General features: G+C 46.5%; 1 long non-coding RNA gene across 1 annotated transcript; it reads left to right on the top strand.

Annotated features, from left to right (window-relative positions):
• The first annotated feature begins 201 nt into the window (after positions 1-201).
• On the top strand, positions 202-39,671 carry LOC146027128 (uncharacterized). Its single transcript, XR_014454690.1, has 3 exons — positions 202-310; positions 3,248-3,348; positions 39,582-39,671. It is a non-coding gene; the product is annotated as an uncharacterized LOC146027128 (long non-coding RNA).
• The last annotated feature ends 21,277 nt before the right edge of the window (positions 39,672-60,948 follow it).

Below are 60,948 nucleotides of genomic sequence, written 5' to 3'. Positions count from 1 at the left end.
ATCCCAACTCTGAGCCTGGCGGGTAACCTGGGGGCACCTGATGTACTGTACATGTTACTGTTGTGATTACGTTACCTTTTTCTATAGTAGACTATACAACTAGTGAGAGTCCAATTCACTCCTGCACTTTATGTTTTTATTCTTCTGCACTTTATTAAATACTGTTTAAACTAGATTTCTCCATTTGTTTCATAGGAGTTGCTGCTGAATGGTGACGGTGTGATTCCCAATATTGGCCTCATCCGAATAGGGTGTAATCCTCTCTGTGGATGCGCAATTGTCAGCCATAAAACATAGCCCATGTCCTCTGGTAGGAGACTCCACCTGACCTGCTTGGGGTTGTACTTAGAATGATGCTGTTATACACTAGGGCAGTGGCTCCCGAACATCATGGTGCCCTAGATAATCACATTATTTTTGTGTCACCCCTAGACCTAAGGTTTCCTATTGAGATATTTCTCAAATAATATTAAGTAATTTGTGTTTATATGTCATTCTTAGGTTCACTTATGTGATGAGGGACAGGATTCTCTTCTGTCTGTCCACACATCTGGATTTTCCTATCACACTGACCATACATAATTGAAGTTTTTCCTGGACCCCCAACCCAAGTCACCCCTGAAAGTGTCCTGAGGCCCCCCAGGGTGCCACGGCACACAGTTTGGGAACCACTGCACTAGGGAGTTTTGCTTCTCCTCTCTGGGAGCGTCTAAGATCGGGGGAATGATATCACTGAAGATTACATTTTGCAGAATTAAATTGCAGGACATTTTATCAAGCTAGTGCTGACAGATGCAGTGGTGTAATTGTTCCCATAGTGTGCCCAGGGCTGTGTACGCAGCTTTACCAAATGTTGGTCAGTAATGGGATACAGTCAAAATCCTGATGGTCAAAATCCTGACAGGGTCAAAATCCCGAATGGGTCAAAGTACCGACAAGGACAAAATCACGACATTAATATCCCGACAAGGTCAAAATATCAACATATTTAATGTACAGGTGAAACCTCACGACCTGTCGACCCAAAGTCATGTTGACTTTTTCACCTGTACATTCTATATGTCGGTATTTTAAATGTCGGGATTTTGACCATCGGGATTTCATAGCGAATCCTCAGTAATGTGAGCATTGTATAGCGGGGCGGGGACAGGATAATCTTCCGACACAGATTTTCAGGACCATTTTACAGAGCCGCGGTGGCCAATTTGTGTATTCTGAAGGTTATCCAGATAAGGAACGGTCACTAGGTCGACGACATATATTGGGTCGGCCATTGAAGGTCAACAACCTCAAAAGGTTGACATGGGTCTAGGTCAACAGGGTCATTAGGTCGACAGGGTCATTAGGTCGACACAAGAATTAGGTCAACATGGAGAAGGTCGACAGCTAAAAGGCCAACATGTTTTTTTTTTTGCTGACATGTGCCGACATGCAGATTTTCATGCCCTACCATCCACTAGGGCGTGCAGGGAGAATAAAATAGTGTGCCAAGCGTAAGGAGGCACCGTGCCCGAAGTATGGTGAGCACAGCCAGCCATGCGAGGGGACGCGATGCACCGATACGGTGTCCATGTCCACTGTGTCAACCTTTTGAAAACCCCATATCGACCTTTTGAGTTTTGTTGTAGATCTAGACCAAGAATAGTAATAGAATATTAGGACAGAACAAGGGTGACATGTACATTAAGGGCAGTATTCAATGAACAAGTTCTCCGTGCATGGAGAGCGTTTTATTTCGCTCTCCATGCACTCTCCGTGTTCCGGAGGGCTCGCTGCCACTCCTGCTCCCTCTATTCAATGTGGTTAAGACTCGCCGCCACTCGCGGCGAGTCTTAACCCCTGCAGGGAGCAGGGAGCTTTCAGGGAGCCGGAAGCAGCCAGAGAGATTAAAGTCTCCCTGGCTGCTCCAGAGGACTGTGGAGGGGAGGGGGGCTCTCCAGGACCCAGGCTGCACCCCCCTATAGCCAGCGGGGGACCCAGTATTCACTGCACCGTTCGTGCATAGTTACGTTCGGGTGCAGTGAATATATGAATATCTAATGAGCGGCTCGAGCGCTCGGGCCCCCTGCTGGCTGCACTGTGTAAAAAAAAAAAAAAAAAAAATGTAAAAAAATATTTTTTTTAAAATTAAATATATATTCATGTGCTATAAGCACATGAATAAAAATAACATGCCCCTTCACAGGAAAAAAAACCTGATTTTTTTACACCAAAATTTAAAAAAAAAACCTTTACGTTCAAAAGTTCACATTCCAGCTCTCCATCAAAAGATGGAGAATTGCTACACGGAGAGAGACGGAGAAAATCACTTAAAAAGACGGAGAATATTTCACATTGAATAGGGTTGCTCGCTTTTGGAGAGCAAAATGCTCCGTCCAAGGCGAACAAAGCACAAATTCTCCACAAAACACGGAGAACTTTTCTCATTGAATACTGCCCTCAATACGGGGTTTATAGGCAACTTGTAATCCCTGTGGACAGATTGCCAGACTCCAATGTCCAGAAAGCCGATCTGCTTCATTGTGCGGACACTGAGGTCTGTATGAACCTGATACTAATCCTGACCACCCGACTAATTCATTCAGAGTATTGGTTCAAGTTTGGGTCACATCAAGAATCACACTGCTGTAATAGTACGTCTGCAAGTATCCCAACACCCCATATTCCATTTGTTATGGCATTGTGTATTCCTGGAATTAGAAATGTATTCACATCACAGGATGAGAGATCACGCTCTTAAGGCTGCATAATATATGTAATACAGGAGCAATAAATAAACCAGAGAAATAAGGGTGATGGGTACAATAGATAGAATTTATTATTAAAAAAAAGTTGTACAAATATTGAGAGAGAATGTAAACTTCCAGCAGATGTTATTTCAATAATAAAAGATCTGTGAGTAGCGATGTCTTCTACCATCCTGGACAGGGGGCGTTCCATGCTGCAGTATGCAGGGGACAGAGGACCTTGGCTCCAGCACATTGGATCTGGTAGTACCGTCAGCTGCCCACAAACATCTATGGGACCAGGGCATGCGCAAATATACTGGTTTCTAGGGTCTGCATAACTCATTATTTTTTATACACTGAAGCCTATTTAGCAAGATGTCAAATTATTAATTGCTGCAGGAGATAATAAACTAGAGATCCCAGGGTAAACTGGCACTTGTGGTTCTCTAGTTGTATTGATATAAATACACATGCAAAAGTGTTTTTTATTTTTCTAATAAAATGTTTATTTACTCAAGGCATACAGAAGTATACAGACACTGCCCGCTTGCCTCTGTGACATCACAAGTTGGAGAGCGACAGAAGTTGGCTGGTGTACACTAATGATAAAGTTGGTTAGGTATGTGGAGCAGCGGGATGCAGTTATAATCCCGGCGGTCGGGATCCCGGCGTTCAGAATCCCGACGCCGGAATCCCAAACCGCCGAAATGCCGACACATTCTCCCTTCTGGGGTGTCCACGACACCCCTGGAGGGAGAATAAATTAGTGTGCCGAGCGTAGCGAGGCACCGGGCCCGCTGCACGGCGAGCGCAGCGAGCCCGCAAGGGGGGGCGATCCACGTCCCCCCCTTGTCGGCATTTCGGCTGTCGGGATTCCGGCGTCGGGATTCTGAACGCCGGGATCCCGACCGCCGGGATTCAATACTGAATCCGGAGCAGGACAGAACATAAAAGTTGGATGGTTGGAGGAAAGTTAAGGCCCATACACACTAGGCGCTTTTGAGCTCAAAGTTGCCACTTTTTCCGTTTTGAGCTACTTTTAACTCAAAATCTCCTAGTGTGTATGGGCAGGCAACAAGCGGTGAGCACTGATGTACCACAATCCTTCACCCTGTATAACAGGATGAGTGGGAGACTATGGAAAGTCATGTCAACTCCTCTTTCGGCCAGCACTGCTTGCTTGTTGCGTCCCATTTCCCATAACCTCCTTTTCTCTATCTGCCACCCCGCCTGCTTTCTGAGTCCCATTCCCCATTACCTCCTCTGCTCTCTCTGCCACCCCCGCCTGCTTTTTGTGTCCCATTCCCCATTACCTCCTCTGCTCTCTCTGCCACCCCCGCCTGCTTTCTGTGTCCCATTCCCCATTACCTCCTCTGCTCTCTCTGCCACCCCCGCCTGCTTTCTGTGTCCCATTACCCATAACCTCCTTTTCTCTATCTGCCACCCCCGCCTGCTTTTTGTGTCCCATTCCCCATTACCTCCTCTGTTCTCTCTGCCACCACCGCCTGCTTTCTTCATCCCATTTTGTCACCTTCTCTCCTCTCTCTACTGCCACCACCTGCTTCCTACATCCTATTCCCCTATCACTTCCTCTCCTCTCTCTCTGCTGACACCACCTGCTTTCTGCATTCAATTCCCCATAGCCTCCTCTTCTCCCTCTGCTGCAAACCACCTGCTTTCTGCATCCTATTGCCCAACACATCCTCTCCCCTCTATAATAACTACCGCCTGCATTCTTTGTCCTATTTCCTGTCACCTCCTCTCTCTGCTGCCACCACCTGCTTTCTGCATCCCATTACCAGTCAGCTCCTCTCCTCTCTCTGCTACTTCCACCTGCTTTCTGCATTCCATTCCCCTCCTCTCCTCTATGCCACCACTGCCTGCTCTCTGCATCCCATTCCCCAACACTTCCTCTCCTCTCTCTGCTGCCACCACCTGCTTTCTGCATTCCATTCCTCTCCTCTCTCTGCTGCCACCACTGCCTGCTCTCTGCATCCCATCCCCCAACACTTCCTCTCCTCTCTCTCTGCTGCCACCACTGCCTGCTCTCTGCATCCCATTCCCCAACACTTCCTCTCTCTGCTGCCACCACCTGCTTTCTGCCTTCCGTTACCAGTCAGCACCTCTCCTCTCTCTGCTACTGCCTGCTTTCTGCATCCCATTCCCCTCTTCTCCTCTATGCCACCACTGCCTTCTTTATGCATACTATTCCTTGTCACCTATCCTCTCTCTGCTAACACACCTGCTTTCTGCATTCATTTCTCAGTCGCCACCCCTTCTTCCTCTGCTGCCACTGCCTGCTTTCTGCATCTCATTGCCTGACACCTCCTCTCCACTCTATACTGTTTTTGTCTGCTTTTTTTATCCTATTTCCTGTCACCTGCTCTCTCTGCTGCCACCACCTGCTTTCTGCATCCCATTACCAGTCAGCTCCTCTCCTCTCTCTGCTACTGCCGCCTACTTTCATAATCCCATTCCCCTCCTATCCTCTATGCCACCACTGCCTGCTTTCTGCATTCCATTCCCTAACACTTCCTCTCCTCTGTTAGTTTATTGTTACATAATACATCACAAAAATATTAAAATGTAAAAAAAAAAAAAAACTGGCCTCCAACCGTCCCCTCTAGCCAGACCATCACACGCCTTTATTGTGTTGTATCATGAAAAAATAAACTGACACAAAAATATAAGACCTCCTGTCTTTGCTGCCACCCTCTGCTTCATCCCTTTCCCCATCACCTCCTCTCTTCTCTCTGCTGCCACTGCCTGCTCTCTACATCCCATTCAGTCACCTATTCTCCTCTCTCTGCTACTACCGCCTGCTTCCTGCATCCCACTCCCCTCCTTTCCTCTATGCCGCCACTGCCTGCTTTCTGCATCCCACTCCCCTTCACCTACTGTCTGCTGCCACTGCCTGCTCTCTACATCCCATTCAGTCACCTATTCTCCTCGATCTGCTACTACCGCCTGCTTCCTGCATCTCACTCCCCTCCTTTCCTCTATACTGCTACCACCTGCTCTCTGTGTCCCATTCCCTGTCAGTTTCTTTCCTCTCTCTGCTACTACTGCCTGTTTTCTGCATCCCTTTTTCCTCCTCTATGCCACCACTGCCTGCTTTCTGCATCACATTCCCTGTCACCCATCCTCTCTCTGCCGCCAGCACCTGCTTTCTGCATCCTATTCCCTATCTCTTCCTCTACGCTTTCTGCTGCCACCGCCTACTTTCTGCATCCAGTTTCCCATCACTTTTCTCTGCACTAATGCCCTTTCTAGCCATGATTTGGGTTGGTTTATTTTTTCATAAAAATATTAAAATGTTAAGAAAATAAAAACTTGGCCTCCAACCGTCCCCTCTAGCCAAACCATCACTTGCCTTTATTGTGTTGTTATTTCATGAAAAAATAAACTGACGCAAAAATATGTCTGTCTTTGCTATCACCGACTGCTTCATCACTTTCCCCAGCACTTCCTTTCTTCTCTCTGCTGCCACTTCCTGCTCTCTACATCCCATTGAGTCACCTACTCTCCTCTATCTACTGCAACCACCTGCTTCCTTCATCCCACTCCCCTTCACCTACTGTCTGTAGCCACTGCCTGCTTTCTTCATCCCGTTGCTTGTCACAGCCTCTCCACTCTATACTTCCACCACCTGCTTCCTATTCCTATTCCCCTTTACCTACTGTCTCTGTTGCCACTGCCTGTATTCTGTGTCCCATTCACGTCAGCTCCTCTCCTTGCTGCCACCACCTCCTTTCTGTGTCCCATTCCGCGTCACTTACTGTCTCTGCTGCCACCGCCTGCTTTCTTCATCCCATTCTGTCACTTCTCTCTGTATTGCCACCTCCTGCTTCCTACATCCTATTCCCCTTCACCTACTGTCTCTGCTGCCACTGCCTGTTGTCTGTGTCCCATTCACTGCCACCTCCTCTCTTTGCTGCCACCACCTGGTCCCTGTGTTCTATTCACCATCACCTACTGTCTATGCTGCCACCGCCTGTGTTCTTCATCCCATTCCGTCACCTCCTCTCCTCCCTCTGCTGTCACTGCCTGCTTCCTGCGTTCCATTCCCTGTCACCTACTGTCTCTGCTGCCAAAGCTTGGTTTCTTCATCCCATTCAGTCACCTCCTCTCCTCTCTCTGCTGCCACTGCCTGCTTCCTGCGTTCCATTCCCAGGCACCTACTGTCTCTGCTGCCACCGCCTGCTTTTTTCATCCCTTACCCCTCACCTCCTCTCTTCTCTCAACCTCCACCTCCTGCTATCTTTATCCCTTACTCCATCACCTATCCTATAAAAAAAGTAAACTAACACAAAATAATTAAAATTTATCTTGATTTCTTGACTTGTGTATTTGATTTTGTATATCTTTAATATAATTTCAATACACTTTTATGATTAAAACAAATATTCAATGTTAAATTCTCTGTCACCTCCTGTCTCTGCTGCCACCGCCGGCTTTCTTCATCCCATTTCTCTCCTCTTCTTTCTTTGCTACCTCCACCTGTAGTCTGCATCCCAATCCTCACCACCTCCTGTCTTTGCTACCTCCGCCTGCTTCATCTCCCCGTCACTGCCTCTCTTCTCTCTACTGCCACCACCTGCATTTTTCATCCCATTCTGTCACCTCCTCTATTTACTGCCACCGCCTGCTTCCTGCCTCCAATTCACAATCACCTCCTGTCTCTGATGCCACCACCTGCTTTCTTCAATCCATTCCTCACCCTCTCCCTTCTATGCTGCCACCGGCTGTAGTCTGCATCACATTTCCCTTCACCTCCTCTCTCTGCCCATACAGACTGTTTTCTGCATTGCATTCTCCTTCTCTCCTGCCACTGCTTACTTTTGGCATCCCATTCCCTGTCACCTCCTCTCTTCTCCCTGCCACTACTGCCTGTTTTCTGCATTCCATTCCCTAACACTATCTCTCCTCTCTCTGCTGACACCACCTGCTTTCTGCACTTCATTCCCTAACTCTTTCTCTCCTCCTTCTTTGCTGACACCACCTGCTTTCTGAGCTCCATTCCCCATTGTCACCTCTTCTCCTTCTGCTGCAACCACCTGCTTCCTGCATCCCATTGCTTGCCACATTATCTCCACTCTATACTGCTACCACCTGCTTCCTTTTTCCTATCTCTTCCTCAACGCTTTCTGCTGCCACAGCCTACTTTCTGCATCCAGTTTCCCATCACTTTTCTCTGCACCAATGCCAATTTCTAGCCATGTTTTGGGTTACTTTATTTTTTCATAATACAACATCATAAACATATTAAAATGTAAAGAAAAAACCTGGCCTCCAACCGTCCCCACTAGCCAGACCATCACTCGCCTTTATTGTGTTGTTGTATCATGAAAAAATAAACTGACACAAAAATATTAGACCTCTTGTCTTTGCTGCCACAGCCTGCTTCATCCCTTTCCCCATCACCTCCTCTCTTCTCTCTGCTGCCACTTCCTGCTCTCTACATCCCAGTCAGTCACCTACTCTCCTCTCTCTGCCTGCTTTCTTCATACCATTGCTCGTCACATCCACTCCACTCTTTACTTCAAACCACCTGCTTCCTACTTCCTATTCCCCTTCACCTACTGTCTCTGCTGCCACTGCCTGTATTCTGTGTCTCATTCACATCACCTCCTCTCCTCTCTCTATTGCCACCGCCTGCTTCCTACATCCTATTCCCCTTCACCTACAGTCTCTGCTGCCAATGCCTGTATTCTGTGTCCCATTCACTGTTGCCTCCTCTTTGCTGCCACCACCTGGTCCCTGTATCCCATTCAGTCACATACTGTCTTTGCTGCCACCGCCTGTGTTCTTCATCCCATTCCATCACCTCCTCTTCCCTCTCTGCTGCCACTGCCTGCTTCCTGCATTCCATTCCCCATCACCTACTGTCTCTGCTGCCACCGCCTGCTTTCTTCCTCCCATTCAGTCACCTCCTCTCCTCTCTCTACTGCCACTGCCTGCTTCCTGCATCTAATTCCCCAACACCTACTGTCTCTGTTGCCACCGCCTGCTTTCTTCATCCCTTTCCCCTCACCTCCTCTATCCTCTCACCCTCCACCGCCTGCTTTCTTTATGCCTTTCCACATCACCTATAAAAAAGTATACTAAAATAAAAGTAGTAAAATGTATGTTGATTTCTAGACTTGTATATTTAATTTTGTATATCTTCACTATAATTTCAATAAACTTTTATGATTAAAACAAATATTACATTGTAAATTCTCCATCACCTCCTGTCTCTGCTGCCACCTTTCTTCATCCCATTCCTATCCTCTTCTTTCTATGCTGCCACCGCCTGTAATTCTGCATCCCATTCCTCACCACCTTTTCTGCCACCGCCTGCTTTATTTCTTTCCCCATCACCACCTCTCTTCACTCTACTGCCACCGCCTGCATTTTTCATCCCATTCTGTCACCTCCTCTCCTCTATTTACTGCCACCGCCTGCTTCCTGCATCCCATTCCCCATCACCTCATGTCTCTAATGCCACCTCCTGCTTTCTTCATCCCTTTCCTTTTCTCTTTTTTCTATCCTGCCACCGCCTGTATTCTGCGTCTTATTCCCCATCCCCTCGTCTCTTTTGCTGCCACCACCTGCTTTTATCATCCCTTTCCATCACCTCCTCTCCTTTATTTTCCGCCACTGCCTGCATTCTGCCTCCTTCTGCATCCTTTTCCCATAATGCTCTTACCAGCGTCACCATCAAATACAAAGGTCTTATACTACTTGACCTGTGTGTAGCCTTTGCCACTGTAGATGACATTCAAATGCTGCCACTGCCTGTAGTCTGCGTGCCATTCCCCGTCACCTAGTGTCTCTGCTGCCACCGCCTGCTTTCTTCATTCCATTCCATCACCTCCTCTCCTCTCTCTGCTGCCACCACCTGCTTTCTGCATCCTATTCCATATGTCTTCCTCTGTGCTTTCTGCTGCTGCCCCCTACTTTCTGCATCCAGTTTCCCATTACCTTCTCTCTCTGCCACCACTGCCCCTTTCTAGCCATGTTTTGTGTTTTTTTTTTTTCATAATACAACATCACAAAAATATTGAAATTAATAAAAAAAAAAAACCTGGCCTCCATCCGTTCCCCCTCTAGCCAGACCATCACACGCCTTTATTGTGTTGTTGTATCATGAAAAAATAAACTGACACAAAAATATTAAACCTGCTGCCACCGCCTGCTTCTTCCCTGTCCCCATCACCTCCTCTCTTCTCTCTGCTGCCACGGCCAGTTCTCTATCATCTACCTGTCTATCTATCTACCTACTATCTGTCTATCTATCTATCTACCCACTATCTATCTATCTATCTATCTATCTGCCCTAGTGAAAGTCACCAATGTCCTGCTGTCAGCCAAATCCAAGGGTCACTTCTCCCTGCTTATCCTTTTGGACCTATCTGCTGCCTTTGACACTGTGGATCACCTTCTCCTCCTCCACACACTCCAAAACATTGGCCTCTCTGGCACAGTCTTCAACTGGTTTTCCTCTTACCTCTTCAACCGTTCCTTCTCAGTCTCTGCCTCTGGCTCCACCTCACCACCTTCCATCCTTCCTGTCGGGGTCCCTCAGGGTTCCGTCCTTGGCCCCCTTCTGTTCTCTCTGTACACCTCCTCTCTGGGTGCACTCATTAACTCCTTTGGCTTCCAATATCACCTCTATGCGGATGACACCCAAATCTACCTCTCCTCTCCTGATCTGTCCCCCACTGTTTATATCTCTATCACTGTTAACAACACCATCATCTCCCCCGTTCCCCAACTCCGCTGCCTGGGTGTCACTCTTGACTCCTCCCTCTCCTTTGCACCCCACATCCAAGCCCTGGACCATTCTTGCCGGTTCCAGCAGTTACGCAACATTGCTCGCATCAGGACCTTCCTCTCACAGAGTGCAACTAAGCTGATCATCCACTCATTGGTCATCTCACGGCTTGACTACTGTAATGCTCTCCTCACCGGCCTCGCTCAATCCCAACTGGCTCCTCTCCAATCTGTCCTCAATGCTGCAGCCAGGCTTATCTACCTCTCCCGCCGCTCTAATTCTGCCACTCCCCTTCAACAAAATCTGCACTGGCTTCCATTCCCCTACAGAATCCTCTTCAAACACCTCACACTCACATACAGGGCCATCTCTAATTCCATTGCTCCATATATCTCTAAACTCATCTCCATTCATACACCCTCCCGCCCTCTATGGTCGGCTGACGACTGTCGTCTCTCCTCCACCCTGATCACTGCTTCCCATGCTAGAGTACAGGACTTTGTCCGTGCTGCACCCCTTCAGTGGAACGCACTCCCTCTCTCCATTAGACTCTCCCCGACCTTGCAAAGCTTCAAACGGGCACTGAAAACTCACCTATTCATCAAAGCGTACCCTTCCACTGCATAAACTAGCTGGTTCTCCGACCCCTTGCCTGTTTACATCCTGCTATCTAACCACCACCCACTCGCTTGCACCTGTAATCTGTCTGTCTCCCCTTCCTACTAGACTGTAAGCTCCTCCGAGTAGGGCCCTCTTCCCTCCTGTTGTCAAAGCCCACTTCTCTTCACATCTCACTCACAGCTCTCCTATACTCCAACACTCAGTGACCATCTTCGTCTGCATACTCATCTCCATCATTGGCCTCTAGTTGTATGTTGATTGAGTCCTCACTACTTACTTTTAAGCTGTAATGTGTATTGATCTGTGGCGCTCTTTATTTGTACTGTATTTTTGTTATTTATTCAATGTTATGCCAAGCTTTGTCTCCCTGTATTGTTCCTTTGTACGGCGCTGCGAAACACTTGTGGTGCCTTATAAATAAAATTATAATAATAATAATATCTATCTATCTAGTTATCTATTCATCCACTATCTATCTATTTTCCCACTATCTATCTATCTATCTATCTATCTATCTAATCATCCACTATCTATTTATTTATCCGCTATCTATTTATTTATTCATCATCTATCTATTCATCCACTATCTATTTCTCCACTTTCTACCTCACTATATATCTCACTCTAATATATATATATGTCTTCACTATAATATCTTATAACTTATATGCTTAATTTTTTTTTTGCTGCCACCGCCTGCTTCATCTCTTCCGTCACCTCCTCTCTTCTCTCAACCTCCACCGCCTGCTTTCTTTATCGCATTCCTTTATCTCTATCTATCTATCTATCTATCTATTCATCCACTCTCTATCTCACTATATATCTCACTCTACTATATCTTTTCACTATAATTTCTTATAACATACAGCAGGGCTGGCCAAACCGGTCCTCGAGATCTACCAACGGTCCACATTTTCCAGGTTACCTAGCTGGTGCACAGCTGTAGCCATTACTAACTGTCACATTTTCAAACCTGCTGCATTCATTCCTACTATAGATCCACAGGTTGCCTGGAAAACATGCACCGTTGGTAGATCTTGAGGACAGGTTTGGCCACCCCTGACAGTATATGCTTAAAAATGTTTCAAATGTAAATTTAAAAAAAAATCTGCCACCGCCTGCTTCATCTCTTCCGTCACCTCCTCTCTTCACACTACTGCCACCGCCTGCATTTTTCATCCCATTCTGTCACCTCCTCTCCTCTATTTACTGCCACCGCCTATATGCTGCGTCTCATTCCCCATCGCCTTCTCTCTTTTGCTGCAACCGCCTGCTTTCTTCATCCCATTCCTCTCCTTTCTTTGCCACCACCACCTGCTTTCTGCATCCTATTCCCAAATTGCTCTTACCAGCGTCACCATCAAATACTTGTAGTCTTATACTACTTGACCTGTGTGTAGCCTTTGCCAGAGTAGATTACACTCATTCAAATGCTGCCACTGCCTATAGTCTGCTTACCATTCCCCGTCACCTAGTGTATCTGCTGCCACCGCCTGCTTTCTTCATTCCATTCCATCACCTCCTCTCCTCTCTCTGCTGTCACTGCCTGCTTCCTGTGTCCCATTCCCTGTCACCTACTGTCTCTGCTGCCACCACCTGCTTTCTGCATCCTATTCCCTATGTCTTCCTCTGTGCTTTCTGCTGCTGCGCCCTACTTTCTGCATCCAGTTTCCCATCACCTTCTCTCTCTGCCACCACTACCCCTTTCTAGCCATGTTTTGTGTTGAGTTTTTTTTTTCATAATACAACATCACAAAAATATTGAAATTAAGAAAAAAAAACCTGGCCTCCATCCGTTCCCCCTCTAGCCAGACCATCACACGCCTTTATTGTGTTGTTGTATCATGAAAAAAATAAACTGACACAAAAATATTAAACCTGCTGCCACCGACTGCTTCATCCCTGTCCCCATCACCTCCTCTCTTCTCTCTGCTGCTACGGCCTGCTCTCTACATCCCATTTAGTCACCTACTCTCCTCTTTACTGCCACTGCCTGCTTCCTGCGTCCCACTCCCCTTCACCTACTGTCTGTTGCCACCGCCTGCTTTCTTCATCCCATTCTGTCAGCTCCTCTCTCTACTGCCACCACCTGTTTCCTACATCCTATTCCCCTTCACCTACTGTCTCTGCTGCCACCGTTTGTTTTCTGTGTCCCATTCACCGTCACCTCCACTCTTTGCTGCCACCATCTGCTTCCTGTGTCCCATCGTCTGCCACCTACTGTCTCTGCTGCCACCGCCTGCTTTCTTTGTCCCATTTATTCACCTCCTCTCCTCTCTCTACTGCTGTCACCTGCTTCCTGCATCCCATTTCCCGTAACCTACTGTCTCTGCTACCACCGCCTGCTTTCTTCATCCCTTTCCACATCACGTCCTCTCTTCTCTCAACCTCCACCGCCTGCTTTCTTTATTGCATTTCCCTATCTATCTACCCACTATCTATCTATCTATCTATCTATCTAACTAACTAACTATCTATCTATCATCTACCTGTCTATCTATCTACTCACTATCTGTCTATCTACCCACTGTCTATCTATTCATCCACTATCTATCTATTTACCCACTAGATGTCTATCTATCTATCTACCTACCCACTATCTATCTATCTATCATCTACCTGTCTATCTACTCACTATCTGTCTATTCATCCACTATCTATTTACCCACTAGATATCTATCTATCTATTAATCCACTATCTATTTATTTATCCACTCTCTATCTCACTATATATCTCACTCTAATATATATATGTCTTCACTATAATTTCTTTTAACTTTTATGCTTAAATTTTCTTTTGCTGCCACCGCCTGCTTCATCTCTTCCGTCACCTCCTCTCTTCTTTCAACCTCCACCGACTGCTTTCTTTATCACATTCCCCTATCTATCTATCTATCTATCTATCTATCTATCTATCTATCTATCTATTCATCCACTATCTATTTATTTATCCACTCTCTATGTCACTATATATCTCACTCTACTATATATTTTCACTATAATTTCTTATAACTTATATGCTTAAAATTTTTTCAAATAAATTTACATTTTTTTCTGCCACCGCCTGCTTCATCTCTTCCATCACCTCCTCTTCTCTCTACTGCCACGCCTGCATTTTTCATCCCATTCTGTCACCTCCTCTATTTACTGCCACCGCCTGCTTCCTGCGTCTAATTCCCCATCCTCGCCTCTCCTTTCTATGCTGCCACCGCCTATATTCTGCGTCTCATTCCGTCGCCTCCTCTCTTTTGCTGGAACGTCATGCTTTCTTTATCCCATTCCTCTCCTTTCTTTGCCACCACCACCTGCTTTCTGCCTCCTTCTGCATCCTATTCCCAAACTGCTCTTACCAGCGTCACCATCAAATACAAAGGTCTTATACTACTTGACCTGTGTGTAGCCTTTGCCACTGTAGATGACACTCATTCAAATGCTGCCACTGCCTGTAGTCTGCGTACCATTCCCCATCACCTAGTCTCTCTGCTGCCACCGGCTGCTTTCTTCATTCCATTCCATCACCTCCTCTCCTCTGTCTACTGCCACTGCCTGCTTCCTGTGTCCCATTCCCTGTCACCTGCGGTCTCTGCTGCCACCACCTGCTTTCTGTATCCTATTCCATATGTCTTCCTCTATGCTTCCTGCTGCTGCCCCCTACTTTCTGCATCCAGTTTCCCATCATCTTCTCTCTCTGCCACTTCTGCCTCTTTCTAGCCATATTTTGTGTTGTTGTTTTTTTTCATAATACAACATCACAAAAATATTGAAATGAAGAAAAAAAAAACCTGGCCTCCATCCGTTCCCCCTCTAGCCAGACCATCACACGCCTTTATTGTGTTGTTGTATCATGAAAAAATAAACTGACACAAAAATATGAAACCTGCTGCCACCGCCTGCTTCATCCCTGTCCCCATCACCTCCTCTCTTCTCTCTGCTGCTACGGCCTGCTCTCTACATCCCATTTAGTCACCAACTCTCCTCTTTACTGCCACTGCCTGCTTCCTGCATCCCACTCCCCTTCACCTACTATCTGTTGCCACCGCCTGCTTTCTTCATCCCATTCTGTCAGCTCCTCTCTCTACTGCCACCACCTGTTTCCTACTTCCTATTCCCCTTCACCTACTGTCTCTGCTGCCACCGTTTGTTTCCTGTGTCCCATTCACCATCACCTCCACTCTTTGCTGCCACCATCTACTTCCTGTGTCCCATCCCCTGCCACCTACTGTCCCTGCTGCCACCGCCTGCTTTCTTTGTCCCATTCAGTCACCTCCTCTCTCTACTTCTGTCACCTGCTTCCTGCATCCCATTTCCCGTAACCTACTGTCTCTGCTGCCACCGCCTGCTTTCTTCATCCCTTTCCACATCACGTCCTCTCTTCTGTCAACCTCCACCTCCTGCTTTCTTTATCACATTCCCCTATCTATCTACCTACCCACTATCTATCTATCTATATATCTATCTACTCACTATCTATCTATCTATTTATCCATCCACTATCTATTTATCAACTCTCTATCTCACTATATATCTTAAGCCCCCCATACACGGTCCGTTAATCGGATCCGTTGTGTGCTTAAACAGCACACATCGTGTCGGATCGCATCCCTTGTGCATGCATTGCGATCCGATACGATGTGTACCTAGTACAAAAAGTATGTGCAGCACATACTTTTTGTACCGTACTATGGCCCTTATTCTGATCTGTGCGGAAATTCCCGCATTCTTACGGAGCGGTCCGCACGCCACGGCGTTTTGCCGCATGCGGCCATCGTCCGTCGAAACGCCCACGTGTCCTCCGCATTCGGACGGACTCACTCTTTAAGAACAGGGCGTGTTTACGGACGACATACAAAGCATGCGTGTGCGGGAGAAACACTCCGATTCGGCACGGTATTACAGAGTATTACAGAGTATGCTCGGGAATACCGCATCCGAACGGGAGCCAAGCGGTGCTACCGCACGTAAGCGGAGTATTTACGCCAAACAACCCACTATGAAGTATCTTCTGCAATACATCACATGACCCACTTATTCAATTACCTATCCTCATAAAAAACTGCTTATTTGGAATTGGAATCAATTAGATTCCAATATATCCTTACAAGCATGCCTAACACATGCATTGCACACATTAACCCTTACAGCAATGTAAGTGCATGAATATAAATAAATGTGTTTACTTTTCCCAAAATGTGTGGTTTCAGGAGTACATGTCAAATACACATGTGTATTGCTAGTATTAATATTCTGTCATGTCCATTGTTAGCAGTTTGAAAGTGTCTGACAAGTACAGCATATGTGGGTGTTTAGTACGGGTTCCTTGAAGCAGCAATGGTTTCAATTAAAGCACTGACAAGCGTCCTATTAGTGAGTAATGAGTAAAGGAGTAGATTCTATTGGGTTCAGGTGTTAATGGTTGTAGTCATTAGGCGTACGTTCGCCTACCGCATGAACGAGTGGTGTCCGCAAAGCAATAGTACACTTGTGGACACCGCACATTTCTGGCCTTTTTGATCGCGTGCATTCGGAGTGGTTTCCGAATGTACGCCCCCCAACATAAGTGTACTCCCCCGTGTCCGCCCATGTTTCCGCCCCGTTTTGCCCACTTTGAAACTACGCCCATGTGTCATTCCGCATGACGCCCATAATACGCCCCTATTTCCCGACTGATAGCGGTGAACAGTTTTGGACGGGATTTGCCCGAACTGGTACCGAGTCAAGGCGTGGCACATGCGCGTAGCGTTCTCCACGCATGCGCAGACGCCATAAAGACGCGATCCGTAAGTACGCGGTAAAGTCCGCGTCAATCAGAATAAGGGCCTATGTGATGCGCGGGAGCGCGCATCGCATAGTGCAGAATGGAGCCGGCGAAAACGGAGCGTGTATGGGCTCCTTTACACTTACATGTCTTCACTATAATTTCTTATAATTTATATGCTTAAATTTTTTTTGCTGCCACCGCCTACTTCATCTCTTCCGTCACCTCCTCTCTTGTCTTAACCTCCACCGCATGCTTTCTTTATCGCATTCCCCTATCTATCTATTCATCCACTATCTATTTATTTATTCACTCTATATCTCACTATATATCTCACACTACTATTTCTTTTCACTATCATTTCTTATAATTTATATGCTTAAAAATGTTTTGCTGATATATAGCCTCCAATTATGACCTGTTTGAGGGTCCCCTCCGCTCCTGATACCTCCACCCGACCTCCTAAGAACCTCTGGAGAGGGGAGACGGCGACTGCAGACCCGTAGTCCCCTCTGGCGGTGATTCGCTGTTTGCGGCCTAGTCCGCGGCAGAAGCGGGGGCCTAAATTTGTTGCCGCGGCCGCCACGCGAGCTCCAGTACCGCTCGGCGGCTCCAGAGAAGCGGGGAAGTGGACCAAAAGACTCCTCATAGCCTCCCCGGGTGAGCGGACACCTGCCCAGACCCGAGGAGACCCCTTGGAGAGACCCCTGGATTATATCTTTTACTGCCAGGTTGGTGCCCGCAGCTAGCTCACCTTGCCTTTCTGCCCTTGGCACTGGGGGAGGTGTAAGTGCTTCGTGCATTAGACGGCCTTGCTGGTGGGAGGCAGTGGAGTCGGGGTGGTCGCTTGCGGCCGCTTGCGGATTGTGGCCTACTCGCCCGCGGGAGCCACGGCCTGGTGTGCGTGCGAGCCAGGGGACGGGCGGGACCCATCCTCCAGGGGGGAGAGTGCGCCGGGTGTACAGAGGGCGGAGAGCCTGCTCCGGACACCCGGGGGCGGCCGGGGGCATCTCTCCAGGGCTGAGTGTCTGGTGCGGCAGCAGGCAGATGCTTGCTGGCTGAGGCCTACACAGAAGCCAGGACCCGGGGTGACGGAGGCCTTCATTTTGACTATTACGGTGGGAGTGCTGAGGGGGAACTGCCCTAAAAATATCCAGCAGGACCACCGGTGAGTCTCTACCTACAATAGCCGACCCTACTTGGAGTAAGTTGTGGATCAGCCACATACAATCTATCACCCCCCTGCAGTGGGATCCCATAGGCAGGAGAGCAAGGTTGAAGGCTTGGGCCCATGTTACTATTATCCAGAGGATCCCAATACGAATAACAGGGTCTGAGGATGTCCCCAGAAAGTGTCTTCTTCCCGGGCAACGGCACCTCTTTCTTAGAGATAATATGTAATCCCACCATGGCTCTCTAAAGTGGGGGCACCGGACGTCTCTTAGACACTTCAATGATTTGTACTTTTGAGGCAGACTTAATGTAATTCTGCCAGGGGCCTGCAATTTTTCTATTCTCCTATCCTCCCTGCTTCATCAGATTGTCTTGCCTATCTCACTTTTGTAATCATTACTAATATAATGCCGTCTAGGCATCAGAAAGATGTACCGGGGACTTCTAAGTCTTCTTTCTTCAAACACCCATCCCCAATCCAGGGGATTAAACCCAAGTCTCCGGTCCCAGCATCTCAAAAAAAGCTTCCAATATCTAATGCCTCCTCTGAACCCATTCCGGCACCCACTTCTCCTATTCCCAACATGGGAGACAACGACCCACTAACAATTGGTGCCATGAAACAACGGCTGCAGGCTTTCAAAGCAGACATCTCGCAGGAACTCAAAGCAGCTTTTCAATCATACCAACAATCTATTGACCCTGTGGAGCAACGGGTCGATCAGCTAGAAAATAAAATGGGGGAGGTGGTGAAATCCCACAATGAGCTGATTGTCTTACATGAAGAATTACAGGAGGAGAATGCCATTCTACGTGGCAATCTGTGTGACCTGGAGGACAGGTCACGCAGAAACAATCTCAAGATCAGAGGGATTCCAGAGTCGGTTACTTCGGAAAACCTAGTGCAATTCGTAACTGACACATTCACAAAACTCCTACCCACGGTACACGTGTCTGATTTCCTCTTGGATCACATTAATCGTATCCCTAAGGCTAAAAACGCTCCGCAGGGAGCCCCCCGAGACACTTTGATGAGGTTCCATTACTTCCACATAAAAGAGCGTGTTCTGCGAGCAGCGAGATCTTCAGACGACTCTGAATCAATTTTGGGAGACTTACAGTTTTTTGCAGATTTCTCCGCTTCTACCCTGGCTATGAGACGGTCTTTCGCACCATTTACCAGATCCCTAAATAATGCAGACATCCCCTATCGTTGGGGCTTCCCGACAAAACTGATAGTGAGACGTAATGAGACCACAACCATTATCACATCTCCATCAGTGGGGGAGAAGATTCTAGCGGATTGGAACGTTACCCTTTGCGCGCCTTCTACCAACAGGGTGGCGCAAGACTGGTCTACAGCTAAACATAATGCTTGAATGTAAAGTATTTGTTCCCAGATTGCCCCTTCCTGTTGATTGTGATGGTTACTTTGGTATGTTTTGAAAAGTTGCTGTTTGGGACCTAGTTCTCCTCCATTTGGCGGCTCGGGCTGGGGCGGGGTGTGGAATACCATCCATTTAAATGTTTGGTAGTGGACATGGTCTGGGCCTTCCCGCCTGCCTCGGTCGGAGGATTCACCACTGGAGGGTTAGTAGTAGGGTGGCCAATCCCGGGATCGGGATCGGCGGGATCCCGGGATTTGGCCCCCAAAAAGCCGGGATTTCAATCCCGGGATTGGAGTTTCCAATCCCGGGATTTCGGGATTAGACTGCGCATGCGCAGTCTAATGCCGGGCAGCGTCTGAGCTGGTGCTCAGCAGCTGCCCGGCTTCTCCCGTCCCGGGCAACGCGACTCTGCGCAGCGTGACAACGTCAGAGGTCACGCTGCGCAGGCCGCACAGGCTGCCGGGCACCAAAAGACAAGTCCGCCCACCCGCACTGCTGCTGAGCGGACCAGGCAGAAGACCGCGGACCAGCCCGCTCGCCTGCTCACCTGCCCACCAGATGACCAGTCCGGGCTGCATCAACCCAGGTCGTCCCTCCCACCCTGGCTCCATCTCCCCGTCTCGACCACCTGCTCCACGCATCTGTAAGTAAACATGCGGGGCGGCCGAGGCGGGTTTTTTTTAATTAGGGAAGCCAATCCCGGGATCCCGGGAATCCCGGGATTGGGCATTTTTCAATCCCGAATTCCGGGATTGAAAAAATGCCCCGGGATTGGCATCCCTAGTTATTAGTGTATCTATGCTTATTAATATAGTTATGTTTAGCATAGTTAGCATGTCTTATACTCTTGTTCACTCACTTACATCCTTCATTTCCTCTTACGATGGACTGCGATATTTTCTTATGTCCTTGAGTAGGTTGTCCTAGAAGCTCAGGTCGCATAGGCACCCGGGACTTTGCATGTTACAATAATACGATTTAGTGGCACATACACACCCATCCCCAATTTGCTACCTCACTGATGTGCCATTTATATTTGCATCATCCTGTACATTACACCTATTGTCGAGACTCTTCGGTGCACCCTTTTACTAATACCCACGCCCCTATGTGCTGCCAACCTGGGCGGTCTTTTCAAACACCTGTACTGTGTCTCTTTCTTTGTTTCTTTCCCACACTGTATTTTTCCTACACTGTATTTTTTCTACCCTACCGGGCTGTTAGCCCAATGTCTACCCCTTTTAATCTCATTCCTGAATTATCACCCCCTATGCAACACTCATACAGCATTTAGGTACACTGGATTTAACACTATAAGTCTTCGATGTACAATATTGGACCTAGTCTTAATGCTCTTGAAACAGGTATATTTAGCGAGGTTTTAGATGCGCATTTTGCTTGTAGTCCCCGAGCTGTTTTGGTCCAAGAGGTCTGATATACTTCTTATGCCTATGGTACTCCTAAGCTTACTCCCAAAACACTAAACAAATCCAATTTATTCGAAAATTTTGCTTGACTCTCCACTCGTCATATAAAGGTTCGTTGATTATACTGGGGGATTTCAATTTAGTTCTTGATCCTAACATGGACAAATCAACCCCCCGGTCTAGACCGGCTGTGCTCCCTAAGAGAACCCAATCACAAGCGTTCCAGCGCATTTTATGTGAGTTTGGCCTTTATGATGTGTGGAGAGCGAGGAATTCTAGTGGCAGGGATTATACTTTTTATTCTGCAGTCCATAGATCTTTTTCTAGGATTGACTTGTCTCTTTCGGATGGGAGGACCCTCCAGCAGATTGAGTCGGCGGATATACTGCCGATTGCATGGTCTGATCATTCAGCTATATTTAGCTTACCTGGGATTTATGTTTAATCAAATTGCCCCCCAGACCCTGGAGATTGGCTGGGTACCTACTATCTGACAGAGACTCTAAAGCCTTAATTGATTAATCCCTTGACCTCTTTCTTGCTACTAATTCTCCTTCTGAGACCTCCCTTTTCACACACTGGTGTACATTGAAAGCTGTTCTTAGGGGATCCTTTATTCAAGCGGCGGTGCAACATAGGAAGAAGTTCAACAAGAACCGTGAGGAAACAGAAGCCAAGTTCCTAGACCTAGAGCATAAACTTAAACTAGACCCTACTAACCGTTCTTTGTACAGGGAGCTTCTCAGGAAAAGAGATGTGTGGAATACTCTCTCTATGTCTGAGGTACGAAAAAACTTATTTAGGATGAAGCAGACATTTTATTCTCAAGGAGACAGTGCAGGTAGATTGTTAGCGAGAAAACTAAGAGGGAAACAAGCGTTGGAATGCACTAAGCAAATTACTAACTTGAAGGGAGTCACGGTAACAGATCCTATAGATATTGCCAATTCTTTCGCAGAATATTATGCATCATTATATAGCCTTCGCCAAGACCCCCTTACACCTCAACCCAATTCAGAAGCTATAGATTCCTTTTTAAGACACATTGATCTACCCTCAGTGGACCAGTCCACTTTAAATTTCCTTGAACGCCCATGGTCGGAAGAGGAAATCTGTGTAGTTATCGATAACTTGCCGTCTGAAAAAGCGCCTGGCCCAGATGGGTATATCAATAAATTTTATAAAATGTACCGAGACCGACTACCTCCGTTGCTAGACCCTCTCTTTAATGAAGCATCGAAGCGGGGCTCTTTCCCAACTGAGATGTTGGAGGCCCGAATTGTGACCTTTCCAAAACCAGGTAAAAATCCTAAAATTGTAACGAATTACCACCCCATAGCCCTTCTAAATACTGATGTGAAAATCTATGCTAAATTGATTGCAAATAGGCTTAATCAGATCCTTCCATACTTAATTAACCAAGATCAAGTGGGTTTTGTGATGGGACGCCAGGCCCCAGATAATACGAGGAGAACTATACATCTGTGGGACGCCTTCTCTAGGACGGCGGAGCCGCTTTTGGTCCTGTTGTTGGACGCGGAGAAGGCGTTCGACAGACTCCATTGGGGCTACCTACAAGCTGTCCTCCGCAAATTTGGATTTGGAGATAGGGCCTTATCCTCTATTATGGCCCTATACTCCAATCCATCGGCCAAAGTTTTTGTAAATGGTATGCTCTCGTCCACGTTTACAATTTCTAATGGTACCCGGCAGGGGTGCCCGCTATCTCCGCTCATGTTTGTACTTGCAATTGAGCCACTGGCGGAAGCCATTAGATCGGCCCCTGACATAGAAGGCCCACTCCTATTTGGGCGCTTTTATAAGATATCTTTATTTGCGGACGACGTCCTACTCACAATTACTAATCCTTCCACATCCCTAACCTCTCTCCATAGGATACTGCATACCTACTCTTCAGTTTCATACTATAAATTAAATAGCTCGAAAACAGAAGCTTTACCCATTAATAAACCATTGAGCATTAAATATTTAGGTATTCAAATCACCCCTAAAATCTCGGACATAATCTCTGCCAATTAATTACCTACCATTACTAAGTAGACTCTTGGATGCTTCTTGAGACATCATGGCTAGGCCGCATATCAGCTCTTAAAATTATCTTACTCCCTAAGTTGCTATATCTTTTTAGGACCATTCCCATCCTCCTCCCAAAACATTTACTAACCAAATTCAATGGGATATTCGCAAAATGTATTTGGAGAGGAAAAAAGCCTAGATTAGCCAGAAGTATAATGTGCCTTCCTAAATCAAAAGGGGATTGGCGTTCCCCGACCTTCTTATCAAGTGGCCTGTATTTTGGCCCCACTCCACGAGTGGTTTGTTAGAGAGAATGTCAAACCCTGGGTCTTGCTAGAACAGGGTCTTGCCTTACCCTTAGCTATCACTGATATTTTGTGGCTTCCCCCATCTGCAGCCCCTAAGTGTATCGAACATTCTCACATACTAGATTCTACTAGATGATCATGGCTGACCCTAGTGGCGAAGACATCAGAAATCACTCTCCCTTCCCCCGATCTGTCCCTTGTGGGATTGGCCCATATGATTCCAGACCTTTCACTGGACCTGTGGATAGCTCGGGGTATATTGACATTAGACTCCCTCCTTAAAGAGGGCACTTTAATCCCATTTAGTGATGTCCAAAACTCCTCCATTCCCACCAAGCATTTTTACAAATATCTCCAGGTACGACATTGGCTGCAGAGCACGAGCCCCACTCCACATAAAGTAGGACCTTTGCCCAAATTCATCTCCCATAGATTTGCAAGATTGACCACTAAAGGCTCCATAACCTGGTGGTATAACCTACTTACAGACCCACAACAGCCTAATAAATTGAATTTTCAAGGTAAATGGGAACAAGATTTGCAGGTTTCGTTATCCGAAGCTGAATGGAAAACAGTTTACTACAATTGTTTCCATATATCTAAATGCCAATCGCACATAGAACAATATTACAAATTGACCCATAGACTATACTTTACCCCAGCCCTCCTACATTCTATGTGGCTATCTACTGATAGCACATGCTGGAGACAGTGCGGGGGAGTGGGAACATTGTATCATATATTCTGGTCATGTCCAAAACTGAAGGGAATGTGGGACAAAGTATTTACGCTACTCTCGGACATATTGGGGTTTGTCATATGTCCACATCCGAAGATAGCACTATTTCATCTATTTCCAGACCACATCCATAAAGATGTTCATTATGTGAATCTTAATCTCTACCAAACTATTTCTGTCTAGTCACTGGCAGACTCCTTTAGTTCCTACGATCTTAACGATCTTAACTATCAAAGAAGCGGTACACGACCATTACCGGTTTGAAACAGAGGGTTCTGCTTACGCCATATCTTCTCTGTCCCCATCGGCAAAGACGGCCTGGATGGCATATAAATTGTCCAAACCTACCTAAGATTTTTAGCCTAGATTTTATATATTATGATAGCCTTTTCTTATCTGTCTAGAAATTGTCATGTCTCCTTTCTCAATGCTGTATGTAATGCATTATCTTTATACCTGTACCTACTTATTGAAAGGAGCCGCGAGAGAGGCCTCCCCCGCCGCCCGGCGGTCTCCCGGCAGCACGTCCCGGCTGTTGCTAGGCAACCGGTACGCCGCTGCGTGACAACGCCGGCGGGTGGGACAGAGTTAGGAGCCGCACGAGCAGCTTCCGCCGCCGCCCGGCGATCTCCCGGCAGTGCGTCCCGGCGGTTGCCAGGCAAACAGGATGCCGCTGCGTGATGATGCCGGCGGGCGGAGATAGGACAGGGAACAGGGTATCGCCGCTTCCTCCCCTGCCGCAGCGGTTGCCTAGGTGGCCGCGGGGAGGAAGGGGTTAATACTCAGCTGCGTCCAAGCCTCATTTAGGGCTGCAGGTCAGGCATTGCCTGCATTATTTAAACTCCTGCTGGTCACTGGTCAGACGCCGGTTATAGTTCTGACCTTCACAGTCCAGAGTGTTCCCGGTTCCTGAGGCTTGTCCTGCCTGTCAAGCTTGGTTGCCTGTCCAGTGGGTTCATCCCAGCATTCAGCGATCCAGCCCTGATCCTGTGTCATCCTCCGTTCAGTAGTATTCCTGTTTTCCAGCAGATTCCTATCTCTCAGATAAGTTGGGGATTTTCTCCCATCTCTTCCTCACTTATCACGCTTGCTGTTTACCATCTCAGCTGTGTATAGGTTCATAGGTAGCTGGAATTGTCTACTGTTGCCATTTCATTGTTATATACCACCACAGAGCATTGTTGCCATTTGATTGTATATACCACCTCAGAGCATGGTTGCCATTTGATAGGATTCATCGTTGTTGCATTACCCTGCATTCGGGTTTCCTGTGGAGTAATCCCTACAGAGTCATTCTCCTCAGGAGGTTTGGGACTCCTTGCCTAAGAGTCATATTAGTTAGAGGTTCCCCTTGTTCTCTGCTATCCTTAGCGGATGCGTTATCACACACAAGACCTGGTGGCATCGGGGTTAGAGCCGGACTAACTGGCTCTTTCGGACGCGGCTATTATTGGTGAAGCCTAGCATTGCAACAGAGGCAACGGAGTTAGGTTAGGCAAGGACGCCCCAGAACCCTAACATTATAACCGGCCTCACACAACTAGAAAATATATACTCAGACTCCTATCATTGGTTAGATGGACACCGCTCCGCAGTCCGCAGCACAGGTCCTTGCCGGTCAGGTACATAACTTAACCCAGAGAATTCAGGACCTTACCCTCCAGGTAAATGCTCAAGATGAGAGGGTAGCGCAATCCCTCTCTACTCCCCGTCCAATTGTGCCCAAGGTTAATCTCCCGGATCGGTTTTCGGGGGATCGATCCCAGTTTTTCAATTTTCGGGAGGCATGTAAATTGTATTTCAAGTTGCGTCCACTCTCTTCAGGGTCAGAGACGCAAAAGGTAGGGATAACTGTTTCTCTCCTCCAAGGGGACCCTCAGACATGGGCCTTTGGACTTCCCGCAGGTGCAGAAGCCCTCACCTCGGTAAACAACTTCTTTGCGGCTATGGGCCTCCTTTATGATGACCCAGATCGCATCGCCTCAGCAGAAGCTAATCTGCGTTCCCTGAAACTGGGTAGGGGCCCCGCAGAAGCATACTGCACTAAATTTAGAAGATGGGCAGTCGATTCTGGGTGGAATGATCCCGCTCTCCGAAGCCAATTCAGGGTTGGGTTGTCCGAACGCATTAAAGATTGTTTGGTACAATACCCCGTGCCCACGTCTTTGGATGAGTTAATGAAGCTCACCATTAGAATAGACCGACGGCTTTGGGAGCGACAGAGAGAAAAGGCCTCTGGTGGGTGGTCCTCCATACTCACAGAGGAGGTGCTCGACTCCGATGAGGAGCCCATGCAGCTAGGGGCCACACGCCTCTCTGCTTCCGAGAAAAATCGTCAAAGAAGGAGGGGCTTGTGCCTCTACTGTGGTGGTCCAGGCCATCGGGCTGTAGAGTGTCCCCAGAAGTCGGTAAAAGACAAAGCCTAAGTGAGGGTGGGGAACGTCATTTAGGTTTAGCAGGCTTTTCCCCTTTAAACTCGGTTTTAGTCACCACGAAAATCACCTTCTCTGGGGTTATCACGGAGGTCACGGCCTTCTTAGATAGTGGTGCGGCTGGTAATTTTTTTGATTTAGGCCTGGCCACCTCACTTGGTATTCCTCGGTATTCCATCCTTGCCTCTGTGTGTAGCCTGGATGGATACCCCTTGACTAACGGCACCATTTCTCATTGCACCCCACTTCTTAAACTTGTCGTGGGGGCACTCCACTCTGAAGGGATTTCTTTTTTTCTCTTTCATTGCCCCATGGCACCATTGGTATTCGGTTTACCATGGATGAGAACACATAACCCCAACATCAATTGGGAGACTGGAGAAATAATGGAATGGGGTCCCAATTGTCACCACGAGTGCCTCTCCTTTCCGTTGCGCATTACTCAACCTCTGTCCCCCTCTTTACCACCTCAATATCAAGAATTCGCCGATATTTTCTCTAAGAAGGAAGCGGACATTTTACCACCACATCACCCGTTCGATTGTGCTATCGACTTGATCCCTGGGGCTTCCTTACCTAAAGGTCGTTTGTATGCTCTCTCCATTCCTGAAACTCAGGCCATGGACTCATTTATTCAAGAAAATCTTATCAAGGGGTTCATTCGCCCATCTAAGACTCCGGTCGGCGCAGGTTTTTTTTTATAGAGAAAAAAGACGGATCCCTGGGGCCTTGTATCGATTATCGGGCCTTGAATAAAATTACGGTAAAAAACTCTTAACCGTTAATTTCAGTTTTATTCGATCATGTCCGAGAAGCAGTCATCTTTTCGAAGATCGATTTAAGAGGAGCATACAACCTCATTAGAATTCGTGAAGGGGACGAGTGGAAAACGGCTTTCAACACTCATACGGGCCATTATGAGTATCTTGTGATGCCGTTTGGGCTCTCTAATGCCCCCGCAGTTTTCCAGGACCTCATCAATGAGGTTCTTCGAGAATATCTTTGGGTCTTCACTGTCGTGTACCTTGATGACATTCTTATTTATTCCAAGAGTCTTCCAGAACATCGCGACCATGTCAAATTGGTCCTTCAGAAACTTTGCGAGAATGGCCTGTACGCCAAATTGGAAAAATGCAAATTTGAGGTGGATCAAATTGCATTTCTTGGGTACATCATTTCCCCGAAGGGGTTCTCCATGGACCCAAATAAAGTTCAGGCTGTTCTCTCATGGACTCGTCCTACTAGTCTAAAGGCTGTCCAGAGGTTCTTGGGCTTTGGGAATTATTATCGCCGGTTCATCTGCTCCTTTTCAGACATCGTAGCCCCTATTGTTGAACTAACAAAGAAGGGGGCCGACCCTCAGAATTGGTCCACACAAGCTATAGTGGCCTTTGATAGACTCAAGGAGGCCTTCTGTTCGGCACCCATCCTAAGACACCCAGACCCTAGGGTGCCCTTCCTGGTGGAAGTGGACGCGTCTGAAATCGGGGCTGGTGCCGTACTGTCACAAAAGGATTCTTCCGACCAAAAGATCCATCCGTGCGCATATCTTTCTCGCAAATTTTCTTCCGCAGAAAGAAATTATGACGACGGCAACCGTGAACTTCTGGCCATCAAATGGGCTCTCCAGGAATGGCACCACTGGTTGGAGGGGGCAAAACATGTGGTCACGGTTATCACTGACCATAAAAATTTAGCTTATATTTAGTCTGCCAAGCGTCTGAATCCCCAACAAGCCAGATGGGCTTTATTTTTTACAAGGTTTTACTTCATTATTACATTCAGACCGGGTCCAAAGAACGTTAAAGCGGATGCCTTGTCCCGTAGTTTTCAGCCGGTTCAAGAACCCAAGTCTTCAGAGATCTCTATTGTGCCAGCCTCCATCATTATGGCTGGTTTAACGCAAGACCTAGCCTCTCAGGTCTTGGCATTCCAGGTTCAAGCTCCTAAAGATACTCCGGAAGGACGTCTTTTTGTGCCTAAGACTCTCCAAATGTTGGTTCTTAAAGAATTCCACTCTTCCAAAATTTCTGGTCATCCCGGAGTGAAGAGGACACTGGAGTCGCTGTCCCGAGCGGTTTGGTGGCCCACTTTTCGTCCGGACACTTATCAGTTTGTCATGTCATGCGGGGTCTGTGCCCAAAACAAATTCTCCAGAAGACCACCTATTGGCCATCTCCATCCGTTGTCCATCCCTCACAAACCATGGTCTCACATCTCCATGGCTCGCCTGTTCATTCAACATATTTTTAAATTGCATGGGTTACCTGTTGATATCGTTTCAGATAGGGGGTCTCAGTTTGTAGCCAGATTTTGGAGATCCTTCTGTAAAAATTTGGACATCAATGTGAGTCTCTCTTCAGGGTATCACCCTCAATCTAATGGGCAGACCGAAAGAACCAATCAGTGCTTGGAACAATACTTAAGGTGCTTTGTCTCTAAATGCCAAAATGATTGGGCTGAGTTACTTCCAGTGGCAGAATTTTCTTATAACTCGTGTCACACGGCCTCTGGAAGATTCCCATGCATCCTAAATCCAATGCTTTTGACGTCCAGCCACAGGACACTTCCTCCTCGTCCCTGGTAACTCATTTAAGGAAGTCCTGGAAGAAGATTCATGTAGCCCTTGAACGGGCATCCCTTGGTTCTAAACGTTCTGTTGACGTACATAGAAGGCCTTGTCGATTCAGGGTGGGGCAAAGAGTGTGGTTATCCACTCGTAATATTAAGCTTCACCAGGCCACATCGAAGTTGGGTCCGAAGTTTATCGGACCTTTTTTAATCCTCAAGAAAGTCAACCCTGTGGCCTTCAAATTGTATTACCCAGATCTTTGAGGGTTAACAATGTGTTTTATTGCTCTCTCCTTAAGCCGGTGTTTTCCTCTACCCGTTTTAGAACCTCTCAGAACCGCAAACCCAAACCCATCCTTGTCCAAGGGCATAAAGAATTTGTGGTAGAAAATTTTTTAGATTCCAAGAGGGTTCGGGGACACCTTAAATTCCTGGTACACTGGAAAAATTACAGGGTAGAAGAAAGGTCTTGGGTTTCGGAAAAATTCCTGCATGCTCCCAAGTTAAAAGCCCTGTTCTTCAAGCAGTTTCCTGGGAAACCTGGGGCCAAGGGTTCGGTGACACCTCCTCAAGGGGGGTACTGTTAGGAGCCGCGAGAGAGGCCTCCCCCGCCGCCCGGCGGTCTCCCGGCAGCACGTCCCGGCTGTTGCTAGGCAACCGGGGCGCCGCTGCGTGGCGACGCCGGCGGGTGAGGACAGAGTTAGGAGCCGCACGAGCAGCTTCCGCCGCCCGGCGATCACCCGGCACTGCGTCCTGGCGGTTGCCAGGCAACCAGGATGCCGCTGCGTGATGACGCCGGCGGGCGGAGATGGGACAGGGAACAGGGTATCGCCGCTTCCTCCCCTGCCGCAGTGGTTGCCTAGGGGGACGCCAGGCGGCCGCGGGGAGGAAGGGGTTAATACTCAGCTGCATCCAAGCCTCATTTAGGGCTGCAGGTCAGGCATTGGCTGCCTGCATTATTTAAACTCCTGCTGGTCACTGGTCAGACGCCGGTTATAGTTCTGACCTTCACAGTCCAGATTGTTCCCGGTTCCTGAGGCTTGTCCTGCCTGTCATGCTCGGTTGCCTGTCCAGTGGGTTCATCCCAGCATTCAGCGATCCAGCCCTGATCCTGTGTCATCCTCCGCTCAGTAGTATTCCTGTTTTCCAGCAGATTCCTATCTCTCAGATAAGTTGGGGATTTTCTCCCATCTCTTCCTCACTTATCACGCTTGCTGTTTACCATCTCAGCTGTGTATAGGTTCATAGGTAGCTGGAATTGTCTACTGTTGCCATTTCATTGTTATATACCACCTATAGAGCATTGTTGCCATTTTATTGATATTTACCACCACAGAGCATTGTTGCCATTTGATGGCTGTTTCCGACACGGCTATTATAGGCGAAACCTAGCATTGCACGCGTCCGTCAACTGCTAGTCCGAGGCAACGGAGTTAGGTTAGGCGAGGACGCCCCAGAACCCTAACACTTATAAACTGTATGTCCTACTTGATCTACAGTGTTGTTATCCTCCCCTTCCCCATCCCTCCCCCCTCCCTTGCCTTTTCTTTTTTCTTCCCCATCTCCCCTCTTTATTCTGTATTCCTTATCATAATGTCTGTTTTGACATGTTTGAAAATTTCAATAAAAATGCAATCTTGAAAAAAATGTTTTGCTGCCACCGCCTGCTTCATCTCTTCCGTCACCTCCTCTCTTCTCTCAACCTCCACCGCCTGCTTTCTTTATCGCAGTCTCCTATCTATTCATCCACTATCTATTTATTTATTCACTCTATATCTCACTATACATACTATACATTTCTACTATATCTTTTCACTATAATTTCTTATAATTTATATGCTCAAATTTTATTGCTGCCACCGCCTGCTTCATATTTTTCATCACCTCTCTTCTCTCAACCTCCACCGCCTGCTTTCTTTATTGCATTCCCCTATCTATCTATTCATCCACTATATATTTATTTATTCACTCTATATATCACTATATATCTCACTCTACTATATCTTTGCACTATAATTTCTTATAACTTATATACTTAAAAATTTTTTTTGCTGCCACCGCCTGCTTCATCTTTTCCGTCACCTCCTCTCTTCTCTCAACCTCCACCACCTGCTTTCTTTATTGCATTGCCCTATCTATCTATTCATCCACTATATATTTATTTATTCACTCTATATCTCACTATATATCTCACTCTACTATATCTTTTCACTATAATTTCTTATAACTTATATGCTTAAAATGTTTTTTGCTGCCACCGCCTGCTTCATCTCTTCCGTCACCTCCTCTCTTCTCTCAACCTCCACCGCCTGCTTTCTTTATCGCATTCCCCTATCTATCTATTCATCCACTATCTATTTATTTATTCACTCTATATATCACTATATATCTCACTCTACTATATCTTTGCACTATAATTTCTTATAACTTATATACTTAAAAAAAAATTTTGCTGCCACCGCCTGCTTCATCTTTTCCGTCACCTCCTCTCTTCTCTCAACCTCCACCGCCTGCTTTCTTTATTGCATTCCCCTATCAATCTATTTATCCACTGTATATTTATTTATTCACTCTATATCTCACTCTACTATATATTTTCAATATCATTTCTTATAACTTATATGCTTAAAATATTTTTTTGCTGCCACCGCCTGCTTCATCTCTTCCGTCACCTCCTCTCTTCTCTCAACCTCCACCGCCTGCTTTCTTTATCACATTGCCCTATCTATCTATTCAATTTCTTATAACTTATATGCTTAAAATGTTTTTTGCTGCCACCGCCTGCTTCATCTCTTCCGTCACCTCCTCTCTTCTCTCAACCTCCACCGCCTGCTTTCTTTATCGCATTCCCCTATCTATCTATTCATCCACTATCTATTTATTTATTTATTCACTCTATATCTCACTATATATCTCACACTACTATATCTTTTCACTGTAATTTCTTATAACTTATATACTTTAAAAAAAAATTTGCTGCCACCGCCTGCTTCATCTTTTCCGTCACCTCCTCTCTTCTCTCAACCTCCACCGCCTGCTTTCTTTATTGCATTCCCCTATCAATCTATTAATCCACTGTATATTTATTTATTCACTCTATATCTCACTCTACTATATATTTTCACTATCATTTCTTATAACTTATAGGCTTAAAATGTTTTTTTGCTGCCACCGCCTGCTTCATCTCTTCCGTCACCTCCTCTCTTCTCTCAACCTCCACCGCCTGCTTTCTTTATCACATTGCCCTATCTATCTATTCATCCACTATCTATTTATTTATTCACTCTATATCTCACTATATATTTCACACTACTATATCTTTTCACTATAATTTCTTATACCTTATATACTTAAAAAATGTTTTTGCTGCCACCGCCTGCTTCATCTTTTCCGTCACCTCTCTTCTCTCAACCTCCACCGCCTGCTTTCTATATTGCATTCCACTATCAATCTATTTATCCACTGTATATTTATTTATTCACTCTAGGGGCGAAATGTAATAGGGTGCGTTTTTTTAGACTAAAAAAAAATCGCACCAAATCGCACCTTTAAAAATCGCATTTTTTGCCGCGAATTCGCATATGTAATGAGATGCGAATTAGCGGCAAAAAATGCGATTTGCCGCGATTTAGGTCGATTTTTAGTCATGAAAATGTGCGCATTTTCAGTCCTGAAAATGTGCGCATTTTCATATATGCGATTTTGGTTGTCAAAAAAAAAAAAAAAAAAACGGCGTGCGGTCCCCCCCCTAAGCATAACCAGCCCCGGGCTCAAAAAGCCGGTGCTGGTATCATAAAATCAAAGGAACAATCAAGTTGGGGTTCCCTGGATTTTATAAAACCAGCACCAGGCTCAAGGTCCGGCGCTGGTTCCCAAAATACGGGGGACAAAATGACTAGGGGTCCCCCGTATTTTAAGAACCAGCACCGGACACAACCAGCCAGCAGGGTAATGCCACAGCCGGGGGGAGACTTTTTATACAAGTCCCCCCGGCCAAAGCATTAACCCCCTGGCTGGTCAGCATGGGCAGGGGTCCTGGGGAAGTGGGGACCCCCCCAATGAAGGGGTCCCCCCCCTCCAGGACTTACCAGCCCATGCTGATAGTCCGGGGCTGTCCCCGATGCCCCTGGGCGGTGGGCATCGGGCTGATATTTGGTGTAAAAGAATAGATAAACTATTGTTTTTTACTGTGGCACTACAAGTGCCAGCAAGCCTCCCCAGCAAGCTGGGACTTGGAGAACCACAAGTCCCAGCCTGCTGGGCATTAAAGGGCCCGCTGGCACTTGTAGTTCCACAGTTAAAAAAATAGTGCACAAAACACACTGACACACATTTTAAATAAAACTTTAATACACACATTACACACATACTAATACTTACCTATCTTCTTCCCGTAGGTAGCCCTGGTCCTGATGTCCTCCGGTCCTGTGTCGGCGTTCCTCTTCATGTCGACGTCCTTCTTGAAGTCGACGTCCCTGTCGGCGATGGCGTCCGGTGTCCGGGTCCGACGAAATCCATGGAGGAAGCTGTGGAAGGAAACCATACTCACCTGTCCCAGCGCGACGTAGTCCAGGTAAGGGTCTTGGAAAAAAAACAAACCGACACCCGAATCCAAGCGGACACGACGGAGACGCACGTGTGTTTGTTTACATCGTGCGGCTCCGCCTCCCGAATGCCGCTATTGGCCGCCTTGCGGCCTAGCGGCTCCTGATTGGCCGCTAGGCCGCAAGGCGGCCAATAGCGGCATTCGGGAGGCGGAGCCGCACGATGTAAACACCGTTGCGTCTCCGTCGTGTCCGCTTGGATTCGGGTGTCGGTTTGTTTTTTTTCCAAGACCCTTACCTGGACTACGTCGCGCTGGGACAGGTGAGTATGGTTTCCTTCCACAGCTTCCTCCATGGATTTCGTCGGACCCGGACGCCATCGCCGACAGGGACGTCGACTTCAAGAAGGACGTCGACATGAAGAGGAACGCCGACACAGGACCGGAGGACATCAGGACCAGGGCTACCTACGGGAAGAAGATAGGTAAGTATTAGTATGTGTGTAATGTGTGTATTAAAGTTTTATTTAAAATGTGTGTCAGTGTGTTTTGTGCACTATTTTTTTAACTGTGGAACTACAAGTGCCAGCGGGCCCTTTAATGCCCAGCAGACTGGGACTTGTGGTTCTCCAAGTCCCAGCTTGCTGGGGAGGCTTGCTGGCACTTGTAGTGCCACAGTAAAAAACAATAGTTTATCTATTCTTTTACACCAAATATCAGCCCGATGCCCACCGCCCAGGGGCATCGGGGACAGCCCCGGACTATCAGCATGGGCTGGTAAGTCCTGGAGGGGGGGGACCCCTTCATTGGGGGGGTCCCCACTTCCCCAGGACCCCTGCCCATGCTGACCAGCCAGGGGGTTAATGCTTTGGCCGGGGGGACTTGTATAAAAAGTCTCCCCCCGGCTGTGGCATTACCCTGCTGGCTGGTTGTGTCCGGTGCTGGTTCTTAAAATACGGGGGACCCCTAGTCATTTTGTCCCCCGTATTTTGGGAACCAGCGCCGGACCTTGAGCCTGGTGCTGGTTTTATAAAATCCAGGGAACCCCAACTTGATTGTTCCTTTGATTTTATGATACCAGCACCGGCTTTTTGAGCCCGGGGCTGGTTATGCTTAGGGGGGGGACCGCACGCCGTTTTTTTTTCTTTTTTTTTGTTTTAACTATTTTTTTACAACAGAACCATGCACAGATCTCAATGATCTGTGCATGTTTCTGATAAAAGCGCCAGGCAGAACCTGGTCTATTTTTTTTGCGATTTTTAGTAAGCTTTACTAAAAATCGCAACCCATTAAATATGCGACTTCTATCCTTTTTAATGGGAAAACATCTGGATGCGATTTTTAGTCTAACTAAAAATCGCACCTTTAAAAAATGCGATTTTTCCCGCAAATCGCACCCTATAAAATATGCGATTTTCGGGAAATGCCCGAAAACGGCATATTTTGCGGGAAAAATCGCAAAAAAAAAAAAAACGCACCCTATTACATTTCGCCCTATATCTCACTCTACTATATATTTTCAATATCATTTCTTATAACTTATATGCTTAAAATGTTTTTTTGCTGCCACCGCCTGCTTCATCTCTTCCGTCACCTCCTCTCTTCTCTCAACCTCCACCGCCTGCTTTCTTTATCACATTGCCCTATCTATCTATTCATCCACTATCTATTTATTTATTCACTCTATATCTCACTATATATCTCACACTAATATATCTTTTCACTGTAATTTCTTATAACTTATATACTTTAAAAAAAAATTTGCTGCCACCGCCTGCTTCATCTTTTCCGTCACCTCCTCTCTTCTCTCAACCTCCACCGCCTGCTTTCTTTATTGCATTCCCCTATCAATCTATTTATCCACTGTATATTTATTTATTCACTCTATATCTCACTCTACTATATATTTTCACTATCATTTCTTATAACTTATAGGCTTAAAATGTTTTTTTGCTGCCACCGCCTGCTTCATCTCTTCCGTCACCTCCTCTCTTCTCTCAACCTCCACCGCCTGCTTTCTTTATCACATTGCCCTATCTATCTATTCATCCACTATCTATTTATTTATTCACTCTATATCTCACTATATATTTCACACTACTATATCTTTTCACTATAATTTCTTATAACTTATATACTTAAAAAATGTTTTTGCTGCCACCGCCTGCTTCATCTTTTCCGTCACCTCTCTTCTCTCAACCTCCACCGCCTGCTTTCTATATTGCATTCCACTATCAATCTATTTATCCACTGTATATTTATTTATTCACTCTATATCTCACTCTACTATATATTTTCAATATCATTTCTTATAACTTATATGCTTAAAATGTTTTTTTGCTGCCACCGCCTGCTTCATCTCTTCCGTCACCTCCTCTCTTCTCTCAACCTCCACCGCCTGCTTTCTTTATCACATTGCCCTATCTATCTATTCAATTTCTTATAACTTATATGCTTAAAATGTTTTTTTGCTGCCACCGCCTGCTTTATCTCTTCCGTCACCTCCTCTCTTCTCTTAACCTCCACCGCCTGCTTTCTTTATCGCATTCCCCTATCTATCTATTCATCCACTATCTATTTATTTATTTATTCACTCTATATCTCACTATATATCTCACACTACTATATCTTTTCACTGTAATTTCTTATAACTTATATACTTAAAAAAAAAATTTGCTGCCACCGCCTGCTTCATCTTTTCCGTCACCTCCTCTCTTCTCTCAACCTCCACCGCCTGCTTTCTTTATTGCATTCCCCTATCAATCTATTTATCCACTGTATATTTATTTATTCACTCTATGTCTCACTCTACTATATATTTTCACTATCATTTCTTATAACTTATAGGCTTAAAATGTTTTTTGGTACTTGTGAGTTATCCGGGCTGCCGATTTTTTCATCGCGCCCGAAATCGTGGACATCGCGTCGGTCGTGGCCGTTATAAGGAGCCGCGACGCGATGCCCACGATTTCCCATAGACAGTAATGTTAAAAGACACGATGGACCCGATTTCCGACACGATTTCCCATAGACAGTAATGTTAAAAGACGCGATGGACCCGATTTCCCATAGACAGCAATGTTAAAATAAAATTACAATGTGAAATTGGCCAATATGTTTTTAAAAAAAATGTTTCATGGCCCCCCACCACCGTTAACGCCACCCCGCTATTGACACCAACCCGAAGCGTGGCGAGCGCAGCGAGCCCGCGAGGGGCGGCGATACGCGTCCTCCGACCTTTTCATGCCCTACTATCCACTAGGGCGTGGAGTGAGAATAGAATAGTGTGGCGAGCGCAGCGAGCCACCGAGCCCGAAGCGTGGCGAGGGGACGCGGACACCTTCACAGGTATCCGCGTGCCCTTGCGGGCTTCACAGGTGTCCGCGTCCCCTCGCGGGGCTCGCTGCGCTCGCCACGCTTCGGGCTCGGTGGCTCGCTGCGCTCGCCACACTATTCTATTTTCACTCCACGCCCTAGTGGATAGTAGGGCATGAAAAGGTCGGAGGACGCGTACCGCCGCCCCTCGCGGGCTCGCTGCGCTCGCCACGCTTCGGGTTGGCGTCAATAGCGGGGTGGCGTTAACGGTGGTGGGGGGCCATGAAACATTTTTTTTAAACATATTGCCCAATTTCACATTGTAATTTTATTTTAACATTGCTGTCTATGGGAAATCGGGTCCATCGCGTCTTTTAACATTACTGTCTATGGGAAATCGGGTCCATCGTGTCTTTTAACATTACTGTCTATGGGAAATCGTGGGCATCGCGTCGCGGCCCCTTATAACGGCCACGACCGACGCGATGCCCCCGATATCGTGTCTTTTAACATTACTGTCTATGGGAAATCGGGGGCATCGCGTCGCAGCCCCTTATAACGGCCACGACCGACGCGATGCCCCCGATTTGGAGCTAAATCGTGGGCATCGCGTCGGTCGGGTGTCCTTAAGTTAACCAAACTTAAGGACAAAATTGGCAGCCCGGATAACTCACAAGTACCTGTTTTTTTGCTGCCACCGCCTGCTTCATCTCTTCCGTCACCTCCTCTCTTCTCTTAACCTCCACTGCCTGCTTTCTTTATCATATTGCCCTATCTATCTATTCATCCACTATCTATTTATTTATTCACTCTATATCTCACTATATATCTCACACTACTATATCTTTTCACTATAATTTCTTATAACTTATATACTTAAAAAAATTTTTTGCTGCCACCGCCTGCTTCATCTTTTCCGTCAACTCTCTTCTCTCAACCTCCACCGCCTGCTTTCTTTATTGCATTCCCCTATCAATCTATTTATCCACTGTATATTTATTTATCCACTCTATATCTCACTCTACTATATATTTTCACTATCATTTCTTATAACTTATATGCTTAAAATGTTTTTTTTTGCTGCCACCGCCTGCTTCATCTCTTCCGTCACCTCCTCTCTTCTCTCAACCTCCACCGCCTGCTTTCTTTATCACATTGCCCTATCTATCTATTCATCCACTATATATTTATTTATTCACTCTATATCTCACTATATATCTCACTCTACTATATCTTTTCACTATAATTTCTTATAATTTATATGCTTAAAATTGTTTTCAAATGTAAATTTCAACTTTTTTCTGCCACCGCCTGCTTCATCTCTTCCGTCACCTCCTCTCTTCTCTCTACTGCCACCGCCTGCATTTTTCATCCCATTCTGTCACCTCTTCTCTATTTACTGCCACCGCCTGCTTAATGCGTCACATTCCCCATCCTCTCCTCTCCTTTCTATGCTGCCACTGTCTATATTCTGCGTCTCATTCCCTGTCACCTCCTCTCTTTGCTGCCACCGCCTTCTTTCTTCATCCCATTCCTCTCCTTTCTTTGCCACCACCATATCTTACCTGTTGACATCCATCCTCTTACCTTCTGTATTTCAGCTGATGTTCTATATGATAACAAAAGTACATTGTACCTATTACACCATGTGCAATCTGGTCACATTTATAACAAGATACAATATAGCATAATATATATCTTTGTTTCCACGATGAAATCTATAGACACTTGGATAATTTACTAGAATGTAACATTACGGGACTGCAGAGCATAAGCTGCTTTGTGACGCTTCTGTTTGCACTAATGCGCTCATCTGTAGAGTAAGCACCTGGATCTGTGTGTGGACCAAACTTCTTCCGCAGTGCCTGCCGTGCTCCCCCCCCCCCCCCCCACACACACACACTGCACGCCGCGATCCCCGGTATGGCTGCGAATGGATGATATGCATAATAATCCGTTCGCAGTTGGGGAGAAATCACGCGATGGTCGGCACCCATCGAATGATTTCTCCAGCGCTCGTAGATCAGAGACACCTGTATGGAGGTACCATTGGAATGCCCAGCGTGTTAGTTGGGGTGGTGCTTACCCTTTCACTAGGCAGCGAGTGTACATTGCCTAGAGATCAGGTCTGAATCAGGCCCAGGGTGATCATAATGAATAGCAGGTAGGAAATAAATATGTGGTACACAAAAGTGGCAAGTTGCTCAAATGAACCTATTGGTCCATTGCAAGTGCTTGCAAGGGAGGGGCTATTTCAGGCAAGGGAGGAGCTAGTTCAGGTAAGGGAGGGGCTAGTTCAGGCAATGGAGGGGCTAAACAAGGAAAGAGAATCACAGAATTCCCCCACCCTACAGGATAGTAGTAATGCAGATAACTCCGTCTATTTCTCCTTCGCTCCATAGGGATATATGTACACTGAGTTCTCTGCATTACTACTATCATACATGTATTCCAATGCACTGATTAATCCTTTTGCTGTACATACCATCTATGTATATTACATGCCGCATACATAATGTAGTGTTGGAATAAATTCACCAGCAAATGTAGGGGCATTTTCTAGTGAGATCACTTAGAGAATGACCTGAAATCTCCCCGGGTGTACGCCCCTTTAGTGTACAACTTTCCATTCTGAACATGTATTATTGGTTATTATAATACTGCTATACCCAGATCTAGCTCCCTTTTACTTTCTTTATCATGCCCCCATTTAATGTTGAAGTCTTCAATCAAACATGGTTAAAAATAATAAGAAAATTGAAGATACAATGTACTTACATGCAGAACCTGGCATGGTCGCATCCAGCAGTGCCTCTGCCTCACTAGATGTACTTAGACCAGGTGGATTTGGGAAGCTTCTCCAGCTGGAGGTAATTGACGAGAAACCCGTAAAATTTGCCTGCTCCGCCGCTGTAATTGGTGGGTAATTGGCCTCTTCTGCCTCCATTAGTTCTAGATGGTTATTACTGGAGGCAGAGGGTGGAAAGAATGCCTACAGAAATAAGAAGTAACGGTGTATATCAGTGATTATTACATCTACAATAGGACTGTGTAAGACAGACAGAGGCATTTAGCAAACTTCTTTATATAAAGGTTATTTATAGTAGTTTCCATTATAGACCCTAAAAAAATGCCTATATATAAAGCTAAAGGCAGTGGCATAAGTGTTGCATAAATGTATAAAGGTGTCGCTCAAAACATATATATATACTGTATATATATAACCACAGCATTACAGTAGATGTGAGGTCGCTATGGTGCAATTACAGGTGTTCATCTACTCTGTGCTATCAAGAGACATCTATATACTCTAGAAGTGCAGAGAGGAAAATGACATTCCAGAAGCTCACTATGGAAAGTGTAACCTGTGCTCTATAGTCCACTTTGTCTCCTTGTCAGCTTATTATGAGGCGCAGGATTATCAATTATATTAGAAAAATGTCTGAAGATGTAACGGAGCTCACATCTGGGACAATGAGAAAGTATTGGTAACATAGTAATTATGTCCTTTCTACTTATGTGTCCCCTGCTAGAAAGAAAACAAAAAATGTGTCTTTGTCAGTGATTTTTATGTAACCCTGAGCACAAGAATAACTGTGTTAGGGAACTTTACACTATTAAGGCCCCCATATGTTACGCGATTTGGGCCAGAGGATCCAGCAGATTGTCTGTGACATCCGATCGGATCCGATGCGCAGTCCCGTGCGCATCGGATCAGAGCTCGGACGGGCTGCACATAAAATACATCTTATGTGCAGCAGTCAGCAGGACATCCTGGGTGCGGTGAGCAGGGTGCGGCAGGTGGCGAGGAGAATTGAAAACTCCTATTCAAAAGACTGAGAGATCTCTTTCAGCCAATCAGCGGCCACCTGATCTTTTGATTAGTATTTTTCAATTCATACACACCCTGCCTGCAGCTTATGTGTGATAAATCGCATGTAATTCATGTGTAAAAAAAGGCACATCATGTGCCAAATCTTATTGCGCTCTCTCAGGTAGGGTTAGGATTAAGGTCAGCGTTAGTCTGCGGAAGAGGACAGTTAGGGTTAGGCACTAGGGGGCAGTTAGGATTAAGGTCATGGTCAGGCTGCAGAAGGGGAGAGTTAGGCTTAGACACTGGGGTGGATAGTTAGGGTTAGGCATTAGGGGGTGGAGTAGGGCTAAAATGACTAAAACTTGACAATTTGTCAGTTAAACGTTTCACCCTGTCTATCCTAGACACTGTCTAATTAGTGACCCTGTCAGCCTATTGCATGCTGACATAATGGCTGTCTATATAGACAGAGCCGATCCCTTAATCCACACCCCATGTATGTGTTTGGCACTTATACATTATCTGCTGACCAGCAATGAGTAGCTCATGGAAGTTCTGTTTTATACTTACAGGGAAGTATGGGGGCTCCATCCCAAGGGATTCCATGGTGACCCAATCGATGTGCTGGAAGAAGGGGTGGTGGCGGATGCTGTCATTAACTCCTGGTTCTTGGCCCAGATGGTTATTGACAAGCTGAAAAAGGTATTTGGATGTAATTATACAGCACAGTTGCTCAATACAATCATTGTACAAACATTTCTGCTGCCGGCACAGAAGAATATAAAGGGATTTCTCCATGGCCACAGTATGTTACTACTGACATTCTATCTGGGATCTGTTGTGTGTCTCACATTACTTTCCCCATTCTAAGAACATGTAACCATTCTGCCATTTCCTGTCATATGTGTCCTAAAGGTCCATACACACTGGGCGATTATGCCGTGTGTGTGTGCACAGCGATGATTGCTATCATCGCTGAGGGGGAAAGCTGCTCAGTGCATACTCACTGGGCGGCTTTCCCCCTGCCCGGCGGGGGAGGACGGCTTTGCATAGTGCAGAGCTATGCAAAGCCGTCCTCAAAGCCGCTCATCTGCATGTAATAGCAGCAGATGAACGGCTTTCCTGGCGATGATGCGGGAGCGTGCAGCAGCACTCACCGCCGGGGCACTGCTGTTTTGAGTGACTTTCAGCTTAAAGTCACCCAGTGTCTATGGGCCTTAATGCTGATGTGTCTGTGTAACAATGGCTGCTCAGGTCTTGCTTGGCAATTGTATAGACATTTGTAAATAAGACCAGGGCCGGTGCCACCACTAGGCAGGTTTAGGCATTTGCCTAGGGCGCCGGCCACTGGAGGGCGGTAGTGAGCTGCAGCCGGCCAGCGGCAGGAAGAAAGCTACAGCAGAGGAGAGCCGGAGGAAGGAACTGGAAGCTGCCTGCAGCGACCAACAAGCGGTGAGTGTTTCCCAAATCCCCCTCCCCCTCTCCGCCGGAGCCCGCCTGTAAACTTGCTGTCTCTGTGTGACAGTCACATCACAGTCCCCATCCCAGCAGCCAGCGGCAATCTACTGCGGCGGGCGGCAGCCGCCCCAGCCCCCGCCAGCCAAGTCAGCTGCAATCTGCAGCGCGCCCCCCTCCCCCCGGTGCGCTGAGCCGACAACAGCCAGATACATACAGCAATCTCCGGCGGGTGGAGGAGCCGCTGCCCGGCCGCCCGCCCCCCTCCAAACCACCCGCACGCCCAGCAATCCGATGCCCTGCTCCAGACTCCAGTCAGTGCTGCCTGGCTGTACTGTACACGCAATTTAAGATAACATAATAGCCCAGTCACTGTGTCACATCGTTACACTGGGATATATTGCCTATACTAACCTTATATTTATAGACTGTTATTTTTAATTCTACAAAAGTGTGTAAGAATCAGGACAATCCCTATATATCATATAGGCTATGGGGATTGTCCTGATTCTTACACACTTTTGTGTAATCAAAAATAACAGTCTATAAATATAAGGTTAGTCACACAGAGCATCCCAGTTTGCTCAGTGGCAGGGGAAGTGTTGTGGTGTAAGGTTTTTTTTTTTGGGGGGGGGGGGGGGGGGTATCCTGTAGGTTTGCCTAGGGCGCCTAGATGCCTTGCACCGGCCCTGAATAAGACTACATGCATTACTTACATACATCTTATAGATATACATACAACATATCACATAGGCATGGGGCACTAAGTGGACTCGGCCAGAACTTTCTATACCTGTTATCACTAGAAATATATGTACTGTATTGGTGTTTGATAGAAACATATCTGTACATTGTTATATTGTCACTATACAATAGTCTAACGTTACTTATCTGATTATTGTCTGTCTAACAGGAATGACTGCAGAGAAACCAGTGGGATGATGCAGGTGAGAGGCAAACACACGGGCGATTTATGCCCTATTTCTAAGCGATCTGTCTAGAACACTTATTAATGAAGCACGGGTCGCTCCCTTTGTACACCCTATAGCTATGGCGGTTCGCAGCCCTGCACGTCACTATCGCCCACAGATATAGACAGTGCATGCACGTTCTATCCTGCTTACATCACCAATCCGCATAGGCAAACACTGCTCAGCACAGATTGCTCAGCACATATAGCAGGTGATTCCCATGTGTGCAGCGATGTGTGCTGAGCCACCTGTGCTTAAGCAGCACAGGACTCAAGTCTCCCCGTGTACAGGGCTTTAGTTGAGTATGTACTCCATTGTGATGCTCTTTATATTTATTAATCCTATTTATAAAATGCAGAAAAGTCACCTCTCAATAAAAAAACACCCATGTAGATCTTTTACTTATCTGTCAATAGTTATAGCATAGCTAACAGCTGCGTCAGCCGTCGCCAGAGAAAAGATTCAGCTATTTTCCATAAAGCCGCAATCTTTATTCACTGCTGCACGATGCGCGGCATAGCGGGGCATATGGTATGCGTACACTCCCGCTATGCATTCACTTATATAGGAGCTGGCTGGTGAGGGCGCATGCACCCCGCTGCTTTATGGGAGCCTGCTGCGATGCGCTCACACTGCAATCCCACTACAGCAAGCTGCTATACGCAGCAAAGCTGTAGCAGGACACATCTGTAGTCAGTAATAGTGGCCGGCTGTCAGAGTGCAGAGTTTACTTGTAGCAGTAATTGGACAGTAGAGTAGATCACATACTCTGGTTTTTAATAGAGATCAGAGGACTGAACAGATTGATCCTATAACACAGTGACTAATGGTTACTTACATCCAACATCTTATAAAGTTATATACAACCAATTACATAATTTACATTAATAATTTATAAATGTAATATCATATTTACCATGTTAATGAGGTCCATGGCGGCAGATTCTGTTGCGCAGAATCTTGAGTGCCCAGCATGACCTCCGGTTATCATTTCGTTCAGGATGACTCCAAATGAGAACCAGTCTTCGCCAATCATGTACTCCTTGCCGAAATACAGCTACCAGAAGAGAGCAATTGGTTACCAACATTTTAGCAATCACTTTATTTTTTTAATTTTTTATTTTTTAAATGAACAAAATAGTGGTAAAGATAACCCCTACATGTTATAGTAACAGCAGCAATATTTATAATGTTTATAAATAATAAGTCCTTCGCTGTTTTTTAGGTATATTCTGTCCCGAGTTATTGCTCTTTCACTTGTACTATATATTGTTTACAGCAGCTGTCCTGCCAACACACGGCAACAGTCTCACGTCATCTCTTACCCTGGTAAGAGCCAGACCGGAAGTCGCATGTACCCGTTCCCATGGAGGACGCTATGGTGGAGGGTAGTCACTTAAGGTGATTTTGCTCAGTCCCATCAATGTCGATGCAATTTAGTCCGATTTTATGTAAATTGGGCCAGTTTTGGCATGTTTTAGATCCGATTCCGATCTGATGGTTACCCTTTCAGTGCTTATTGTATGTATGCACTATTTCCATCTTTATCACTCTTGGGATTATTACTTTGTGCATGATATGTTTGCAGCACTTTGGGTTCAGCTGCGCACTTTGGTCTGATTTGTATTTTTCAATCATGATCATTCCGGTGTGTACCCAACATAAGAGTCGTATTGTTTACTGTTAATTCTGCACCAGACCCAGAAGTCCAATGCCAGAGCTGCATCGCAATTGACAGCTCTTATGGAAAGAGCTGTCCTCTGCATTAATAATCGCATATGTTAGTGCATATGGGATTATTAATAATGCGGTACCCGGGGAATGCTGGTGATGTGGTGGTGGTGATGTGGTGGGGGGATGTTAGTGCATCTTCCACATGGAGAGAAATTGCCAACACTTGGCAGAATCAGAATTACCCAGAAATGTGCAACGATGCATGTGCGTGCTACAGTGAATGCCCTTTTTACCCAACTTGGCTATATGCCGTCACATACGGGGTTGGAATCAGGCCCCATGTAAATTGCTACATGAGGAAACAGTAGGAAACCCTTTGCATTTACCTCAGGAATAATGACTCCACACCTTCTAGCACAGCCAGTAACACCCTCGTCTCTAGGCGTGATCTCAAGGGCCAGACCGAAGTCGGCGATCTTGAGATGTCCTGTTGGAGTCACCAAGATGTTCTCTGGTTTTAGGTCGCTGTGAAGAAAATAAAATCTTTGTTTTCATACAAACAGGAATTATTTGGTACATAAATTATATTGCACGTTACATGTGTACATTCTAACTAATAGTAGTTTTATATGTTTGGGAGCAAGGACTAATGTAATCATATTTAGGTTAGTGTCCACGTGATTCCACCATGTCATGTACATCTGTATGTGTGCTGCAGAATTCTAGGTTATTTAGTGGAACCTTCCTCGGCCCAATAACCCCTGTGATACTAATATGTGTGGTTACAGCAGACTGTAAATAACTAGTGATATTGATGTCATAGGAAGCGGCAAATGGAGGCTGATGCTGGTCGTTCCCAGCTGGGGAAGGGGAGCAGCTTATAAATGGGGTCAGTTTATTCTTATTTGTAACCAGAAAATATATAATAACAATACACTGACACGTGGGGCAGGCAGCACATTGTGCTTATTGTGCTGTTATTCCCTGAGTGCAGCCGCTGCAATTTATCATTGGGGATTGTAAGCTTTTAGGGGTAATGGGCCTTATTCAGATCTGAGCTCAGTACTAATTTGTTTGGAAAATGGGCAAAACCATGTGCACTGCAGGTGGGGCAGATGAAACCTGTGCAAAGAGAGTTACATTTGGGTGGGGTGTGCTGAAACTGAAATCTAAATTGCAGTGTAAAAATAAAGCCAGTATTTACCCTGCACAGAAACAAAATAACTCTCTATAAGTGTTACATTTGCCCCACCTGCAGTGCACATGGTTTTGCCCATTTTCCAAACAAATTTGTACTGAGCTCAGATCTGAATAAGGCCCAATGGGTGAGCTATTTACCTGTGTAGTGAGTGCCAGATACCTTTAGATTCATATAAATAGCAATTGGAGATGGAATTAAAGGAACCATATTAGGTGAAGTTATCCAACTTGTGTCCATCTACCTCTTCCGCATATTATTTATTTTAGCTTTCCTTAATTTGTCACCTGTCACTCCTGCTCCTCTTACTTCCCTTACTACACCTCTCATAACCTCCGTCCTCCAACTCATTACCCTGCACCTCCCACACTCTCCCTCCACCTCCTTCCCCTCCACCTTACACTTCTTTCTCCTCTGCACCTCCCACTCCATCCCTCCACCTCCTTCTCCTGCATGTCTACTCCCTCCTTGCTCCTCAGCGCCTCCCACTCCCTCCCTCCACATGCTTCTCCTGCACCTCTCACTACCTACTTCCTCCTCTTTCCTCTGCACCTCCCCCTCCACTTCCTTGCCCTGCATCTCTCACTCCATCTTTCCTCCCCTACACCTCCCACTCCCTTCCTCTACCTCATCCCCCTGCACCGCTCACTTCCTCCTCCTTGCCCTGCATCTCTCACTCCCTCTTTCCTCCTCTACACCTCCCACTCCCTTCATCTACCTCCTTCCCCTGCACTTCTTACTCCATCCTTCCACCTCCTTCCTCTGCACCTATCACTCCCTCTTTCCTCCTCTACACCTCCAACTCCCTTCCTCCACCTCCCTCCTCTGCACCTCTCACTCCCTCCCACCTCCTTCCCCTGCACTTCTCAGCACCTCCTTCCCCTGCACTTCTCACTCCCTACTCAATACTCTCCTCAGCCATAATTGACTATAAAAGCATAAAACAATTGTGCAGAGACAGCCTCTGTGGCTACTGAGAGCTGTAGATAACGTTTGTACATTACTATGTAAAGGAGGCATGTACCATGTAAGTGGGAAATATGTGCTAATTCGTAACATGTATAGCGTGTAGATTGTAGGAAGCAGGAATGATCAGTATATTACATTCTGCATTATACACTCCATAGTAATATCGCTTTATTATACTATTATCATACTGTAACTATATAATTACCCATGGACTATTCCCTTGGAATGGAGGAATTGAATCCCGCATACTATCTCTGCTGCATAGAACCTGTTGGATAGAAAACAGGTTAATGTTACATTGTAGGATGTATAAATAATGGGTGTGGTATAGGGGTCCGACAGTCGGGATCCCGACAGTCATTAGCCCGACATCGGAATCCCGACTGTCCGGACTCAGACAGCATGGTGAGCGCAACAGAGCCCCTTGCGGGCTCGCTGCGCTCGCCACGCTGGGGGCACGGAGGCTCTCTACGCTTTCCACCTATTGTATTCTTCCTCTATGGGGGTTGTGGACCCCTACAAGGGAGAATAGCCAGTGGCCGTCGGGCATATGAGGTTAATATGAGGATTCTGTTTTGTGCATTGGTGCAATTCACTTCATATTGGGGGTTATTCTGGTTGATTCCCAAGGCTATGAATTCACAGCCTTGCGAATCCATGTAACCCCGCAGTTCGAATGGTGGTACGTCATCCCACCATTCGCAAGACGCGATTCGCTGGCAGGGACTGCGAATGGATGTTACACAGTAACATCCATTTGCTGCCTTGTACGATCAGCCCATATAATTCAATGGTCAACGACAGCAGCTGTATAATCCTGTCACAGCTGACATGTCATTTCCCAAACCGCATACACAGCTGCCCCTTAGTACATGGCCACCTTCATGTTGCTGCACACAGTGATGACAGCAGCTGTATAATCCTGTCACATCTGACGTGTGTCATTTCCCAAACCACATACACAGCTGCCCCTTAGTACATGGCCACCTTCATGTTGCTGCACACAGTGATGACAGCAGCTGTATAATCCTGTCACATCTGACGTGTGTCATTTCCCAAACCACATACACAGCTGCCCCTTAGTACACGGCCACCTTCATGTTGCTGCACACAGTGATGACAGCAGCTGTATAATCCTGCCACATCTGACGTGTGTCATTTCCCAAACCACATACACAGCTGCCCCTTAGTACATGGCCACCTTCATGTTGCTGCACACAGTGATGACAGCAGCTGTATAATCCTGTTACATCTGACGTGTGTCATTTCCCAAACCGCATACACAGCTGCCCCTTATTACACGTCCACCTTCATGTTGCTGCACACAGAGATGACAGCAGCTGTATAATCCTGTCACATCTGACGTGTGTCATTTCCCAAACCACATACACAGCTGCCCCTTAGTACACGGCCACCTTCATGTTGCTGCACACAGTGATGACAGCAGCTGTATGATCCTGTCACATCTGACGTGTGTCATTTCCCAAACCACATACACAGCTGCCCCTTAGTACACGGCCACCTTCATGTTGCTGCACACAGTGATGACAGCAGCTGTATAATCCTGTCACATCTGACGTGTGTCATTTCCCAAACCACATACACAGCTGCCCCTTAGTACATGGCCACCTTCATGTTGCTGCACACAGTGATGACAGCAGCTGTATAATCCTGTCACATCTGACGTGTGTCATTTCCCAAACCACATACACAGCTGCCCCTTAGTACATGGCCACCTTCATGTTGCTGCACACAGTGATGACAGCAGCTGTATAATCCTGTCACATCTGACGTGTGTCATTTCCCAAACCACATACACAGCTGCCCCTTAGTACATGGCCACCTTCATGTTGCTGCACACAGTGATGACAGCAGCTGTATAATCCTGTTACATCTGACGTGTGTCATTTCCCAAACCACATACACAGCTGCCCCTTAGTACATGGCCACCTTCATATTGCTGCACACAGTGATGACAGCAGCTGTATAATCCTGTCACATCTGACGTGTGTCATTTCCCAAACCACATCTCGCACCTCACACTAGCCCACCCACACCACCCATAAGCACTCCCACTTGCATACCTCTGCCACACACCATACTACAACACACACAACATCACCGCACCCGCTCCTCTACCACCACCCACAGCACCCCGCCATCCACTTGCGCAAACAGGACAACCGCCCATCATACACCGCCACTACACCCACACCCCCCCTCCCCCACCAACACTACACCGGCCTTTCACACATCCACAACATGCCCAAACCCCTTCCCTAACCCACCCCAAAACCCCACAACCGCCCCTCCAACACTGGCAGCAACCACTCCCCACCCAACTACAACACTCTCACCCCCGCACCTCACACAACCACACCACCCACATGCACCTTCAACTCCACCACTCTCAAAAAAAATACCCCTCCAACAACACCAAGCCCCCCCTTTCACCACACGCAGCACCCTCACATCCACCTGCCAAAACACTGCACCTGCCCCTCTCCATTTCGCATTAACCCTGCAACCAGCCACACCAACACCACAGAAGCCCATCGTCTGTAAGCCCTGTTCATACCAACAAAATAACATACTCCCTCTTCACAATCCAACGCCCTTTTCATCTTAAAAATGAAACCTCTAACTATAGTACCAATACAGGTCGTCCTCTATATAATACAATGCAGATTTCACACACTAAAGGCATTCACATGTTAAGTGGGCGGAGCCCCTTACAACGGTGTGAAGAGCGCCAGTAGGGCGAGATGAATCACCTAGTGCTTTTATATACTGTATTATATATTGATACATCAGAACCCTTCTGACTGAATACAAAATGTATATGTATAATATATAATCTATCAGTAAGTCCTCCCTCTATCAGCGGCTGTAACAACACATTACTCTATATCCTCACCTTGCACTGGAGATGTCCATGGGCCCATTCCTCATCAGGAGACTACGGAAGTCTCCGCCACTGGCATACTCCATCCCAAAGAACACGTGATTCTGTGTATGGTAGAAGCAATAGTGTTATTATACATGGCAGGACAGGCAGGAGGGACAGAGCTAGGGCGAGGGGAATGTCACCTTTGTCCGAAATAACTAAGTAAGGGGAAATTCTATACATTATTCATTCACTTCTCATCCTCTCATGAGAATATAATGGACAGTCATGGGGAGGGGACGGGACCAGGGGGGCGGTGCCTAGGCCAACAGTACATAGGTGGACAGTCATTAGGCTGACCACTATAAGTCAACAGTCAATAGGTCAACACATGAAATATGTCGACCTGCATTAGGTGGACATGATAAAAAGGTTGACACAAGCATTAGGTCGACATGTAAAAGGTCAGAGGCAGTCACAGCCGTACCGTGCTCTGATGGGAGAAGTAGCCATGGATGAGGAATGGGCACCCAGATGCAAGGTCTAGCACTTTTCTTTCCATGAATGCATGTTCTACGCCGATCTCTAGGAGCCATCTCTTGCTCATGACCTTCACAGCCAACAACTGGCTGTGAGCTGAGTGTGAGGCCAGGAGAACCTAGAGGAAATATTACAGTGTTAACCTCATAACCACAGTGTCCTGGTGACATCATCCCTTGTCTGTCTCTAACACTAAGCTGAAAGGCCCCCATACACTAGTCCAATTTGGGCCAATTTCTTCCAAATCTGATGGATCGGGCCGAGACATTGGCCTAATTTGGATGTGTATGACATGCCATTGGGTCCGGTGCGTGGTCCCCTATCATAATGGAGGCCAGACCTGCAGGTCTGACTCTGACCCCCTAACGGGGGGGGAGGGGGGGTGTTGTTGCTTGCGATATATCACATGTGAAAGGACCATATGCAATGTATTGCCAGTGATGTTGCCGTCTAGGAAGATCCGGGGCAGCTCCGGGGGGGGGGGGGGGGGGGCATACACTTCTGCGATACATCGCAATAGTGTATGGCCACCTTTACATCAAAGCCCAGCCACCACCGGACACCACCCTAGAAATATGCTTTTGTGTTACTGTTAATAAGAAAAACATGAGCTATGTGCTAAGGAGTGATACATAAGTGATGGACATAAATTAGACAGTGTTACACTGGTAAACAATAAAAAAGTGCTACATTGAATGCTACCATGTGATGCCCCAAGCAGCCAGGCCGTACCCACTCTGGAGTATTATATAATACTTTTACTGCCAGAGATTTTGCACCTTGCAGGTTGCGTTTCAGTGAAGCAGCATCTTCTACACAATGTAAAGACGTTTCACACGTATATAAGTGCCACATGTAATACAGGCAACATTCCCTGATGTTCTAGCTGATGCTGCACTGATAATGTAAGAAAAGGGGCCACTCTATAGCGGTAGGAGGTCACACATTACACAGTGCGTCTATCCTTCCATGCTTCTATCACCCCACATACTGTAACCTTATTACAGTGACTACTAGAAGAGGTTGCCCTACCCGAACCATCGGACACTGTAGTGTTATATTATAGCGGGGGAATGTTACACCTCATGCAGTTATACTGTGTGCAATATCATTACATGGAATGGTGAATCACAACTGACATTGAATGATATTGCACTGCAGCCTTGTTCACCTCTAATAATATGGAGACATATAGTAATTCCCCTGTGACAACTGAAACCTCATTGCTTACCTTCCCAAAACCACCTTGGCCTAACTGATGGTGAAACGTCAGTCCCTGGATGGTACGAGAGACTGCATCTCTGAGGCAGGATGATGGAGCACTGCTGGTTTCTAATGGAGAGAGAAGCCAGAGGAGAACATTTAAACAGTGCCCATATATGATAGAACATGAATTAAGGTGACATTTATATTACCATGCCCCCCAACTTTGGCAGAGAAGGAAGAGGGATGCTTGTGTGTGCCCAAATTTCTGTGGGCGTGGCCTCATGCTCCATGGGTGTGACCTATGCTCATGGAACTGCTGCGAGGCACGCCCCATCTATGCAGCTCTGGGGGCATGTCCAGCACTTAGTGAGCTCCTGGCCATGCTCCCAGCCCCTCTGCCTGCCTGAATAGATGCTGTGCACAGGCACACAGCATTTATTCCCCGCTGAGCAGCGGCAGGCAGGGGGAATTCCCTGTTGCCGCACCATCACCACTGCGGATCGCTGCCGGCCCCGGGTGGGATGGCAGACTATCACAAAAAAACGGGGTGGTTTAGCGAAAATCAGGACAGTTTGGTAGAATGTATTACAGCAGAAAAACAGGGTAAAGTGACCAGAAAATCAGCCAAGTGACATGAAGATTTCCATTCAGTTATCCTACTGAGGAAAATGTTAGTCCAGTAGCATCAAGAGGCTAAGCTATTTTGCTTATAGATTTTCTTATATGAAAACAGGACAGAGCGATGCACATTGTCATATGCACACGTGTGCAGCTCTGACGGGATAAGTACATATCCAACTCCACCAACTGTATCTTGTCCCCATTGGGTAATGCTATCTTCAGATAGGGGGGAGGATGCAACAAATAATTACTGGCTGAGTAAGTTACATGGTCAGAGGAATTATTGTATGGTTGGATGGAGACCACATCTGGTGGACACTTCGTCCCTCCCTTATTGGTTGGGTATAGGAGACAGATGCCAGCAGCTGTTTATGCAATTGACCCATCACTCTTTTTATGTTTAATCTGAGGAAGGGGCTGGAGGGGAGGAGCTTATGTACCGCTCTCATTAAGTGCTGACTACCTTTATCTACACCTCTATCTGCTTCTCTCACAGACACAGTGATCAGCACTGGATCTTACACACTGACACTACCTATAATCAGGGCCAGAGCGCCACTGGGGAGGGGGGGGGATGCCCGTGCGCCATGCTTCTCCAGGGTAGGGGTATGGGGAATGCAATGATGACGCGTTGTGCCCATAGTGCTGCCTGGGGCGGTTTGCCGTGCTGCTCGGGGTGGGGGGGTGGATGCCGTGCTGCACACTCACCGAGAAGCATCTTCATTCTGCCGGGCGGCTCTCCTCTGCTTCTGCAGCAGCTCACTACTGCCCTCCAGTGGCTGGCGCCCTAGGAAAATGCCTAAACCTGCCTAGTGGTGGCGCCGGCCCTGCCTATAATGACTATTATACAACTGGCACTAAAGTTAATATTAAACATGATATACAGAAATCATTTATAAAACTGATGGGATAACTAGTCTGTTAAATCAATACAAACAAACATAGGTCAAAAACAGCAGAAATATCTCCTTTACTGTCAGCAAGAAAAGCGCTGCTGCTGGCAGAGAGAGGGAGTCACACTGCAGGGGGGAGTCATGCTGCGGGGGGGGGGGGGGCAGACTGCAGGAGGGAGTCATGCTGCGGGGGGGGGGCAGACTGCAGGAGGGAGTCATGCTGCGGGGGGGGCAGACTGCGTGAGGAAGTCACGCTGCAAGGGGGAACAGACTGCAGGAGGGAGTCACACTGCGGGGGGAAACAGACTGCAGGAGGGAGTCACAGGGGTGAAACTGGTGCATGGGGGAGTCACGCTGAGGGGTGGGAGACATACTGTGGGGGGAGTCACACTGCAGGGGGGGACAGACTGCAGGAGGGAGTCACTCTGGGGGGGACAGAGTGCAGGAGGGAGTCATGCTGTGGGTGGGGACAGACTGCAGGAGGGAATCACACTGTGGGGGGGGGAGGGGCAGACTGCAGGAGGGAGTCACGCTGTGCATGGCCGGCTCCACCACTTGGCAGCTCTAGGCATTTGCTTAAGGTGCCGGCTACTGGAGGGCGGCAGTTTGCCCCCGCATGGAGGTGAGCGGAGGTGCAGAGACTGGAGCGGGCAGGGTTGTCCGTGCCGCAGGGGTACCACTACCTGCGGCCCTGTGTATTAAGCTGGCGGCGGCAGGGTCCCTGCAGTGATTAGCCAATAACTAGTGCTACCCGACGGCCGGGTGGCGGCGCGGGAAGCGCTGCTGGGTTTGAAAACACTTGCCGCACGCTGATTGGCTGAGATCAGCCAATCAGCGTGCGGCTAGTGTTTTCAAAATCAGAAGCACTTCCGGCGCCACCGCCCAGCCGCCGAATAGCGCTAGTTATTTGCTAATCACTGCAGGGACCCCGCCGCCGCCAGCTTAATACACAGCACAGCAGGTACCCCCGCGGCACGGACACCCCTGCCTGCTCCTGCCGGATGGCGCAGCAGGTACCCCACAGCAGGTACACCCCCCCTTAACACCGGGGCACACACCCCCCCTCCCCTCGCCTGGGGCACTCCGATGAGTGCGCGCTGCAACAACACGGCACCAAGCAGAAGTGACACCGGTCACCCTAAACTTCACCTACCGCACACTCCTCCGAAAACCTAGGAGTGACATCAGGCTGTTAAAGGGGTACCCGAAGAATCCACTAGCTTATCTGACAGCGGGACGCCGCACTCAGATAACCCTAAGAGACTATTATCCAAGTGCTCTCACCAGAGACTTATCAGACTGTTCCTAAAGTTTACGCAATCCTAGGGAGGAATCACCAACCTTTGATGCGCACAGTTAGGACTGAGCATACAGACTATCCAACTTATGCTTATGACCAATTGACCTTTTTTTGTGGCCAATTGTGTACATTTTAATTGAATCCTTGTTTGAAGTAAATTACAATTGCGAACATACTGAGTCTATTACCAATTTCTACTGTATACAGCCATATGCACCCATATATACTATATATAATATCACTGCATATTGATTGATAATTAAGACAGAGCGCGACACTAACCCACAAAAATGATATAAGTTCACAAAGATTGGATCCCAGTCAGATCCATAAGTGTTCGCAGCTAGTCATAACATCAATCTCAGTGCGCAGATACAACAAGAAATTCTCTGCCACTGATAATCTGCCAAAGCAGGTGATCTCCAGTGCGGTGCCGGATTATTGTGGTATACCTGTACTGCTATATATAAGCATTATTGTATTTAACAACAAGGTAGATATCACTGAATATGATTTGGATACAAGTAACTGAGCATGTTGTACATAAATTCATGGAGATGTATTTTGTAATATAAGTAGTAGACACAGAGGGCGAAATGTAATGGTCTGCGATTTTTAGTCATGTTTTTAAATCGCCAAAAATCGCACTTTTACAAATTGCAAAATTTGGCCGATTTTCGCATATGTAATGAGATGCGAATTCGCGGCAAAAATGTGTGAAAAAGTGCGATTTTGAGCGATTTTGAGACTGTTAAAAATGCGATTTTTAGACATCCAAATTGGCGATTTTTCAAGACAAATGTGTTTTTGCTGTGAAAAGTGCGATTTTATGTCATAAAAAATGGCGCTTTCTTAATCAACCAGATTGATCATTACTATACCACTAAACAGACCACCACCGATTGGCACACCTCAGTCCCCTAAATAATGCATCACACAACCCTATATAAAGGACCCCACCTCCATTTAGACCTTTGAAAGGTTGAGAGGCAGTAAACATGATTAGAAGAGGCAGCAGGAGAGGCAGTATGCAGAGAGGGAGCATGGTGGGAAGGAGGGTTGAGGGTGACAGGAGGCAGCAGGACCAGGATCAGCATGTGCAGGAGGAGGCTGGAGCTGCTGCTACACACACTGTCACACAGGAGGAGCAAGTAGTGGCCATGCAGGAGGAGCAGTATAGTGAGGCACAGTTCTCACATGTGGAGTTGCCAGAGGAGGAGGGTGAGGCTGCAGCAGAGGAGGATGCTGAAGGTGCACCTATGGCCGGGCACACTTCCAGTGGCCGAAAAATTTGATTCTTTCATACCGAAAATTGTGCCCTAATCAGGGCAATGATGCCAGTGTATGATCGTCTCTTAGGGCCATACCACCATCGTACAGGCATGGTCAGAAAGAAACAAATGTGGCAGAACATCAAAGCAGCAGTAAATGCCGTCAGCCAGTATAAGCGTAATATGCAAAGTGTAAAAAAGAGATTCAATGATATAAAGAGGCATCTTAAACAAAAAATGGCCCAAGAGCGGTCGGAGGCAATGCGTACAGGGGGAGGTACTGCAGCGCCAATCCAGTATACTGAATATGAGCAGCAGCTCAAACGAATCATTCCGCCTCAAGTTCTGCCTGGCCTCCACATCACAGACACTGATCGTCCAGAAACTCCCCCACGACCTGGTAAGCTAACACATATTGAACAAATACAATATTAATGATATTTTGCTGCCTATGCTTAGTACTTTCCTAATGTATTACTCATGTCTATGATAGTGTGGCAGTGCAAACACCAGCAGGGTTCCGCTAATTATTTTTGACATTGGTGTCAAACTCATGGCCCTCCAGCTGTTGTGGAACTGCACGTCCCAGCATGGCCGGCTCAGATTTTATATAATGGATTTCTAAAACTGTGGCAGGGCATGCTGGTATGTGTAGTTCCACCACAGCTGGAGGGCTAGGAGTTTGACACCACTGATTTGAGTTACCTACCAAGAACTGCAGATATGCACTTAACAATATTTGATACATCTGCCACAATAAAACATAATAGTTGACTTTAAAATGTCAACGCATAATCAAATATACTATTTTTGATTTTTAACTTCATAAATTGCCTGCTGTGAAGAAGTGTTATTTTGTTCAAATGTTAAAAATGTATCCTGTTTGTGTAGCCCCACAACCAAGAAGGCCCGCAGCATCACAAGGGGTTCAACATGTGCACATGGATGATGAAGGTGCTGGTGAGTGTATCATTGTAAAAAGGGAGCACAAAACAACATTCGCACATAAACATTGTATTTGCACCAGGGTTGCCGACTTTGAAGAAATCCTCTCCGGGAGAAGCCCGGAGAGGAATCTAGCATTACTCGTTTTGGGGGCGGGGCTTACCTGTGACGTCATTAAGCCCCGCCCCCATTACAAGAAATAGCCGAAATGACAGTTATCCATGGAGGGGGCGGTGCTAAAACGTCACGATTGTGCCGTTTTAGCTCCGCCCCCTCCCCTGAGACCCGCGGATTGCGGCATATAAATGCCGCGATCGGGGGGCTCAGTGGGGGTCCCCCTGATTCCGGGAGGGTTGCCCACCCTTCCGGGAGCCGGGAGGAAGGACCCGATTTTCGGGAGACTCCCGCAAATTCCGGGAGGGTCGGCAACCCTGATTTGCACACATATAATACATTGGTATATGGTCACTAGATTGACAAGAGGAAGGTTGACATGCATTGGTTTGACGACTGAATGTCAACATGTCTCAACAAAGTGAGCTTGGTTTTCCATTCCATTGAGTGGACATGTGCCGGCAGACAGTATTTCATTGCTTATCATCCATTAGGAGGGCGGTTGTAATTTTATGTCACGCATTGGAAGCCCCTGTGACTAAAGCATGGCAAGCACAGTAAGACATGTGAGGGGCCACAGTGCAACAATACAGTGTCCATGTTGACTGTGTGAACAATAGTGTTTTTTTGTGTAATCCAATTTTACATTCAGACGTGTCGACATTCATGCATGTCAACCTTCAGTGGTCAACCTAATGAATGTCTAACGCCTTCTTGGCGACCCTATGACCCATACCGAAAGTCAAACATAATGACACATATGAAACTGAACATAACAAATTACAAGACATAATTAACTCAATTACCATATTTACAGGGACATCACAACAAGAAATGCAGCCACCTGACGAGTCACAGCACACTGAGGAGATGGTGGAAATTGTACTGGAGCCTGTGGATGCAATTGCTCCTGAGGATGATAGGCCTGAACCGCCGAATTCAACACCCCAACATCCTCCTACTGATAGTGGCAACATAACAGCCACAGAACCAGCCCCTAGTGTGGAAGGTTTTGCCCGAACTTTAGATGGGCTTAGGAATAACCAAATAAAGTATATGGAAATTCAAAGTGTCCAGATGGAGCACATGCAGGGATACCTGCGAAATATGTCACAGCAACTCCGCAAGATTGCACATACCAGCAGAGTTGCAGAGGGTACTAGAATCCGCATGGCGTCAACCCTAGATACCCGTCTTGCAGAAATAAGCCAGCCATTAGGGCGCAAAATGAGTCAATAAGGTCACAAAATGAAAACTTATCTGCGCAGACAGCTGCAATACAGCAGCAGACTAGGGCATTAGTGTCGCTTCACACCTACCTTGCTGCTGAAGGTGAGCATACCATTCCCAATGCCCCCTCTACTGCAAGCAGCGTCTCCACTACGCCTATTAGTACTTCACCCACAACTCCACCACGGCGTAGTGTGCGAACCAGGGGTGGTGCCACTAAAGTTCCCAAGGCAGGTTGCAGCAGGACACAACCTAAACAATAGGCAGGCTTCTGCAAAATATTATTATTATTCTGTAGATGTTCCCATACTTATTTCTTTCCATTGTTATTTTGTCCTAGGTAGTGTGTGTTTAGTTTCATTAATATTGTCTACAAATCAGCGTAACGATTGTCTATTTGGTTGTTTTTGGTTTACAAATATTTCAATACACACACATTGTCCAAAATTAATGGCATTATCTGTAAGAAATAATTTTGTGTTTTATTCCTATTTTCGATTAAAAAAAAAAACTAAAGAGCAGCATATTTTTATTGTTATTGTTATTTGCCACTGCACCAGGTACCCCGCCCAGGCTGAGCAGTACTGATGCACATGATATGGGCAGGGGACTTTACGTCAAATGTGTCCCCCGCCTGTTGCGGCTTGTCTTGTGGGAGCTGACATGTGGCTACATGCCTGATTTCATTGTTTACCATCCAGTAGGGGATGGAGCTAGAATAAAAGAGTGTGTCGAGCGTAGAGAGCCATGTGAGGGGATGCAGTGCTATGTTTCACTGTCCTTGTCGACTGTGTCAACATAAAAAAAAAAATGTCGACCATCAGTCATGTCGACCGTCATGCAAGTTGACATAGTGGTGTGGATTTTAATTTTTCAACCTTGTCTATCCCTATTAATTATACATACCCAAGGGGGACCCCACAGCAAATTAAATATAAATTATTTTATTGTACATTTACATTGTCAAAAACATATCAATGCACATATATCAGTGATCTGTGCATGCATCTGTAAAAATCGCTTGTCAGAACCTGGTCTTTTTTTTGGCGATTTTTAGTAACGTTTTGCAAAAATCGCATCCTATTAAATATGCGATTTGCATACTTTTTAATGGGAAAACATCTGGATGCGATTTTAAGTGAGAGTTAAAATCGACAGATCCAAACGTGCGATTTGCGCGGAAAAAAACGCGATTTTTTCCGCAAATCGCATCCTATTAAATATGTGATTTACTGAAAATGTGCGAATTTGCCTGTTTTCTTACTAAAAATCGCCAAAAAAAAAAAAAACGCAGCCCATTACATTTCGCCCAGAGGCCTCAGCACCTAGCTCCTATACTACAGCTACCAAACTACATTCAGTGCCTGTATAACCACCGTGTGTGTGTATGTATCACTTACTTCTTCGGTCTGCATCTGCTTGTGGGTCTTCTCTCTTCTTTCTTACCGCGCTGGTCTCCGAGCAGGGTGATGTCCTCCTGCAGATCTTCTTTCTCCTTGTGGCCGCCTTCCTCCTCGTCACCGTCCTTTTCTGCATGCCAAAACTCCACTTGGCCTTCCACCGCATGGCCAAACTCCACCTGGTCATCCTCCGCATGGCCATGCTCCACATCGAAGTCTTCATTGCCGTCTTCTTCATGTTTTCTCTCTGCAAAGCCGTCCTCATCCACGTAGCGATCTTGCCTGTAGCTCTCCTCCACATCTATAGCTACCAACTGTCATCTGACTACCAACTGCCACTTTTGCAGCAGAGGGTGGAAAGTAAACAGCTTGGTTGCCATGACAACATTCAAAGCAGCAAGTGCTGTGCTGTGGCATTACCCAGTTATATCTGTGCACTACATACAGTACAAGTTGTATATGTTATATCAGTTGGGGGGAATGTGTGATATTAGAATTGGATTTAATAGTGATTTCCTAAATTATGGTGGGGGGACATTTTTATAAGCAGACTGATTAGATTACAAGTTATATATATTGAGGTACATATTTGGTTATGTTTGTCACTTCTATTATAAAAATAATTCTTAGAAACATTAATTTATATTCCTATTGTATTTATTACCAGTTACTTCTATATATAGCTCATTTTAGAGCAGTGATTCCCAACCTCAGCCCCCAGTCCCCCATCAGCTTTCATATTCCAGGTCACCTGTGGATTTTTTAAATGTGACCGTTGCTGATACACAGAGCACCTGCTGGGTGACCTGGAATAGGTAGTAGCTTGTGGGCCAGATGCACTAAGCTTCAAAAGTAATAAAATGGAGAGTGATAAACAACCAACCAATCAGCTGTTGCCTGACATTTTTTGTCTGTGACATTGAATTTAGGAGCTGACTGACTGGCTGTTGCATCTGGCCCACAATCTACTATCTATCACATGCACACGCAGTGTATAATAATACCAAACAGTCACTAAAATGATACATACAGAACACACAGATGCACTGACAGCTGAGCACAGAAGCATCTAAAGCTGGGTACACACTAATAGATATATCTACAGACGGATTGGGCATTGTGTTCTCCATGCCCGCTACCTGATCCGTTGGGACTAACATCACAAATGGGCGGGGATTTACATGCCCGCACCCACTAAGCTGTCAATCACGGTGGCGCTCCTTGATATATCAAGCATCGGCTGTGGTGCATAGCAATGCGATATATCTGTGAACAACGCAGTTCACAGATATATATCGCTCGTACACATCAGCCGATGGTGCATCGATATATCAACCATTCAATAGTACTATAGGAGGCAAGTGCTGAGGCCTCTATTTCTACTACTACCAATTATAAATACATTTCCATTAATTTATGTACAACACGCTCAGTTACTCGCACCATAGTGTCATTTAGTGCTGTTTGCCTTGTTGGTAAATGTAATAATGCTTATAAATGGAAGTCATGGGCGTGTTGCACATGTGTGATGTATGTGCCTCTGAGCTGATGCAGCAGATCCTGTGTGTTCTCACATTGGGAATGCACCAACACTTACAGTACCCAAGTATGAGTGATGCAGAGCTGTATGTAGTATGATCACAGGATGCTCTCACATAGGTAC

This window comes from Crinia signifera, chromosome 8 (assembly GCF_055691185.1).
Source record: "Crinia signifera chromosome 8, ASM5569118v1, whole genome shotgun sequence".
Taxonomy (NCBI): domain Eukaryota; kingdom Metazoa; phylum Chordata; class Amphibia; order Anura; family Myobatrachidae; genus Crinia; species Crinia signifera.
This window is presented reverse-complemented; position numbering and strand designations above follow the sequence as displayed.